The sequence below is a fragment of the Rhinolophus sinicus genome, chromosome 18 (genome assembly GCF_057876585.1).
Source record: "Rhinolophus sinicus isolate RSI-liver-muscle chromosome 18, RSI-T2T, whole genome shotgun sequence".
NCBI classification, from domain to species: domain Eukaryota; kingdom Metazoa; phylum Chordata; class Mammalia; order Chiroptera; family Rhinolophidae; genus Rhinolophus; species Rhinolophus sinicus.
In genome coordinates, this window is record NC_142518.1 from 3,744,326 (window position 1) to 3,816,414 (window position 72,089).

The following is a 72,089-nucleotide window of genomic DNA, read 5'->3' on the forward strand; positions in this document are numbered from 1 at the left end:
TGTGCAGGATGGTTTCTCAGTCCTGACGCTGTCCACACTGGGGGCTGAGCTCGTCTTTTTGGGGGTCGGGAGGGGGCTGCCTTGTGCATTATAACGTGTTTCCAGCTCCCATGGACATCACAGGACACCCTACTTTGTCTACTTGTATTGAATCATTTTTTCCTTAAGTCTCTGGCACTGCGGTGATTCCCATGGTTGCCACTAACCATGTGTGACCGTTTAAACTAATTACAGTCAAAGCCAGTTTCCCCGCCCCATGTGGCTACTGGCTACCCTACCTGAGAGCACATTTCCTCATTCACAGCACATGCTACTGTCGGTGCAAATGTCTCAGTGGGAGTTCTTACACCCAAGGACTGGGGAGAGGGAGGCAGTCTCAATCCTATTTATAAAGTACCCATATGCACACAGAAGAGAAACATATACATGTGAAATGCATATGCAGCGTGTCTCTGGTATTCAAGTTACATGTGAGGGGGGTGAGATTAGGGAAAATAAAGTCTATAAAGACTCCTTAGAAAGGACACTTTTAAAAAGGATTAGCAGAGGGTTAAGGGTGGAGGGGGGGTGGGAGATGAGGGTAAAGGGGATCAAATATATGGTGATGGAAGGAGAACTGACTCTGGGTGGTGAACACACAATGGGATTTATAGATGAGTTATTACAGAATTGTACACCTGAAATCTATGTAACTTTACTAACCATTGTCACCCCAATAAACTTTAATTTAAAAAGAAAAGGGTTGAGAAACACTGAGCTAGAGGATTTCTTTTCCTCTTTTGAGAAATGACTTGGAATTTGACCTGCTAGATTCGAGGATGTGGATACAAGCTTTAAGGTAACGCTGTGGCAAAGCTCTGTCCTTATTTGCTTTTGTGCTTATGGCTTTCACATAATGTAAGGTCACTGCACATGGGGGTTTTCCTGTCAAAGCACCTAAAGAAGCCAGGGGAATTTTTCAGAGGAAAATGTTATGAGTTCATAGAAAGTCGTGCAGCTAACTGCATGGTTATTACACAGAGGGGCCCTATTTGAGAACATGAGATGTATTTTATGTCATAACATGGATACAGCATGTTAGTAATCTGAATTCAATAGGAAGAAAGGAATGCTATCCATGCAGTCATGTTTTGAGGATGAATTAATTAAAACAGTGGACTGAAACAAAAAAGGAAGTATCCAGCCCTTTCCCCAGCTCAGGTGATTTGATGAATGTGAGTACTTATGTGGTCAGTGACCCCCCCCCCCCCGAAGCTCTCTGTGGGTCTGGGGAGACGGTTCGTTAGTCACACGTCTTAGGAGGAGGCAGAGCTGTGCTACTTGCTGGCAGAGCGTCAAGGTCATAGTCCGGCTCTCCCTGACCTGATCTGTCATAGACCATAACCTAATATTAGCCACGAGGATGGGCCCACCCAGGACTCGGTGTGTCAGGCAGTTTAGACATTTGGGTCAGCCACCTCATTTCTTTTAATAAAGCTCCTGCTTCTTAGTTTGCCAGTATCGTGCAGCCAAGACTCTATCTGATGAAAGACACATCCCCGGGGGAGTTTTAGAGGGTTGTTACTATGGAGCCCATGCTCTCTGGACGTGTAGCCACTGCACCCTCTCCGAACTTCGTCTTGTCAGCTCAGCAAGAGATCACATTTCTCTCCCAGCCTCGGGGCCCTAGCCGAATGCAGCTGTGTCATATATTGTGCCCAGTTGGCTGGTTGTTTACTCTTTATTCCTTTCACCGAACGTGGAACCCCACCAATCGTCACACACGTTCTCCTATAAAGATACCCTCACGGTCAGGATGGATGAGCCTGAGTGACATCTTATTTTCTCCTGCCTTCTCCAGAGTCGCCACACACATTACTCTCTAACTCTGCACTCTGTGCATTTCCTTCTTGTAAAATTGCACCGTATATTAAAACCATCTGTCTTACCTCCTGCTTCGCTTTGTCTTTGATGTCTTCCCCGTAGGGCACCCTACTTTGTACATAGTGGGCGCCCTAAAGATGTGGTACTTATCTGCTTGAAATAACTTCACTGCTCATTTGTGGAATAAATATTCCACAATTAACTTTGTAAAGGTAACCCTCTGGTTTTGGTTTGTTTTTGTTAAAAGTTTTTTCAAAATACCATCTCTTTAACGATTTTCCTAGCTGTACTTTTGACAAGAGGCTAATTCCATATTATTTAGTTCAATATTTGTTGACTGTGGAATATATGTTCGGTGTGGTTTTTTGTGTCTGCGTAATACCGTATAAGAGCTTGGGGGAAGTGGAAAAGCACTTATTAGAGCCAGTTACTGCTCCCAGTAAGCAAACCCTCCAGAGGCACGGACTGTTATAGGGAGACAGTCCATGGAGGTTAAGAGTTTTGGGGTCAATTGTTGGAATGATTTTAAATCTTAATAATATAATAATGGGTTGATTTTTAAGGTGGGAAGAGACACTGGAAAGGCAGGATGGGCCCTGATTATCAAAGGATTTTACTATCTTGTTAATAAATGGTACAGTTATTTAAAAGGCAGAGAACCAATGGTAGCGTGAGGTATGAAAAGAGTGAAATGAGAAGAATTTCTTCTGGAACTATAGTAGGGGAATACGTGAGGAGTGTGTCGTGGGGGTGTGTTGACAGCTTGCAATGGTTTGGGTTTGCTTGGTGTTGGGTGGATGGTGGTTAAAGGGCAGGAAGCCTGCGAAATAGGATGAAAAAGCAAAAAAATAAATCAATGCAATTGGTTAGGCATCTAAAGGACTAGAGGAAGGATCTTTAAGTTTCCTAGTTCAAGACCTTGGAAATTTATTATGTCATTAAAAGAAATAAAGACGTCAGACCCAGAGGTGGTTTGGGGTAAAGAAAAAAGTTTGCTATTTGACGCATTAGGAAGTCAATAATAGCAAAGCATTCGAGAGTCACGGGTCTGAAGAGAGCTGGTAACAAGTTTCTGGATCACAGATGAGTTTGGTTAGGGCTAGAATCCTACACTTAAGAGTGGTCTGATAGAGTCACACAGGTCACTTCTGTAAATTCTTCCTCTTCCATCACAGAATGAACCGACCCTTCTTGGCTTGGAAGAGATAAGACACAGACGTGTGTCTTTTACGACCAGTAAAAGTGAACTAAAATGTACACGTCTTAAGTTGTTGGCTTGCTGAATTGGGCACCACCTCTTCGGGCTTTCGGATCAGCTCTTATTCATTTCCATCTGCTCTCCTTGCTTAGTCATTGGTTTACAGCGATATTTACCTTCCCTGACAGCCTGCAGTTCCTGATGTGTCATCATACATCCATGACTGGGCACTTTTGCTTCTGGTCGCGATCCTTGATGTTTCTTCTTATTATTCAGTAGTCACAGTCCAACCTCATAAAGTAGGGGTCATCCTTGGGGGTGGGGGCGGGGATAGACACAGTGGGTGTCCCTCAAGATCTGATCCCAAACGTAACCGAGGTCTATCCATGAACGACTTTAAAAAGCCACTTGAAATTCAAGGCCATAAAACATGTTTATTTCTGATGCCATTCAAAATAAGAAAGCCTCCAGAAAATGAAAAGATCGCCGCAGCTATGTTTCAAATCCTAAAACTTTAGATTATCCTATAAATTTTGGATTCAAGAAAAAGTGGGGAGATGGGTTACCAACACAAGCCTCCTGTCTAGAATTGCCGTTTGAAATACTGGGTGTGAAGGAAACATTAGGGATATGATTGTCATTTCTTTTGCTCCGGCATGCAGCGTTGTCAGACATATCCGTCGTTTGAAACGCACGGAGGTCTTTCCGCAAGGGCTACACCTGGCAGAAAGGAAGATGCACCTGAAACTTGGGGGCTTACAATTTGGGCACACGATGGTGCCAGCTGGAATTCATGGTGGCAAATTACACTGAGGGTATGGGGCAGCTGTCCCCTTGCTCCTCCCTCATCTGAGTCCCGCCAAGCTTTAGCGTGAAGGCCGTCCCTGGGTGCTCTTTCAGGATGAGTGGCAGGACAACCCTGGCAGCGTACACAGAAGTTGTGGAAATGAGGATGGATCACAGAGGAGGGGAACGAAGGCTCAGGAACCACCAATGAGGATATAAGGATCCAAGGCCCCAAAGTCCTATGCTTCCATGTGGACCCCTGGCTAACCCTTCTGGGACTTGCCCTGGGAATGGCAGCACCCACTTTGTATCGTCCCCTTTTGCAAAACTGAGACCCAGCAGCGACCTCAGGCGGGTTCTTTGATGACACGTCCTCAGCACCCTGAGCCTTATTCCTCCGGGCATGTGTTGGTATCAGGATTGGCACAGAACAGGACGTCTCCGTACTTGGCAAGTCCCATCAGCTGTTCTCTATTGGCACAGAAGATTGAGGAAATACTTCAAATGGAATGATTTCATAACTCTGCTGCCGGGACGAATTTGAGTTCCTCAACTGCTTGTCCAGCCAACAGAACTTACTGCATCTTAACAGAATTACTTCAGCTGTTGGATGAACCATCAGGGATTCATAAAAAACAAAGTTGAGGGTTACACTCTGGAATCAGACATGAGGAGAGCTAAAAGGAGCAATCTGTGAAAATCTTGTGTAAGGATTGGCAAGCTTTTGTCTTAGACAACCGAGATAGACATTTCAGCAACTGCTGAACAACTAAAGACTGTCTTCCCTCCAGGCCACATCTGACAGAGTGGGGAGGCATTTCGGGCTGTGATACCTGGACCAGGCTCTTACTGGCCTCTAGTGGGCAGAGGCCAGACATGTGGCTACACGCCATTCAGTGCCGAGGAAAGCCCCATGACAAGAATTATCGAACTGACCAAATGCCAACAATGCCCAGGCTGGGAAGACAATTCGGCGGCAAGAAAACCAAGCAAACTACCTTCAGTTCCCTTCTGGTAGACCAGTCGTTCTCACGTCATATGTTTGCAAAAGTGTAGAACTCACCAACATTGCAAGAACCTTCCAAACCGTCATGTCTTGTGATTGCAGTTGCCCACTGAAGCATCACTAAAACATCAAATGTGAGTTTATTGAACTATTCCAAATATTTAACCTGGATTCTCCGTACACTCACTTGTCACTTCCATAATTTATCCTCTTAAGTGACTTTTCTGAGCTACATGTTCTCTGGACCTAGCTTTCTTAAAAGGCCTTTTCTTCCAACAGAATCTTATTATAAACGGGGGTGCGAAAAAAAAAAATGTATACACATGACTTGTATTCGTCTTTTGTTATCAGTATATAGTGAGTATTACAATTTTAGTACAGTTTTTTCCTTTCTTAAAATGTATATACTTTTTTTTTTTGAACCCTCTGTATATTTTTATTCCTTCTCACTCTGAGTTTTAAAATATCCCGCCGATTTCGAGTTGCAAGGGGACTATTTCTTGTTCCCATTTGTTTTCCTCTGACTATGTGATAGTTCACGCCGTGTGTTCTTCTGGAAAATATCAGCTCGACCTGTCCAAATCCACCTGTCCAAGACCACCTGTCTACATCGCCCCCGCCTATGTCTTCTTGGGAATGCCATGAAATGTCAAACAGTTTCCTGCCCGTGACTTGTTCAGGGTTTTCTTCTACCATACATGATTGACACGTCCTTTTCTGCACCCTGGACTCCTAACTTGCTATGCATTACATACCCCCTTGATTAGATTTTCCGTACTGAGTGTCGGCCATGGGTGAGCCATGGGGCTTTGATCCCACACGGGAAGCATTTGCATCTCCCACAGGAGACGTTATCAAGGCATGAAAGGGATATGCCTGCCAGCACTCTTTGGGCAAAGATTTACTGTACGATACGTAATATCACACATTATGTACATACAGAACATATGCATTTAATATACACATCATAGGTTTATGATGTGTTAGGTTGCTGCAAAAGTAATTGCGGTGTAAAGATTAAAAATCATGGCAAAAACCACAATTACTTTTGTATCAACCTAATATATACCATCTACCTTCATGCCATCTGTCTATCACTGAAGGAGATATGTAAGATATATATGTATATAAACTGTAAATATACCGTCTATAAAGTTATGCGGCACACATATACAGGCATAAGATATATACATACGTGTGCATCAATTATATAGAGATACTTGAGACCTTGTGGGAGCACAAAACCGCAAACACGGAAGTTCTCAGGAAGAGGGGACCAGGTAGTTCTCTTCATGACCTGGACGTTGCTTTAAGGAGCCCGTGAAGTTTTCCAGTTCCTCTCTGCCTCGTTTTCCTATCTCTGTGGATATCCTCTGCCTTTCCACACTCACCGTCCACACAGGGCCGCCCACGTTCCGCGGGTCTTCTGGTACCTCTCACCACTGACCAGGGTCCAGGTGAGCTTACGGACCTGGGGTTGTCCGTCTCTATTGCTCAGGAGTCAGAGCTCTGAGGCGCAGGGCCTAACGTGGGCTGAGGGCTGGTACAGGAGTGTACTGAAGAGACACTGGGCCTCTCACTGAGTCACCAGGAAAACTGGAGCCCTGTGCGTGGGTCGGATGGGGACCCTCGGGAGATAGGTCCAGTAGACAGGGTCATGCCAGCGTGATGAGGGCACCACATCTTCGGCACAGGGGGCTGAGGATGGAGCTATACCTCCATCCAACAGGCATGGATACATGGCCTGCTGACCCCTGGAAACGGGACGATGTGGCCACCACTTCCACGGCCAGCAGTAATTCTCCAATATTCCTGATTTTTTGGGCCACTGCTGACAAATTCAACATCCTCACGGGACATGTCTGCTCACAGACCCACACTCTAACTGTCTGAGAGGCTGGGAAAGCAAGCATGGCCTCTAGTTTTCTGTTATAATGGGTGCAGTCTGCTACCATGACGACAAGCATGGTGGGTGTATCCCAGTATGGGAGAGGGTTTCGGTGCCCAGTGATTGCATTTGTCGCCCCAACCCCCCAGATAATGCAGGGTGACCTTCCTGTCTCAAAGGCATCCCATTATCAGCCGTAATTCCAAGTGCAGCCTTAATTCTATCAGACCAGGTAATGTACCATACACGTAGGTCCTGGGGGTTAGGATATGGACCCCCTGTGTGTGTTGGGGACATGCTACTGCCCCCCACAGTGACTTCCCTAGCCAATGTGGGCATGAAATGATATGCTGTTGTGGAGTCCCAGGTTTGGAGTCCGAAGAATGGTCTCGCCCGTTGACTCTAATATTTATTAGGCTCGATCCTGGGCAATGACTCACATTGTCAATTAAGTTCTTCAATGATGATAAGCTAAGAATGGCATCACCTGCTCTAAAGTTGCTGTGCTGACCCTAACGCAGGCAGTTTCCACGAAAGGCACGAGAAGCTGTGGGGTTATTTGTGATGCCACTGGGACCACAGACATCTTGCTTTGAATCCTGGCTCTCCCTCCTTCTCATCAAGGGAAATGGGTTCCTGAACGTCTCACTCTCCATTTGCTCATCTGAAAAATGGGCACACACGCATAGCAAAGTGGTGAGACGCGAGTGAGGCAATTTCAGTACAGATCCTACGTGCTGTGCCTGGTCCACAGTGAGCATCACACCAGAAAATACTGAAGCTTGTGTAGACCAGGACTTCTCAACCTTTGCACTACGGATATTTGAGGAAGGGCATGTCGGGCTGGTGGGATGGTCCTGAAGGGAGACTCAGCAGCACCCTGGCCCCTTCCGTCGCCACCTCCCGCCTCAGTTTTGACAACTGAAATATCTCCAGACATTGCCAAATGTCCCCGGCAGGCGGGAAACTGCCTTGCACTCTTGAGAATCACTTATCTAAAGAAATACCTATTGGATGATTATGTGTTCTCCACAGTATTTAACTGTAAGTTGTACATTTAACGCTGATATAAAAACTCTACCGTTCATGTATTTGCTTGCTGTCCTGTAAGCATGTAATAGGTAATGTGTGGCAACCTCCTGTCCGCCCCTGCACTAGGGAGGAAGAGGAAATGTGACGTTTTCTTGTTTAATTTTGTTGTTGGCGGCAGATAAATATCTGATTTATTCAAGACCAAAAGTGGCCGTGTTTAACATCCCATTTAGTTGGGGACATTCTTCCTGTGCTTTTTTTTTTTTTTACTTATCTCCATTCATTTTGAGACAATTACCACAACACACTTGCCAGTGTAACTTAATCCAATGCGTACATTCCGATTTCGTTAGAGCACAAATCCAAAATAACAAGTGAATGGGGGAAGCTTATCTTTTACACTAAAACCTATGACTTCTGCTCTTATAAAGAAGCCTCATGCTGTGTCTGTTCTAAATGCAAAACACACAGGAAAACTGCAGAATGCTCAGTATGTTAACTAGTCATGCTTGGGGAGTGCGGCCAGAATGACCCCGAGTTTCCCCTTCGACCTTTCCCCTTTGAAGGAAGACGCAAATGAAGTGGTCTAGTAGGTAAGAAAGGGTCAGCATAGGAGCTCCTCAATTAAATTTCACAAAATTATACAGATTATTGACTAGGCATGAAACATTCCAGAAAATTCTCCTTCCAGTGGGCTTAGCAGATGCAGATTTTTTTATTTCAACAGAGAGATACATATTGAAATCATCACTTTGCTGACCATCCATTTACATTGATCAAGAAAATCTTCCCCACAACCCAGAGTCCAGTGGTTTAAAGGGCAGAGGTGAGAATTAGACCCACCGAACTTTCTTTAAAAAAAAAAAAAATTATTAGTTTCAGGGGTACAAAACAATGCAATAGTTAGACATTTACACCCTTCACAAGGTAATAATCCCCCTCCGCCAATCTACTACCCCTCTGACATCGTATGTAGGTGTTACAATTACACTGACTCTATGCCCTATGCTGTACTCCACATCCTGTGACTATATATTAAATTACAGTTGGCATTCAATATTATTCAGCTTCAGCTTCAGGTGTACAGTGCAGTGGTCAGGCATCTACACCGTCCCTGAGGTGGTCTCCCTAATAAGACAGGTGCCCATCTGACACCCTACAAAATCTATACGTTATTGATTATATTCCCCAAACTGAATTCTGTATCCCTGTGGCTATATTGTGAAATCTCACCATTTGCAATGACATGGATAGACCTAGAGAATATTATGCTGAGTGAAATAAGTCACACTAATACCATATGATCTCACTTATATGCGGAGTCTAAAGAACAGAATAAACAAACAAACAAAACAGAAACAGACTCAGAGAAATAGGGGGCAAAAAACGGGGTTGCTAGACGGGAGGGGGGATGGAGGAGAAGGTGAAGGGATTGGAAAGCATAAATCAATGCCTGCTGAGTTAAGAAAAGCCAGCTGCTTAGATGGTGTCCAAACGTTGACTGAGAGGCTGGGGCACATCCCACGTCAAACTTGGATGGGCCAATTCACTGTGAAAGGACGGAGAGCTTCCAGAAACTACGAGACTTTTCAGGGTTTCTCCAGAAGTTTGTTTGATAAGTAGAGGAGGGTCACAGGGCAACACCAAATGGATAAAGCTGAGCAGGGAGCTTTAGGGACGTCCCACGCAGAGTATAAACAGTGACACAACAGGTGTGTGAACAGTGGGCCCCGGGCACAGAGAGACAGGTAATAACTGGCAGAGCAAGCTCAGTTTCTCAACTGATAAAGGGTCTCAACAGCCCGGTCAGGATCTGAGTAAATGACTTCCTCTGAAAGGAAGGCCATGTCCTAGGAGAAAGGAGATTGGACCCTGGACGGTTACCAAAATGGAACACGCCCAGGGTGAGGTGAAGGAGACACCTATGATGACCAGGGCACCAGCTGGGCTCGGGAATAACAAGTCTGGGTTTGAGACGTGGGTCACACGATGGGACGTGGGACAGCATCCAGACTTCCGGGAAACACTCAACTTGTCCTCAAGATAGCACTTGGCAAACTTCCAAAATGTTCTCTTCGGAAGTGTCCTGGGCTTAACGTCACTGTATAGACAGATGAGCTGGCTGTGCGTTTTGATGGCAACCCAGACTTGAAAATTATTCTGCTACAAACACAAGCCTGCTAATATTTCCGAAGTTCAGGAAGAGTCTGCGCTTACCTTCAGAAGAAGGAACCATTGCGTTTCCCACCTAATCTGTATGTGTATTTCCTAAAACATACATACCCTCGGGTGACGTTCTATTTTCAGTGCCATCGAGACTCAAGATGAAGCATTTCTCTGCATAGGGATATAAAAATACAGAAATCCATACCAGTGCGGCATTTTTTTAATTTTATTTTATTTTTTGTCAGTTAAATTATTAGTATTATTCTCATCTCTCAAATAGGGAAGTCAGGAACTGCAAACAGGCCAGAAACACTGAACCGCAAAATGCATTCTGACTGAAAATAACCTTTATTATGTTGCCACAGGAAAGTAACAATAATTAGTGTACGGAGCTTTGTCAGGTATTGTCTGTAAAGGGTCTCCAGACCAGCCTAATAATAACAGTGTAGAAAATTAGAAATGAAGAGGTTAAAATGGTAATGAGTAGGGAGGAGGACGGTGAAAACCCCATTAGTCTGGAACAAAGGAAGGTAACTACATGTTGTCCCAAGTGCTTTTCCTTGCTAGGCCAACCCTGCATTTTACCCACAGAAGATTCTTTTGCAACTCAATAGCTCCAAGCTTCAAACGAGCAGCTGTGGCCTTCAAAGAGGAAACAATGAATGCTCCAAAAATCCAGCTTCTCCCAGTGGCTCAATAAAAGTGACGGCTGCTCACAGCTGACGGGAACGGTAGAAAGACAGTGTAGAGGCAAAATGTGTGCGGAAGTACAGTGAGGTCAGACATACCATCTCCCGGACCCTTAGCAAAGTCTGGGTAAGCGAATCCCTGACGATGAAGCTAGTGATCTACGTAGATTCAATCCCTACAGGGTCACACACTCAGTGGTCAAGGCCACACACTCAAGGTCAAGGTCACACACTCAGGGGTCAAGCTCACACACTCAAGGTCAAGGTCACACACTCAGGGGTCAAGGTCACACACTTGGGTCAAGGTCATGGTGGTTTTTCCAGATAGGAAACATCTTTTTTTTTTTTTTAAAGAAACAGTTGTTTATTTCTTACACATACCTTTCTTACACGTACATGCGCGAATCAAGGTGATCTTCCAGTCAGTTTATTGTATGTGATGACTAACCTTTGAACCTTCATATCTATACACAATTCAACAGTCACTATAGCCGAAAAAGCAGAGATTAAAAGTTAAGCTGGGCAATTAAACATCTCTATCATGAAATGACAGATGGCATTTACATTCCTACTTTTTCAGCCTTAGCAAGTCCTATGGCCACGTCTCTTCAGAAGGCTCACAGTTCTCCTGGTTGCTGGAAGGAGAGGGAATCTGGATATTAATGAACAGTAGTTGTGTGCTCCACGGTTAGCCTTTGAACTCATCACCGAGAATTCATTTTCTTTCTTCTCCCCATGCAGCAGACAGGGACTCCTGAGGCAGGATAGGTCGCCTAGGAAATTCATAACCCCATTGAGGGTACAACGTGAGGTGCCTCACTGGTTACACAAGTAACAAGTGACTGTATCCAGTACCTACAGCAAGAGAAAAGCAAGAGTTGGTTTCATCCAGCTGGGCTGAATCCTACGACCAGACCTTTAGCTAATTATAATGTCATTATAATCTCATTTGCATTGTGGTTATTATTACTCCCATCATGCATCGGATGCCATGACAGTTCCGTGGAATTAAACAAGGAAGGAAAGTGCGAAACAGAGGGTCCTGCTTAAGGGTAGGAGATGAATGAACCCCATCAATGGGATGTCCCCAATTCCCACCCTAGGAGGCATGACAACCCCTGATGGTGACTGCTCTGTGATTGCTGTTCTCTGCGTTCCCCCGCACTTTACTCTCAAGTGTGTGCTTTGGTTTTCAGTAAATCGCCTTCACTTTCCTGCACCTGTCTTGCTCTTGAATTCTGTCTTCTGTGGAAAGAAGAACCCAGTCACCGCTGTCCTGGGGTGAGTCCTTTCTTGGACCTCCCTGTGAGCCTCTGGTGACACGTCTGCAGGAGAGGCCACTTAGGAGCCACTTTCAGTGACTCCTTCCGATCAAAGGCATGGTCTCTGATTGATCCGATAATCTTCCTCAGGTCTTTCTTTTTTTAATTAAAGTTTATTGAGGGTGACAATTATTAGTAAAGTGACATCAATTTCAGGTGTACAATTCTGTATTACATCATCTATATGTCACATTGTGTTTTCACCACCCAGAGTCAGTTCTCCTTCCATCACTATACATTAGACCCTGTTTGCCTTCATCTACCACCCCCTAGCCTCCAACTCTCTGGTAACCACTAAACTATTGTCTGTATCTATGAGTTTTTGTTTCTTCATTTGTTTGTCTTGTTCTTTTGTTGTTTTTGGTTTATATACCAGATATCAGTGAAATCATACGGCTCTCTGCTTTTTCTGTCTGAATTATTTTGCTTAGCATTATATTCTCAAGATCCATCCATGTTGTCACAAATGGTCCTATTTCACCTTTTCTTATAGCCGAATATATTCCATTGTGTATATATACCACAACTTCTTTATCCATTCATCTATCGAAGGACATTTTGGTTGTTTCCAAGTCTTGGCCGCCGTAAACAAAGCTGCAATGAACATTGGAGCACACATGTCTTTATGTATAAATGTTTTCACATTTTTGGGTAGATACCCAGGAGAGGGATTGCTGGGTCATATGGTAATTCTATTCATAATTTTTTGAGGAACCTCCACACTGCCTTCCATAGCGGCTGCACCAGTCTGCATTCCCACCAACAGTGTATGAGGGTTCCTTTTTCTCCACAGCCTCTCCAACACTTGTTACTATTTGTCTTGTTGATGATCACCATTCTGACGGGGGTGAGGTGATATCTCATTGTGGTTTTGATTTGCATTTCTCTGATGATTAGTGAAGTTGAGCATTTTTGCATATGTCTATTTGCCATTTGCATGTCCTCTTTGGAGAAATTTCTCTTTAGGTCCTTTGCACATTTTTCAATTGGGTTGTTTGTTCTTTTGTTGTTGAGTTGTATGAGTTCCTTGTATCTTTTAGATATTAGCCCCTTATGGGAGGCGCTGTTTGCAAAAATCTTCTCCCATTCAGTTGGTGGTCTCTTTATTTTGTTGATGGTTTCTTTTGCTGTGCAGAAGCTTTTAAATTTGATATAGTCCCATTCATTTATTTTAGCTTTTACTTCCTCTGCCTTTGGAGTCAAATTCATGAAATGCTCTTTGAACCCACGGTCCATAATATGTTTAGTACCTATGTTTTCTTCTATGCAGTGTATTGTGTCAGGTCTTATGCTTAAGTCTTTGATCCATTTTGAATTAATTTTGGTACATGGTGACAGATTGCAGTCCAGTTTCATTCTTTTGCACATGGCTTTCCAATTCTCCCAGCACATTTATTGAAAAGGCTGTCTTTTCTCCATTGTATGTTTCTGGCTTCTTCGTCGAAAATTATTTGTCCATATTTATGTGGGTTTATTTCTGGGTTCTGAACTCTCTTCCGTTGGTCTGTGTGTCTGTTTTTCTGCCAATACCATGCTGTTTGGGTTATTGTAGCCCTGTAGTACAAGCCAAAGTCAGGAAGTGTGATACCTCCATTATTGTTCTTTTTTCTTAGGATTATTTTGGCTATTCAGGGTCTTTTGTGGTTCCAAACAAATCTGATGTTTTTTGTTCTATTTCTTTAAAAAATGCCATTGGGATTTCAATAAGGATTGCATTAAATCTGTATATTGCTTTGGGTAATGCAGCCATTTTAACTATGTTGATTCTTCCAATCCATGAGCACGGAATGTCTTTCTATTTCTTTGTGTCTTCTTCAATTTCTTTTAAAAATGTCTTATAGTTTTCAGCATATGGTTCTTTCACATAGTTAAGTTTATTCCTAGGTATTTATTCTTTTTATTGCAATTGCAAAAGCAATTGTTTTTTGTATTTCTTTTTCTGAGATTTCATTGTTAGTATATAGGAAGGCAATGGACTTTTGCACGTTGATTTTGTAGCCAGCAACTTTACTGTATTTGTTTATTGTTTCTAATAGCTTTTGGTGGAGTCTTTAGGGTTTTCTATATATATAGCATCATGTCATCTGCAAAGAGTGAAAATTTAACTTCTTTATTCCCAATTTGGATGCCTTTTATTTCTTTCTCTTGCCTGATTGCTCTGGCAAGGACGTCCAACACTATGTTGAAAAGCAGAGGTGATAGGGGACAGCCCTGTCGTATTCCTGAACCTAGAGCAAAGGGATTCCATTTTTCACCATTAATTATGAGATTAGCTGAGGGTTTGTTATATATGGCCTGTATTATGTTAAGGTATTTTTCTTCTATACCCATTTTATTAAGTGTTTTAATCATAAATGGATGTTGTATCTTGTCAAACTCTTTTTCTGCATCAATTGATATAATCATATAATTTTTGTCCTTTATTTTGTTTATGTGATGTATCACATTGATGGATTTTGTATATTGTACCATCCTTGATCGTGATGAAAAGTCTTTTTATTGTATTGTTGCATTCAATTTGCTAGAATTTTGTTTAGGATTTTTGCATCTGTATTCATCAGAGATGTTGCTCTGTAGTTTTCTTTTACTGTGTTGTCCTTACCAGGTTTTGGTATCAGGGTAATGTTGGCCTCATAAAATGAGTTAGGGAGTACTGTCTCTTCTTCAATTTTTTGGAAGAGTTTGAGCAGGATTGGTATTAGATCCTCTTTGAAGGTTTAGTAGAATTCACTAGTGAAGCCATCTGGTCCCGTACTTTTGCTTTTGGAAAGATTTTGGATGACTGATTCAATTTCGTTACTGGTGATGGATCTGTTTAGATTTTCCAGTTCTTCATGGTTCAGCCTTGGAAGGCTATATATTTCCAAGAACTTGTCCATTTCTTCTAGGTTATTGAATTTGGTGACATATTGTCCTTCATAGTATTCTTGAATGATCCTTTGTATTTCTGTGGCATCCGTGATAACTTCCCCTCTTTTATTTCTGATTTTGTTTATTAGTGTCTTCTCTTTTTTTATCTTAGTGAGTCTAGCCAAGGGTTTGTCAATTTTGTTAATCTTTTCAAAGAACTAGCTCTTTGTCACAATTTTTTGTATTGTCTTTTTGTTCTCCATTTCATTTAGTTCTGCTCTGATTTTTATTATTTCTTTTCTTCTGCTGACCTTGGGTTTCATTTGTTCTTCTTTTTCTAGTTCTTTAAGGTGTAACATGAGGTTATTTATCTGGGATTTTTCTTGTTTCTTGAGATAGGCTTGTAATTATATAAATTTTCCTCTTAAAACTGCTTTTGCTGCATCCCCAAAATTTTATAGGATTTATTTTCATTCTCGTTTGTTTCTATGTATCTTTTGATGTCTCCTCTTATTTGTTCTTTGACCTGGTTGTTCTTTAAAAGTATGTTGTTTAATCTCCACATATTTGTGGTTTTTCCTGCTTTCTTTTTGCAGTTGATATCCAATTTCAAAGCCTTGTGATCAGAGAATATGCTTGGTATGATTTCAATCTTCTTAAATTTACTGAGGCTGATTTTATGTCCCAATATATGGTCTATCCTTGAGAATGTTTCGTGTACACTAGAAAAGAATGTATAGTCTGATGTTTTAGGATGAAGTGCTCTATAAATGTCAATTATGTCCATTTCATGTAATGTGTCATTTAGGGCTACTATTTCGTTATTTAGTTTCTATTTGGATGATCTATCCATAGCTGTCAATGATGTATTTAAGTCCCCTAGTATAATTGTATTTTGGTCAATTTCTCCGTTTAGTTCTGTTAGTAGTTGCTTGGTGTATTTTGGTGCTCCCTGATTGGGGGCATAAATATTGATGACTGTTATGTCTTCTTATTGTATAGTCCCCTTTACCGTTATGAAATGTCCATCTTTGTCTCTTGTTACCTTTTTCACCCTGAAGTCTGTTTCATCTGATATCATTATGTCTACTCCTGATTTTCTCTGGATACCATTTGCTTGGTGTGTCAATTTCCACCCTTTCACTTTGAGTCTATGATTGTCCTTGTAGGTGAGATGTGTCTCTTGGAGGCAGCATATGGTTGGGTTTAGTGTTTTTTATCCAATCTGCTACTCTGTGCCTAGAAAGGCAACATCTTAAAACCAATGTTCATGGGATTATCAAGGCAACAGTCATCTTGGGCAATGGAAAAACCAAGCCAGATGCAGAGGGTAAGAGAGGGCAATCAAGGTTAGCTCATGTACCGTGTGACAGTCTAGGCTGGGTCAGGAGTTCCCAATCTTAAGTCATTTCTTTATGATGTCTCCGTCGTTTTATTATGATGCCTCTAGGGTAAAAGAAAGACCTCAGAGTTTTGGTCAAGGAGAATGTCAACACTAACACATTCACCAACATTTTAAATAGCACCACATGTGAAATGAAAAGAAAAAAATGTGTTTTCATTTCATTCTTCAATGACCACCACTACTTGCTCACGGGACGTGTCTGCGTGTAAAGCCCCGCACGACTTCACAAACCCTGGAATCCGATTGCACTTACACCCCCCCTGTTTCCTGTTCCTTTTTGATTTTTCATATGGCAAGTGTGACACTGAGCTTTGCAGAGCTGTGGCCCCGCGGAAAGGACAGAAGCACGATTTCATGTTGCAACTTGGAATAACAGCCAGCAAGTAGCTTGCTGATGGCTGACAGCAGTCAAGTATTTCTGTGTGTCCCTGAACAAATGGAAAATATCTGATGATACACCACAACTCAACTCTGTTACGGCAGCATGGAAGTGCTATCCACATCGTAAACAATGCCTAAATTAATGGGCCTGGCCGTGTCCCAATAAAATGATATTTGTAGATATGCTTACCCTTTGTTAAAACAGGTGGGAGCTGGGACTGATTTGGCTCACAGGCCACGGTTTGCTGACCTTTGTGCAAACACATTCTATGCTGTGGGGTATATGAGTACCTCCAAGGTGGACACAGCCTTAAATCTTCATTGTTGTTTCCTTTAATTCCGAGAAACATTCATGTGTTATAATAGCTGTGTGCTAGGTGAAGGGTTTGGGCTCAGAGCTGCCTCTTGCTAAAGGTCAAATGGTTGCAATGGGGCTCATACTTGGGTTCAAACCAATCCCTGCAAATCAACAAAACCCCAGTGCTCTCCACTCCACCACATTGAAATGGAGTCTGGAGCCAGATTCCTGATCATGTGCTCTGAAGCTTTTTCTGGTGCATTAGCTTCTTTGGGATATATAGAGTTACTAATGAAAGCGGAGCTAGCCATTTCCGTGTATCCTTCCAGGCACTGTTCAGCTACCCAGAGGTCACAGATGTGAAAGAGTCTGGAAAAGCAGGGGTTATCAGAATTGAGAGTTTCTCGCTCTTAAGAAAGATATCTTCATTCCTGTTTGCTTACCCACACAGGACTCTGCGCGGTACTCTCCGTGTCCAATACGTTTTGCCCTAACTGGCTTGTTGAAAGAATGCACACTGTTCTTATTATTCACATCTCGAGGTCTCGTCTGTCTCCACAGCCCCGAAGTTTATTGATTCCTTGTCATTTCTGAATTCTTCATGTTTTGAGTCCTGCAGAGTCTTCTCTTGGGCTCTTTTACTCCTCTGATCGTGGCTTGACATACAAGGACTAAGTAAATGATCATCCAACGGATAGACAAAACAATTTTCTGTTTCAGAAAATATTCCATTTCTTTTAGTCTGTTCTCAGAATCTTTATTGTTCCCCCAATTGCCCAGAATCCTAGAGGCATAGATGGTAAAGAAATATCACAGATTGCCCATTTCATGATAAGAAAGCCAAAAAGGCACACACACACCCAATGAACATTTCGATTTTATAACAACACAATGATTGGGGATATCATTATGATATTTTTTATTTATAATACTTTTATCTATGTAATATATTATATGTAAAATGTATGTCATATTAAATATGTAAAATGCACATTATATATTTCGTATTTCATATATATTTTATATATTTCATGTATATGAATGAATGTATATGAAATATATAAAATAAAAAATATATAATATATAAAATATATAAAATGAATGTAGTTATAAGCATATACCAGATATAATTCAAAAGGTTTTCATCATAATTAGAGAGGTTTTTAAGTTTTGCTTTTAGGTGTCTGTGATTCTCTCTCACATTTACTCTTGGCAACTGTGGAATTCATATTCTCGCCCAGCTCCTTCTATGATTCGTATCTAAGTATATAAAATGACCATCACTGTATAGTAGCAGTGATATGAGCATGTGTAGCTCCCCATGAAAGAAAACAAGAATACAAATGAGAAGGAGGAAGCAGAGGAACAACAGAAAAAAATCCCTGTTGAAATTGGAAGCCAAAGGAAATGAGAACACAGGAAACGTAATGGTGGATAAACATCCACTTTGAGCCAGTCCGATTTCCATGGCAGACGTTGACCTCCATTCATTAAACGTGTCTTGATTTCTTCAGAATATCGTGGACCTAGGTCCATGCTATTGCTCATTGCTCTATGTAGGTCTTCTGTTGGTCCGACTGTCACTGCAGGAGACCTGCTAAGAAACCAGAGTTTGGTACAACAGCTGAGGGCTGAAGGACCGTTCAGATACTACTGGACCTTAGCAGTCTCTCCCGCAGTACCTTTGGAGGACTGAACTTGTGTAAGTCAAGAGGCTACTCCGAAATGAAACACCCTTTGAATTTATATCCTCTTATGGGGACGGAAAGGCCTCATATAGAGAAATAGCCACTGATGCTCATGCCACTCACCATTACGGTCATTTGGATCAAAAAAACAACAACAACAAAAAAACAAATCAAACCAAAAAAAAAAAAAAAAAAAGCTTTTTATTAACTTTGCTCCTCTGAGATCACGCCAATAATAGAAGAGGTGAAGTATGAATGAAAAATCTCAAAACTGAAGTTTATAGGTGGCAGTGTAGGAGGTAAAGCTATGTCATTGTCATAAATGAACATCTATCGAGAAACTTTTCCAGAAAATTGAGGGATGGAAAAAGAGGGGAAGTGTACTTGTCCGTCCTGTACAAAGGTGATCAACACACTCGTAGGTAAATGCAGTCTACAGACTCGTACTGGATGTGTACTTTGTGTCACCCATGGTGCACAGACACGCAGGAAAGACCCACTTGTAGGCTTCAGGGAGCTCTGTCTGCTTGGGAAACGGAAGGAAAATAAGCACAGGACCTACAGCCCGGGCAGGACGAGGATAAGCTTTGCACAGGGCGACTGTGAGAACGTGAAAGAGGGGCGTGGAGACGCGGGTTAGGCTGGAATGAAGACTAAAGTTAGCTCCTAAATTGCAGCCACGGTCATTTGAAAACGTTTACCGGGTGGGAGACTGACCTGGAGGTTGAGAAACCCAGGGACACTTCAGACGCGGTCTTGCTTGCTAATGGAGCTCCGAATTCACCTTCTCTGTCCTCTGTACCTCCATCGCCTCTCCCATTGCCAATACCTGGCCTCCCTGTCAGTGAGAAGACGGTTCACAGCAGGTACATCTGTGCATCTCCCAGACACTGTCCCCCAATATTACAGTGTCTCAGAAAGTAGTCTACATAGTAAATAAATATGTGACAATGCGAGCCACCATTCTGTGGCCGCTAATAAAACTCGTTCATTTCACATAACTCATTATCCATAAAACCATCCAGGGACGTCCTTTGCAGACATGGAGGAGAAAATCTAGTTGCTAAAATATTCGCTAATGGGGCTAATCACCCTGGGGCACAATCACAGCTGGTTTGAGTCAATGCTTAAAACAAAGACTTTTGTACGATATAGTGCAAATAATTGGGATGCAAGATGTTGGAGCCACTTCCCAGTGTTGGGGAGGGGGACTTACCCCCTGTACCCTTCTGGAATTGTCATGTCCAGGCTCATAATAAAATTGGCATGAAACCAGATGAACAGCACAAAAACCTATTTAATATGTACACGTGGGAGGTCATCCAGGATAAGGCTGTCTGAGAGGGTGAACCAGCCAGCTTCCTGAAATACTCTTTAGGCAGAGAAACAGTGATGTTTTGCGAAGAGGGGACAGGACAAAGACACTTTAGGTTGGGATGTTCGTTCCTGAGAAATTTAAAATGAAGTTTGGGCTTGGGGAAGGCGTAAGTCAAGGCGTAGCAAGGTTTGCTTCTGCAAGCTTTTCTGTTACAAGCCTGGATTCCTTATCTCTAGCAATCAGGGTGTTGTCTCGGTCCCCCAGTGACAAGGAGAGCAGCTTTCACAAGGGACATAGATGCCCTGCCATCAAGGAGAAACGTGAGGGTCGGCGTGACCTTCCTGCACCAGTTGCTGGTGAAGTAACTTCCAAGTTATTGGCGTGCCATTGTGGGATGTGTGGGGGCAGCCTGCCCTCGGCCCCGATGCCAGCATTATATTAACACACGGTATTTGCATTCGAAAAATTAAAAATGTGAAATCCATAGCAGTATTCACTGGATGTTACAGATACTCCTCACTGTACGTAAGGCTGCCGTGGGAAGCTGGAGACGGATCAGAAACGAGAAGGAAGATGGTGAAAAGCTATTTTCTTAGGAGCGAGCTTCGAAGAACACCTTGCTAAGGAGAGAGAATGGATTATTTCCCACTAGACGAGAGAACGCTTTTCCAGTTAGGTGCAAAATATCCTTTCGCAGCTCATTTTCAGTGAAGACGTGTTAATGCTGACTTCCTCATCTGGACACTCGGTACTGGTCGTAACAAACCTGGGGGTTTTGCCTGATTTTCAACGGAGCTTTAATAGACCTTGAGTCGGAATTCACATTTGCAGTAATGAGCAGTTTGTCAGGGTATTCTGCCGGGGAGGTTTTAGAACAGTACGAAACTTCAGTTTGAATCATTCGACTGAACAGATTTTCGTAAAAAATAGGTGAATGGAGAACCAGGTGGTTGGACAAGAAGAGTTCAGGTTCGTTTCTTTTTCGTGGAAATTCCCAAGACGATAATGTGTGGGAGTTCTCTCATTTGCAGAACGTGCTCGTGGAATTGTGTGTGCAACCTCCACTCAATTTATTCCCTGTGCCCCCCTTGATTTTACACAATGCATAGCCGTATCGATAGGGCATAGTGTGGTGTGGGTGGGTTATTTAGTCAGTAAAGGAAGGCGCTATCATTTTGAGCCAATATTTCAGCCTCCAGCACATTTTTCCTTCAGTGTGAATTATTTGGTTCATTAAGTATAAGCACCAGAGAATTCACTCCTAGAACCTAAAATCTTTGTGTATATCGCCTACCGTTTGCTGAGTGGACCCTGACAGAAGGGAGGGAGCCAGGTTCACAGCAGTATTGGTCTTTTGTTGATGGGCCTATATCACTTAGCATCACGTCCTCAAGGTTCATCCATGTTGTACCCTGTGTCAGAATTGCCTTCTTTTTTACAACCGAGTAATATGCTCTGAGCTTCTCCCTTAGTTTTTAACAGAAGAGGCACACGGTGGAATCAGTACTTGGTAACAGAGGGTCTTCTCAGGACTCCACCTGACGGAAGGGTTTCCGTAATCATCTCCCCTCAATTTAACACAGCTCCAAGCCACACCTGGTCATTCCTTTGTGTCATTCACTTCTCTGTGCTCCCAGCTCTTGCATATATCAGCTTCCATAGCCTAGCATTTTCTTCCAATTGGCTTGACCGTTGTATTTGATCCCGTTCGGCTCGCCGCGAACCATGGGTAACCATTTCCCTGGTTCCCTTTATGCACTCCTGACCCCCATTTCTATGATTGACAGGAGTTCCTGACCCCCATCTGCACACACCGCTGTGTCTGCACACATGTTCCTTCTGCCCTGCAGCTCCTATCTCATAGAGGACATTGCATGACGCTGTTTCCCCGTGCTGTCTTATATGAATCGGGGGCTGTGCCACATTGCTCCTGAAGCAGCATTGGAAAGTTGGAGGCTAACAGATTGAGAGATAAAAAAACAATCTCTTAGAATTAACTAACAGAAACGCAATTCCCAGGACAATGCATCCTCTAGTTACTTTTTTTTTTCTTTTATGCACACTTTTTATCCTTCCCTGTAGTCACTGAACAAATGGATTCCAACAAACTATTAGTACCTTCCTCTAAAGTCCCAGTGTATGTTATACATACGGACACTGTTATCTGTCCCAGATGACATGAACAGTCAGACAGGAGCACAGAACGCTCGCAGAAATTGTTTTAGGCTTTTTTCTGCACGCTGCTCATTTTCTCCCCAGTAAGTGAGGAGACCAGAGAGTGGAAACAACTGGCCATGTGAACCAGGACCTTGTGATTCCCGGGATTGCACCCTATGCTCGTGTCCCGACGACTATTTCTGTGTTGGCTGTGTCTGTGTGCGTGTGTGCTGTAACGTGACAACTCTGTTGAGTATGTGGGTCACCTGGTGTGTGCCACCTGGTATGTGCCATGGTGGTGACTTATTCATACAAGTACAAAAGTACAATCCCAAACCGGATTCCTCTTTTTACTTGTGTCTCTCCAAGAATAGTAAGAAAAATCCAATTGATGGTCTTTAGGAACAGTTTTCATTTCCTTAATTCTTCCTCATTCTTTATTCTGGACCCTGTCTTTCACCAACCTTCTCTCCAAATCATCCCGTTTTTCTGTGGCTCTCTTCTCTCAGTTCACAAGTCTACTCGAGGCAGAAAAGATGGCCACACTTTCACTGGAATCATAGGGAGTCATTTTTAGCTTAGTTTTCCTTGGGTTAGGTCCCTGTACTTCAGGACAGTGCTTAAAATCTGCTCCCCTGGCCAATTGTCGGAGGCAAGATGAGAAGTGATGAGCTAAATTAAGCAAACTAACAGCTGTGCAAGCAGTCAGCCTACAAAGCATCCACGAGTGGACCAACACATCCATAGGGCAAGTCTTGGATTTCAGGGTCTTTGGTCCCCATATTATTAGCAATCTGTCAAATGCATGGACACGGGACGTGCTCAGGAGCTTTCACAGGAACTGAGGTGCAGAGGGATCACAAATGTCTCAGAGAACTGAATTGGGATTTAAATACCTTCCTACCAGCTGGAATCACTACCCGGTCACGGGGTCCACGAGGAAAGGGTCAAAGACATATTAAAAACAAATACAAGATGGCTGGGAACACAGGAAGGAAACTTTGTTGTCTAATGAGAAGTGCTTTGGACCATAGGGACCTCAGGGACAGAAGAGCAGAGACCAAGCCATGATGCTGGGAAGCTGTTGCCCTGGGGCTACAGAGAGGAGAAGAAGCAAGTCTGGGAGGGATTCAGCTTGCACACACACAGAAGCGGTGCCAGGTCAAGGTCGTCTCAGAAAAGAAGGGTTATGACTTTGTTTAGCAGCAAAGCCAGGGTTCCAACCGAAGTACATTTTAGCTCAATGTCAGCTTGAGTTAGGATCAAAAAGAGAAACTGTGTAACTCTGTAAACATTTTATTTCTAGTTCTCTGTGGAGAATTTCATGTTTACTCTTAGTTGTCTGATAAAAGCTCTGTTTGAACGTTTCCAGTCTCGCCTCCCATCAACTCATCAGAATCCAAAAGATATCGACAGATTGGAAACTATGAAAGTATTCTTCCCCAAGTATGTCAACCCCCCCACGCCCTCTGCCTTTCTAGCCACCTCAGCTTAATCTGATAAACCTAGAACGCTGTGAAACAGTAGTTTTCCAATATTGCTGTTCAAAGAACCACCTGCTTTTCCAGTTAAAAGTGAAGATTCTGGGTTCCTCACCCTGGGAATGTGCTCAGAAGTTTATTTTTCTGTTGTTCTTTTTTTTAAATTAAAATTTATTGGGGTCACAGTGGTTAATAAAATTACATAGATTTCAGGTGTACAATTCTGTATTACATCATCTGTATATCACATTGTGTGTTCCCCACCCAGAGTCAGTTCTCCTTCCATCACCATATATTTGATCCCCTTTACCCTCATCTACCATCCCCTCTCCCCCTTACATTCTCGTAACCACTAAACCATTGTCTGTGTCTATGAGTTTTTGTTTCTTTATTTGTCAGTCTTGTTCCTTTGTTGCTTTCAGTTTATATTCCACATATCAGTGACATCATGTGGTTCTCGACTTTTTCTGTCTGACTTATTTTGTTTAGCATTATAATCTCAAGATCCATCCATGTTGTCACAAATGGTCCTATTTCATCTTAGCACCAAATAATATTCCATTGTGTATATATGCCACATCTTCTTCATCCATTCATCTATCGAAGGACATTTTGGTTGTTTCCATGTCTTGGCCATTGTCAACAAAGCTGCAATGAACATTGGAGCACATGTATCTTTATGGATAAATGTTTTCAGAGTTTTTGGGTAGATGACCAGGAGAGGGATTGCTGGGTCATATGGTAATTCTATTCGTAAGTTTTTGAGGAATCTCCCTATTGCCTTCTGTTGTTCTTAAAGCAGAAATGGGTGTCATCTGATTTCACAGAAAGGAGCTTAAGAGTGCTTATATCATGAACATTTAGAAACTGTGTTTGTACAGTAGGCACCTACCTGTGGGTGGCTAATACTGTGTATTTGTCTGGGTGACATTGCGGGAGTTGATGGAGTTTTGGGGTCTCTACAACCCCCCCCAAGCCACTCCCATTACCACCTCTGGAGGGAAGGAGCAAGACCCATATTGAAATCCCTTAACTTTTTTTAAAAAATAAATTTCATTGGGGAACAATGTGTTTCTCCAGGGCCCATCAGCTCCAAGTCATTGTCCTTTGATCTATTTGTGGAGGGCGCAGCTCAGTTCCAAGTCCAGTCACTGTTTTCAGTCTTTAGTTGCAGGGGGTGCAGCCCACCATCCTATGCAGGAATTGAACTGGCATCCTTGTTGTTGAGAGCTCGCGCTCTAACCAACTGAGCCATCCAGCCGCCCCTCCCGAAACTCAGTGGTAGTCTTCAATCTATTTGTGGAGGGTACAGCTCACTGGCCCATGTGCGAATCGAACCGGCAACCCTGTTGTTCAGAGCTCATGCTCTAACCAACTGAGCCATCCGGCCTCCCTGAAATACCTTAACTTTTGAAAGCCAGGTTTGTCTCATCAATTGAAGGATTAACAACGCTTCCCTTTAGTGGGATGTTATAATCACAGAGCTCAGAGGAAAGGTCCAGGAAATTCTATTTGTCCTTTTGATTGGTTCTCGTATGCCTGAGTCGTGGGGGGGACTTTCTCAATATTCAATTTCTTCTCCTTATGTCCTTCAAAAATGACCCAGGGAGGGTTTGACAGTGAACCTCAAGAGGGAATGGAGGCTCGGGGTTCATGATTACGTCAGACCTTCTCCTAAGAGATCACCCCTTGTAGCCTTGACAAGGGCTGACAAGCAGCCATGCAAAACTGGCGTGGGAATACTGGTGTAAAGTTCTGCTTACAAGGCCGCCTGCCTCTCACACCACAAAAGGAGCGCTTTGGCACTGACTCCTGAAATGGAAGGGATCTTGGAAGTCCCAGTCCCTGTCTTTCCTCTGCTTGCAGAGTCCAGGAGACTCAGATTAGGAGAGGTTTAATGGTGGCCTGGGTGGCTGTGTTAGGACAGTAAACCCTGCCCCTTGCCCGTTAGACAGTTGTTTGGGTCACTGCACCATCTGCTTCCCTACAGATAGGAGCAAATTAGCTTCTTCCAAAACAGTCCATCCTGTGGGAAACTACCTTGAAGGTCAATAATTGTATTTGTATTGACGTAAGGAGTAGTCAAGCTGCAGAAAAGGTCGATACTAGTTTCCTTCCCTTGACATATGTGTTAATAATTTAGGTTATGGGGAAAACAGGATGCCTTCCGGATTCATACTAGTTGTAAAGTGTTGATATCAGCAGGAGAGTGAAAATATTAAGCCAGGAGACCAACGTGTTAGATTGTGACATTAAAATAATGCTAGCTAAATCATGCAAGGTGTGAATATCATGACGTATATGCATTTTGTTTTTTCTTTTTACTGTGTTTTTTTTGTTGTTGTTGTTCATGGTTGGTTTATGGTGCTGATGTTTTGTCTTTAAAACTAAGATACCTGATCTCTTCTATGCAAATGAACATTGCCTTTCAAAGTGAGTGGTCATCTCGTAAGACCATATACTTATTCCAGTGATGATGGATGAAAACGTCTTCTAAAAATACCTCTTTCAGAGCCTAAGGCATTTTCTTTAAATATGTTTATTAACATATTTTCCCATGGAGTCTAGTTGGATGTTTGGGATGAGTTAAAAAAAAAAAAAGAATCTTTAGTTATGAAAAAAACGTGTGCCTACAGAAAAGATGTAGAAGGCTGAGAACACCATTTGGAGTCAAAGGGGAAAAGCAGATGACCCAACCCATGGGTGACGTCTTCTAAATGGATCTGTGTGCTCAGAAGTCACAGTGGGACCGTCGCATGGGAGGGAAGCACTCGCCCCTCTGACGTGCCCGTATTTGTGCTCTCATCTACCGAGATGACCCCAGCTTCAGTGCAAAGCAGTTCTGAAGGTGAGCATGCCCTGGGCTGCGTTTGCCAAGCACGTAGCGAGTGTTGTCCAGGAAGTGGCGTCTCTGTGTTCTGTCTCAGTGAAGGGTGTGTGTGTGTATATATATATAATTATTATGTATACTATTATATATTATGTTATTTATATTATATACATTATACGTTATATATTATATATTACACATTATATATCACATATATAATATATATATCATATATTACACATTATATAATATATAATTCATCCATTCATCCATCCATCCATCATCTATCATCTATCTATCCATCATCTATCTGTCCATCCATCCATCCATCCATCCATCCATCTATCTATCTATCTGTCATCTATCTACCTACCTACCTACCTACCTACCTACCTATCTATCTTATTGGTTTCGTCTCCCCGGAAACCCCTGCTGATACAGTCAGTGTGAAGACACAGCCAAGATCATTGAGAGTTCATAGATAAAATTCATGTTTCCAGTTTCCTTTGGGGTGACTTTGTTACTCGCGTCAGGGGTACAGTCACAGTATTTCATCGTTTATTTCCAATCGTTATTCTCTCTGTTTAGTTTTCTCCATCTTCACCATCATATATTTCTTTTTCTCTCTTGGTCTGTTTGCTTTCTTCTCTGATATTCGTGGTCCATTCTGTATTCTTTTCATTACTGTACTTCAACAGGCTTGCCCAATATGACGTCCCTACAGAGAATCAGTATTTACCAGTGACTTTAATGTGTCAATTAAGAAGGATTATTTTTTTGTGATCCCAGGTGGTGAACACATGCTTTGGCTATAATGGATTCATGTTGAAATCGTGTTCAATGAAATTAATTAATTATGTAATTAATATCAGCACATGGTTTGTATGTCTATCAATATACTTCTGCTATCTCAACTATCTAGCTAGGCATGCATATGGACAGACTTGGCCTTATTTACAATGGAAATACGGAATCATTGTTTTATTCTAAATTTCATTTGTACCCTCGGATCACAAACCGCACTGTTTACTCAGACAGTGAATGTTTACAAAAGCAACATAGCTCTATTATTTAATCAAAGATCACTCCATAAAATTTAATAGAGTTTTGGTGCCAGAAAAATCTCTTCATAAACAGAGCTCTTGCAGTTTATGATTTGAAAGCAAAAACAATCAACTGTTATAATCTCTACAAAATTTTACATTACTTCAATGCAGTATTCCACAGCTAAGAAAACCTTTATCTTTCTCCTGTCCAGTAAATGTGCACTTGAAGTATTAAATGGAAGAAATAGATTTCTAAGAGAGAAAGAACATATATAAAAAGATATGTGAGTATTTAGGAATAAAAATAGAAAGTGTGCTTCCTAGAATGTCCTTTTTCTTTTAAAATCTTTTCTTGTAAATATTTTTCTTGGTTCCCTGCACTGCTCAAATTTTCTGTGTTGTCTTTGCAGCAGTGAAACGGCTCTGCAGACACCTGAATTATGTCAGATGTACAGATCACATGAGTATGTAGCCATAGCAACGAATAGCACAGATAATGGTTCTGATTTCATACAGATTCATGCGCCCTTAAATTTAGACCTCTTCCCTTTTACGGAAAAAAGAAAGGAAAGAAAGCTCTACCCTAAAGAATTAGGTATCCTGAATCTTTTGAACCATTACAATCTTATGTACAAATGATTGCTTTGAAATTAATGCAAGAGTAAATAAGATGCTGCAAATAAAATGTAGATTCTATTTTGACGATGCCAGAAGTATAAATTGTACGTTGGAACAGAAAATCCCTAAGCCTCACCAGCTCATAATCGCAGAAAGAATAGTTGAAGTTATATCAAATTGTATTATCGTTTAGAGCTGTCCACATGTTTGCACCCTTATATGAAGGAGAGCTTTGCTCTGCAAAGGTAGCATTTTGCCTGGTGATGTCTAACTCTTCATGAATTTTCAATTAGTCAATCAGCAATAATGAAATATTATCACACAAGGGGGACGTCTGATGTCATGAGTGCTGCCTAATCTGGTATTTGCAGAAGTGGCTTCTCATCAGCTGTGGAACCTGGATTAACACCTGGTTTCCCTCTACCTACACCGTACTTCCTGACATTCAGGAAACTGTCCAGTACGATACATGAAAATTGTGCGGAGCTGATGCAGGCTTTCAAGGGCACATATTACGGTGCACATTTTCCAAGGTAATATTCAAGACAAGGAGCTTAGCAACAGCGGACTAGACTCTCGCTATGACCAACTCTCTCCATAATAAATGGCATTTAATTTTGAAATCCTCCACCAGCTCATTCCAGCCTAAATGATTTTTACCACATCCTCCTCTTGATCGTGCATTACTTTTTAGAATCAAAATTCATGCAGGAAACTGAAATTCATATTAGTAAGTGAATGGAGTCAACCCGAAAAGGCAACACACTGTATGGCCCCAACTTTATGAAATTCTGGAGAAGGCAGAGCTCTGGGGACAGTGAAAAGATCAGTGATTTGGGGTGAGGAGGGGGCATGAACAGGCAGGCCACATGGGATTCAGGGAGTGGGGCAGTGAAAATACTCTGTGTGACACTCTAATGGTAGATACGTCATTATACATTTGTCCAAACCCATAGAATGTACACCAACAGGGAACCCTAAAGTGACCTACTGACATTGAGTGATGATGATGTGTCAATCAATGTAGGTTCATCGATGGTAAACAAAAAAAAAAAAGAGAGAGAGAGAAATGTTCCACTCTGGTGAGTGGTGACAATGGGGGAGGCTGTCCCCGTGTGAGGCAGGAGGGACATGGGCGTCCATGAGAAATCTCTATACCCTCTCAATTTTGTTGGAAGCCTAAAACTGCTCTAAAAAGAAAAATGAAGCGTCAAAAAACCAAACCTGCATTTGATGGTCCTGGCTTCCTCATGGTTCTCTATGTTCCAAGGACATTTCTCAGTTCCTTTGTCCCCAGGTCTTCTGAAAGCAACGGACAAGGGAACTCTGTCGAACCTCTTAGCAGATGGTCCATCTTGCTTCTTTTCTTCCTCCTGTATTTGTCACTTGCCATCTGAGACCTGCTGAGGACCTTGCCACATACTGGCTACGGCTCCTGTACAGGAAGGTCTTCCTGATACGGCCCCTGCTGCAGTTCTCTAAGCAATGTTTCCATAAAGTCTGGCCCTTTGAACATGGTAATACTGAATGTGTTTGCTTGTGGACTGTATTCTATGTGCCAGACGTTCACTAGGTCCTTTGAAAATGCATTTCATCTCGTTGCCACAGACATGCTGCAGGGGTGGTATCTCCATTGTCCCCTTTTTAAAGATGATGGAGCTGACGACTGTGGATGTTAGGTGGCTGTCCGAGGTCCCACAACTGTAATTCTAGAATCTTATTCTAGGCCATGTCTTAGGATCCTTCCAGCTCTGAGGTTTGATATCTAAATTTTGTCACGGAAATAAAACGAACTCAACTAAAGAATCGGGGAATGGCTTTCCCTGGGTAGCGAAAAAATGTCCCTGTGTTCTTAAGTGACCTTGCAGACTGAGGGGTCCAGTACTTTCTATGAAGGCAGTGAGAGATCTCTGAGGAGAGGCCCTGGGCTCTTTCCAGGATTTCTTCCCCACAAGTTTGTGTTGGGGTCCAAGTTCTACCACTGAAGAGGAATCTGATGGCATTAAAACAGTCTCTTCCCAATGGATGAATCACAGAGCCTCATTTTTATAGACTAATTTTGATGCTGTGAAAAAAAGTGTTTCATGATCAAAATAATTGGAATTCCAGGTTAAATCATTTTAAAGGGTTTTTCCCCCCTGTATTTGTTTTGGTTGTGTTTTTAAATCCTTGACTTCCTAGAGTATTTGCACAGTTAGTTCCATCTCTGAGAGGGTGACATAATGTGTGTCAATTCACAGATTTGTTGGGCTGCAGAGCTCTGCTTTCCTTGACTCACCCAGTATATATTAATAAATCTCAACAGAGTGTTCTAATGAACTTCTGTATTAAGGCACTATTTTTAGAGTCCTGATGTAAGTGGCATATAGATATATATGATATAAATATCCCGAGGTGGCTAATGGAATAAGCCAACGGCCCGGTCTCAGACCACAGTTGTTGGCTGCACTGTACAGTCTACAGGGGAGCTTAAAAAACATTACTGCCACATTCTGATTTAATTGGTCTGGAGAGACACTGGAATTTTTGAAAGCTGCCCAGTTTATTCTAGTGCGCGGACAAGGTTGAAAAGCAATGGCTTAGTCCTTAGCACAAAACTGGGTGCCTGAATGCTTTGCAGTGGTGCTTCTGACTTGTGGGTAGACTCCTGGGAGGTGAGACTTAGGGAAAAGTAAAGAGTGATGGGTAAACGGGTGAAGGGTACTTGTTCCCAAGCCTGGAGAGGCAGCGATTAGGGAAAACTGAAAACCGTACTTGGGTTTGAGGAGTGCTTGAGGCTTTTAAGATTGCTGGGTGGTATTCTTAGAGACTTTTACAAAAAGATAGAGGAATGCACGTTCCTCCTTCATTTTATGCTTCTGCTTTCGGCCAGTCCTGGCTATGTGGGGGCATGTAGCGAGGCAGAGATTTACCTTCAAGGGCAAAGAGTTAGCCAAGCAGGGCGATGGATTGCCATCTGACAGCATACATAGTCATTATTATATTGTGGACCATATTCCTTATGCTGTACCCTACATCCCCATGACTACTGTGTAACAATCAATTTGTACGTCTTAATCCCTTCCCCTTTTACACCCCCAAAACCCCTCGCATCTGGCAACCATCAGAATGTTTTCTGTATCTATGAGTTTATTTCTGTTTTATTTATTTTGTTCTTTAGATTCCGCATATAAGCGAAATCACATTGCAGCTGTCTTTCTCTGTCTCACATACTCTACTCAGCACAATACCCCCTCTAGATCCATCCATGTTGTCATAGATGGCAAGAACCCATTTGATCCCCTGGCCAACCAATATTCCATTGTACATACCATGTTTCCCTGAAAGTAAGATCTAGCTGGACCATCAGCTCTAATGGATCTGTTGGAGCAAAAATTAATATAAGACCCAGTCTTATTTTACTATAAGACTGGGTATAATATATAATATAATATAATATAATATAATATAATATAATATAATATAACATAATACCCGGTCTTATATTAATTTTTGCTCCAAAAGATGTGTTAGAGCTGATGGTCTGGCTAGGTCTGATTTTCGGGAAAACACGGTATATACCACCTCCTCTTTATCTATTCTTCTATCACTGGACACCCAGGCTGCCTCTACATCTTGGCCATTGTAAACAATGCTGCAATGAACATATGGATTCACATGTCCCCTCAAAATAGTGTTTTGGGTTTGTTCAGATAAATATCCAGAAGTGGAATTCCTGCGTCTTTGTCTCATTATGGCCCCCTTTTAAAAGGTATAACTATTGCTACTCCATCTTTTTTGTGTTGTTTTCTTTCCATTTTCATGAAGTATCTTTTTCCATCCCTTTACCTTCAGTCTGTGTCTTTCAGTCTGAAGTAAGTCTCTTGTAGGTAGTGTATATAAGGGTCTTATTTTCTTATCCATTTAGCCACTCTATCTTTTGATTGGAGCATTTAATCCATTTACATCTAAAGTAATTGTTCATAGATATGTAGCTGTTGTCATTTTATTATTCATAATTTTGATTTTTTTTTTCTTTTCATGTTAAAGAATTCCCTGTAAAATTCCCTGTAATACTGGTTTGATGGTGATGAACTCCTTTAGCTTTTTATGTCTGGGAAGCTCTTTATCTGTCCTTCAATTCTGAATGATAGCTTTGCTGGGTAGAGTAATCTTGGTTGTAGGTCCTTTCATCACTTTGAATATTCCCTGCCAACCCCTTCTGCAAAGTTTCTGTTGAGACATCAGCAGACAGTCTTATGGGAGCTCCCTTGTAGGTAACTAACTGCTTTTCTCTTGCTGCTTTTAAGATTCTCTCTTTGTCTTTAACTTTTGGCATTTTAATTATGATGTGTCTTAGTGTGGGCCTATTTGGGTTCATCTTGTTTAGCACTCTCTGCACTTCCTGGGCTTATATATCTATTTCTTTCACCAGCTTAGGGAAGTTTTCAGTTATTATTTCTTCAAACAGATTCTCAATTCCTTGCTCTCTTTCTCTTCTCACTCTGGTACCCCTATGATGTGAATGCTGTTATGCTTTAGTTGTCTTAGAAGTCCCTTAAACTCTCCTCCGTTTTTTCGGTATTTTCTTTTTGCTGTTCTGGTTGGGTGTTTTCTGCTACCTTATCTCCTAAGTCACTGATTTGGTCCTCGACTTCATCTAATCTACTGTTGATTCCTGTAATGTATTCTTCATTTCAGTTATTGTAGTCTTTATTTCTGACCAGTTCTTTTTTATGTTTTCTATCTCCATTTTTATGTTTCCTATCTCTTTGTTGAAGTTCTCCCTGAGATCACTGAGCATCCTCATAACCAGTGTTTGGAGCTCTGCACCTGGTAGATTGCTTGTCTCCATTTTGTGCAGCTCTTTTTCTGGAGCTTTGTTCTGGTCTTTTATTTGGAACATGTTTGTCTCCCATTTTGGCTGCCTCCCCATGTTTGTTTCTATGTATTAGGTAGGGCTGCTATGTCTTCCAGTCTTAGAAGAGTGGTCTTATGTAGTAGTTGTCCTTTAGGACTCAGTGGTACAGCCTCCCCGTTCCCCAGAGCTGGGTGCTTGCTCCAGGTGTGTCCCTTGTGTGGGTTCTATGTGCCCTCCTCTTGTAGTTTAGCCTTGGTTGCTGTTTGCACATCAATGAGAGGGACTGACCCCAGGCTGATGTGTTTTGAGGACTGGCTGTGACTACAGTGGACAAATTATGGTCAAGGGCTGACCCTACAGAGCAGGGTTCATTTTAGCAGGGCTCTGGTGCCTGTCCAGTCTGCCCTTTGGGTATGTTATTCTTGGAGGCTGCTGGGTGATGCTCTGGTTTGGTCTGAAGCTGGCCACCAGGACTGCCAACCCTGATGCCTCCTGGGAGGAGACCTGCTGTCGGCCCCATTTAGCTGCAGCCTATGCCCTGCCTGGGGTGACCTGATATGAGCCACAAAACAATCCGCAGATGGCCACCACCCGTGCTGGGCTTGAAAGTGCCTGGAGAGGGCAAGCTGTGAACCAAGGCCGGCTGCCACTACTGTTGGGCTTAGGGCTGCTCAGCCAGAGGTACAGGACAGGCTGAAGCCAGATGTTGCTTGTTTGGATTTTGTGAACCCTTAAGAGATTTTAGGAAAGTCCAGAGAATGACATAAGACAGGTTGTTTGTACAGAAAAGTCACTGGAAGTGGCTTGGGTGTGCCTGAAAGTTGGGTGGGGTTTCTGGGGATTAGCAGGGCTGGGCAAACATGTTAGCCAAGTTGATATGGTATCTGCCTTAGTCTGCATGCAGGGGTAAGGGGTGCTCAACAAAAAAACTAACTGGCTTCCACCATCTCCTCTGGCCAGGAGAAAGCTGCCCTTCTAGCCCTCACCCTGCAGCCAGACAACTGAGTTCCTCCCCTTATGTCCCTGGCACCATTTCAGTGGCTGTCCTAGTGCTGGAGCTCAGAGCAAGTGAGTCCGTCAGCGAGTAAGTTCTGTGTGCGCCCTTAAGAGGAACACCTGGAACTCCAGCTGCCCCCCCATCTCATTCAGCCAGAAACACTGCTGGTTTTCACAGCCAGAAATTATGGGGACATCTCTCCCCGATACTGGAACCCTGTGCTGGGGATCCTGGTGTGGTGCTGGGACCCCTCACCCCTAAGGGGGTAACCTCTGCAGCTGAGATATCCCTCCTGGTTTTTAATGGTCACACTGAGGTGTGGATCAGCCCGTTCTGCATCTCTGTCCCTCCTATAAGGTGGCTTCTTCTGTATGTCCTTAGTTGTAGGGCTTTGGTTCAGCTAGACTTGAGGTGATTCTCATTGGTGGTTGTTCTGTAGTTTAGTTGTAATTTTGATGTGGTGGTGAGAGGAAAAAAGCATTTACCTCCTCTGCCATTTTGACTGGAAATGTCTCCCGAATTGACATATTTTTAATGCATAGTTCTTTGATTACATTTGAAGTTAATCTGAACTGTTAAGTTTGTGAAATAATTTTCATCTATATGGTGAAATATAGTACTGAAAGCAAAAAAGAACAAAAAAACAAAAACATGTCTACTTAAAACTTATACTTATCTCAAAAATACATTTGGGGCCACTTTGTGATATAAATAGACTGAGAAAAGACAGCATGCTTTTGCAGAAACAGGGTTTTTTATTCTCTATAGCAATTTCATCAGTAGATTTTTCTTAATCAGTTGACTGATTTACTGTTTTCTATTTTGTTGTTGTTATTAACTGAGTCATATTTGGCTATTTTTAACTTCTTTTAGGTTTATGCAGAATTGGAAAAGAAAAGCATTGCATTAACAATGTCTGTTTTCCCAGAATGAAACTTTCTTGTAGAAGTTTAATTTGCAAGGCACAATTTATGACACCATAAAGAGAGATTTCTCTTGAAACCAAGAGCCCTATCATTTCTTTTCTGATTTGACATCTGCATAGTGAGAGTAAATATTTCTTAATTTAGAGGAAGGTAAGGCTATTTTTCAAGCGAATCCCTTAAATTAATCCACTGGAGTAGGCGTTATTTCCTCCACCACACGTCTCCTTAAATATAACACCTGCACAGATGAAGCACATGCAAAAATAGCATAAGATTTAAATAGGTGATACTGTCTCATATGGAAAAGACGATTCTCGGTGGTGACATAAAAGTAGCTGTTTTTTATACTTCTAGATTTTTCAGTGGCTTTATTTTTTTCATATAGTTTCTTTATTTGTGATTAATGAAAAGGTCTAGCGTTGCCCTTCAAAAATTTTTCATTGTTCGAGTAGGATTGAATCACTTGCTCATAATGAACTACTGCTATATTTTTGGCTACGTATCCATCTATTTTCTATGTAAATCACTGACTTATCTACAGCCTGTCTTGTTCCAGAAGCTTCTAAGGTGGTAACTTATCTTAGGAAATGTCATCTTGGTTGTGTCTTGTCCTCTATTTGAAGATGTTAGAACCGTGGCATATGAGGGTTAAAGTCCAAGGAATGATGCCAGATTGGAAATATGATTCTGATAATGTATTCAATGAAATATCCAGTATTGAAAACATTTCAATTAAAATGATGTTATTATGTGTACGAACATGCATATCAATACAGATATTGATACCAGGTCCTCAGGTCCAGCCTAAATTGCCTCTCTCAGATTGTTAGCTGGCCTTTGGGGCAGAGGAGTCACGTATCTTGTAGCTTCTTATCTAACCTGCTTAGGCTGCCATAACAGAGTGCTACAGACTTAAACAGCAGAAGTGTGTTTTCTCACCGTTCCGGAGGCTGCAAGTCCAAGATCAGGTTGCCGTCGTGTTTGGGGGCTTGTTCCATTCATGCTGCTACCACTAAATACCATAGACTGGATGGCTGAGAGACTGCAGGCATTTGTTCCTCAGGGTTCTAGAGACCGGGAAGTCCAAGATCAAGGTGCCAGCAGATTTGGTGATTGGTGAGAGTCTGCTTCCCAGTTCATGGATGGCAGTCTTCTCACTGTGCCCTCACCTGGTGGAGAGAGGCCTCCACCCCGTCTCTTCCTCTTATGAAGGCACTAATCCCATCGTGAGGGCCCCACCATCATGACCTCTTCTAAATTTTAGCATGTCCCAATAGGCCCGTCTCCAAATACCATCACATTGGGGGTAGGGTTTCAAATTGTGTACTCTTTTGAGGGTACACAATTCAGTCCTTAAGAACTCCCATTTTAGACGAAATTTTAAGCCCACACTTTCAGCCTCTAACATTTAGAACTGGGAGACAAAACGTAAGAAGTGAAAACTGAAGCGTGACAGTCAAGCTCCCAAACAAGGAAATCATCTCCTTGCAATAGAAACAAAACAAGAACTCCAAGCAGCGAGCAGCAGCCAGGGATGCGGGATTCCAGTTCCAGAAGCTGGAAGACACTGAGAAGTTGATTCTCACCCCTTTCAGCCCAGTCGCAGGTGTCCCTTCCAGGAGCAAAGCATCCCTCCAGGACAGAATGTCACACTCCTAACAGAGCAATGTAAACCGGAGCTAGACCCCACGCTCCAGCTCTCTCCTCCCATCTTTTCTCACCTGCTGAGACCAGTGACATATGGAAATACACGTTTGTAAGTTCCCACATCAGACACACCTGGGTTTATTCATGGCCCCACCTCTTCCTTGTAACCATGGCAACTGACTTGCCCTCTCAGCCTCAGGGTTGTCCTTTGTAAAAAGGATGTGCGAGTACCCACAACTCAGGGGGACTGTGAAGGTTCACCAGGGACATGCTCAAAGGTCTGACAGCATCGCAAGTGCTTTTTCTCTATGGGTCTCCCAAGTTGGTCAAGGCTTCCCCAATACGCACGTGCGGCAAACCCCTAGAGTCCACACGGTCTCGAATCGGAACTCTCCAGAATCAGCACAAAGCAGCAAGACTGCACAGAGGACCAGGGAGATATAACTGCTTTATCCCAAGGTGGATAGATTTTATTTGGACATTGACTCAGTCTCTCAGCATCACCAGGGCCATCTCCTCAAATTCACGAACTGCCCACACATACACAACTTGCGGTCTGCCACCCGTCGCTCCACAACCTGTCCTAAAAAAAGGGAACTCCTCCGGGAAACGACCTGCTGCCCTGGGGGAAGGAAAACAAAGGGGAGGTCTGCACCCTTGTGGATGTGAGAAACCATGTGGGAGCCCCGCTTAGCTGAGCCGTCTCTGTGTCGAGCCATCTCTGCACCTTCACGGCGTTTGGTGTCTGCGTCAGCAGCCGATTTGGGTTCATAATCCTATGAGAACCATAGGAGGAATAAGATGTGGGTTTGAGCGTTTCAAACACCGTCCGGCAGAGAGACTTGAAAAGACAGTGCCCACTTTCAGTCTGGTTTCTAGCCTGTCATCACAAGGTGACTTTATTCTCGCTTACCTAGTGACCAGGTGAGACAGTGATGGCTTCATTAGCACCTGCCACCCCACGTGCCACCTAAAGTGTGACAAGCGTAAGCATGCTAATGTTCTTAAAGAAAACAAGATCAAGTTGTGCCTCCTGTTGGAGGCGGGAAACAGGTGGGCTGGCTGATGGCTCCTACAGAACCTTACGTTTTCCAGATTTAACTGTGAGGTCATTTAGGGCTGGCCCCTATTAGGCAACACATAATTCGTGCCCTTATTTTGTTCTCAATGACTAAAGCAAAAGAAGCCTTTCTGGGGGTTTCTGAGCCAAGGGTGAGAGACAGGGACAGTGGAAGGGAAATGGTACTTTCTAGAAGAAATGCCACCCAGGCTTCAGATGGCTCATCTCAAATCCGGCTATTTCTCTTCTCCCCAAACACATTGTTTCTCTATCTGTTCGCATCTCCTAACTCAAAATCCAGAACACTTTACGGTTCTTCTGCCGTGTGTCCCTGAAAATAAGACCTAGCCAGACAATCAGCAATAATGCGTCTTTTGGAGCAAAAATTAATGTAAGACCCGGTCTTATATTATAGTAAAATAATACCGGGTCTTATATACTATACTATGCTATGCTATGCTATGCTACGCTACGCTATGCTATACTATACTATGCTATACTATACTATGCATCTGTGTGACAACCAAGTGTGGTAGCTGGTCCTGTTGCCCCATGTGCAGACAAAGAAATGGAGGTCAAAGTCGAGGTAGAAACTCAGCAGGAATACTGCTCGGAAGGTTATCGTCAGGTCTGTCTTCCCAAACCCGGGCTCCCAATGTTTGCTGTCTCCCGCTCCCTGCAGAAATGTGTTCAGACAGTTATGCAAAGCATTAGGTGTGATGGACCCAGCAATACAAAATGGAAGTTGTTGTCTATTACCCTGAAATAGGATGAGTCCTGAGACCTAGCAGTCTTGCCTTTCATCTCTGTACCCGTGAAGCATCCGCTTTCCTACAGGATTTGCATGTTTCCTTATTATATTTATATAATCACACTACCATGGCCTGCAGTAATATGCAAACTCCCGGTCTTCAGCCCCGAGCCTCCATCAAGCACCAGCCTTCCTCTGGCATGTCTTATTCCTATTCCTTCCTTACCACAAGCCTCATAACCTGCTTGGAAGAAGGAGCTCAATTCCTGAAGGGTTTCAGGGGATGCATGGATTGAACACCAATTACTGATCGAGCAATTACCCTGCCTGCACCCCAACCCAGCCCACAGTTTCCCAGCAACGTGGCTTCCTCTGCTGTGAGATTAAGCCCCTCCCAAGACAGAGACAAATGCAATCCTTCAAAATGCTGTTCTAATTTTGCATGGGTTATCTGTGGAACTGTACATGGCTCACAGAAGGAACTGCTTTTCAGAGAAGTATGTGTAAGTTACAGAAATCTCCAGCTTGACCTGTACTTAAGAAAGAAAGAAACAGACACCCAAAATTCAGGGACCAAAATGAAATTTACATTGAAATTGTTCAAGAGTGAAACTGATGTGGAAAAAAATAATCAATTTCCTGGCATATAAAAACGTGGGACACTTTCCCAGAAAGCAGGAAATATAGACTTAGTTGGAAAGAGATTAAAATTATAAGTGTCAAAGAAAAGAATCAAGTTATAATTAGTGTTCTTGAAGATGATTTGAAAGTAAACGGAGCAGAAATAATAGCCGAGGTTTGTAACAAAAGAAAACTTTACTAAAGTGAGAAAATGACATGACTGCAGTTTGAACAGTTTGGGGGAAGAGTTAATAAAAATAGAACCAAGCTGAGACATGCTGTGCCATCATAATTTAAATAAAAGGGGAATAACACCTGTAACTACCCGGGCAAACAAAGCCGGTGACACAGGAAGGAAGCAAAACAGGGCTGGGGTCCAGCTTCCCTGGAAAACCAAATGATAAAAGGTCATGTACCATCTATGAAAGGCTGATGGGTTACTACTGCAGACCCAAGAATTCAACCCAACAAGATTTTCCTCAAGTGTGAGGCATACAGAGATAGTCTCAGTAATGGTGTGGGTTACAGTATATACCATAAAGTAGCTTTTCTGATTAAAAAAAACACAAAAAAAAACGACACTCTTCCAAAAAATTGAAGAAGAGACAGTACTCCCTAACTCATTTTATGAGGCCAACATTACCCTGATACCAAAACCTGGTAAGGACAACACAAAAAAAGAAAACTACAGACCAGTATCTCTGATTAATACAGATGCAAAAATCCTAAACAAAATTCTAGCAAGTCAAATACAACAATGCATTAAAAAGATTATTCATCACGACCACGTGGGGTTCATCCCCGGGGCACAAGGATGGTTCAACATATGCAAATCCATCAATGTGATACAGCACATAAACAAAATAAAGGACAAAAATCATATGATTATATCAATTGATGCAGAAAAAGCATTTGACAAGACACAACATCCATTTATGATTAAAACACTTAATAAAATGGGTATAGAAGGAAAATACCTTAACATAATAAAGGCCATATATGACAAGCCCTCAGCTAATCTCATAATTAATGGAGAAAAACTGAAGCCCTTTGCTCTACGTTCAGGAACACGACAGGGCTGTCCCCTGTCACCTCTGCTTTTCAACATAGTGTTGGAAGTCCTCGCCAGAGCAATCAGGCAAGAGAAAGAAATAAAAGGCATCCAAATTGGGAATGAAGAAGTTAAATTGTCACTCTTTGCAGACGACATGATGCTATATATAGAAAACCCTAAAGACTCCACCAAACAGCTATTAGAAACAATCAACGAATACAGTAAAGTTGCCGGCTACAAAATCAACGCACAAAAGTCCATTGTATTCCTATATACTAACAATGAAATCTCAGAAAAAGAAATAAAAAAAAATTCCTTTTGCAATTGCAGCAAAAAGAATAAAATACCTAGGAATAATAAAAAACAAAAAACCGACTTGAAAATTATCCCAGGGTACCAAGATATAGACTGCAATGATGAATAGAAAATCATTCCTGATGGTTACCCACTGAATGAACTATTTGATCAGCTTTCTAGACAATTATTGAACATGTGATTGTACTTCAAAGAATGAACTCAATGTAAGTTTTGGAAATGGTTATATGAGGGGGAAGAAGAATTATGTAGTTACCACTGTTGACGATGAGCCTTCTAGATGCTGGTAGTTATATTTTGGAATTCTTACAAGTCATCTCTTTTCCACCTTGTGATAATCACAGCAGTGAAAGCCCAAATACATAGAGAAAAAAACTAGATGACAATATGTACCCAAGATGATACGGAGATTTTGTAAGAACTAGATTCAGATTACGACAACACATGTGATCGCTAATTCTTTACAATGCATTCGTCCTCCAATTTAGCAAAAATCTAGACGAGTCGTGTCCAAAGGTGTCAGCACACTGGCGTTACCTGGGGGACGTCAGAAATTAGCATCACCTGTGTGCCTCCCTCATCGATTCTGGTTGTATTCTCTGGGGTGTCCCACTGTCTTTGGAGTTTTAAAAAGTCATCAGATAATTCTAACGTGCACACAAATTTGGGAACCACTAATTTAGGCAATAATATCTGACAATATCTAGACAATAATATTAGACAATAATATTCTCCCTACAAAGATCTGGAAATTGTGTGAGAGGAACAGAAAGAAGTTTCAATCTGCTGTTGTTCCTGTGGAATCCACAGTTGTTGCTGTATTTTTCTTTCCATGCATATGTACACAATGGAATACTATGCTGCTGTAAGAAAAGATGAAACAGTGCCATTTGCTGTGCTTTTCATTTTGATAATTAAAGATCGGTCGAATTGCACTTAATTCACGTCAAGGAGCTCACTGGTAGGAAGTACTGGAATGGAGTTGACTTTGGCCATTGTCACTCAGCGGGGGGTGACTGTGCCCCCAGCAGACACTTGGCAATGTCTGGTAGCCGTTCTGCCTGTCATGACAGGGTGCGGAGCGGGCTAGAGAGTGGTTACTGTCATCTAGTGGATGGAGGCCAGAGATGCTCCTAAAAATTGGCCAGGAAGGCATGGGTTTCTGCTAGACAGCATGTGACAGTAATCCGAGAGCTCTGTTAATTTTATGATGGTTAATTTTATATGTGAACTTGACTGGATCAAGGGGTGCCTGGATATTGGGTTCCATATGATTTCTGGGTGTGCCTGTGAAGGTGTTTCTCGATGAGATTAGTGTTTGATTTTGTGGATTCTGTGAAGCAGATAGATGGCCGTCCCCACTGTGGGTGGGCGTTACCCAGTCTGTTGAGGGTGTGAACAGAACAGAAAGGAGGAGGGAGGGAGAATTCACGCTCTGCCTGACTGCACACGCTGGCCACTTGGCTCCTCCTGTGCTTGCACGGGTGCTCGTACCAGCGGCTATTTGGGTTCTCGGTCTTCAGACTCGGGCTGGAACCACACCAGCTTTCCTGGGTCTCCAGTTTGTGCAGGGGAGATTGGAAGACTCCTCAGCATCTATAATCATGTGAGCCAATTTCTTATAATCAACCATACGAATGTACATGCATCCATACAAATAGGTATAGAGAGCTAGATAGATAGATAGATAGATAGATAGATAGATAGATAGATAGATAGATAGATGATAGATAGATAGATAGATAGATAGATAGATAAATAGATAGATAGATGGTAGATAGTGAGATAGAAAGAGAAAAAGGTAGTGTGTGTGTGTGTGTGTGTGTGTGTGTGTGTGTGTGGACTGCTTTCCATCTTAAGGACGCAGCATGATGAGAACGTCACAACACGCTTTCAAATGACCTTTCTGCAAACAAAAAAGCAAGCCATGCTCCATTCACAAGTAACTGAAGGCAGAAACCCTCCAGAATGGTTATGCAGAAAGGGTCTATGGCCGCTCATGCAACTTAAGGTCAGTACATACAAAACCCTTTATCCGGGAAACTTTTGTGACAGCTGTATTCTCAACCACGCATTGTAAACACTCAATAATATTTGGTGGCCACTGTGCATAAGTATATTACTATAAGATGGTGAGATAATTTATTCTGATGGAAGAAATCCGTCCACATGATCCTCAGCACGGACAGACCAACTGTTCAGAGAAAAATTTTCCCGAAACTCTTTCTGAAAACAGCTAGTCATTTTCTCTACACCAGCCACAGGACTCACAAGAAATACTATCAGAGCTCTTTCAGAGAATGCATCAAAAGTAAAAAAAATGTCCATTGAAAGACCAAACTGACTTTCAGAGGAGTAAAAACTGTTAGCCAATGCTTATTTTTAGTCGCCGACGTTTGAAATCCACCCGTTGACTTAGCATGATGTCCGCCAGGGCTTTCCCTCTTTCCTGCTCTTTATGGCTGAATAAGATTCCATTTTATGTACATTCATTTTCTGTATCGACTCAGCAGTTGATGGACACGGGTTGTTTGCTGCCTTGACTGTTGTGAATATGCTGCAGTGAGTGTGGGGATGCAGATATCTGTTCGCGATCCTGATTTCAATTCTCTTAGATAAACAACCAGGAGAGGAAAGGCTGGATCATACATACAGTTGTTCTAGTTTTAATTCGCTGAGATTTAATTCGCATACTGTTTTCTATAGTGTTCCACCATTTTACATTCCCAGCACTGTCCAACTTCTCCCCATCCTCAGCGACACTTACTGTTTGGATGTTTTGATAATTTGCCGTCCTCACAGATGTGAGGTGCTCTCTCACTGTGGTTTTGATTTGCATTTCCGTGGTAATTATTGATGGTGAACATATTTTCATATACCCGTTGGCCATCTGTGTGGCTTCTTTGGAGAAATGTCTGTGCACGTGAAATAAGCCAGTTACAGAAGGACAAATACCGCATGACTCCACTTCAATGAGGTGAAAAACAAAAAAGTCAAACTCATCGAAGCAGAGAGTATGACAGTGTTTGCCAGGGACGGGAGGAGGGGAAATAGGGACGTGTTCACCAGGCATAAAGCTGCAGTTAGGCAAGGTGAGTGAATTCTAGAGATCTATGGTACAACACAGAGCCTGCAGTTAGAAATATGGTACTTGGCACTTCCAAGCTGTTAAGAAAATAAATTTCACCTTGAGTGGTCTTACCACAGAAACAACAAAGGGACACAGGGAAACTTTGGGAGGTGATAGCTGTTTGTTATCGTGATTGTGTTGATGGTATCACAGGTGTTTGCCCATGTTTCACTCATCAAATTGTGCACATTTAGAAAGTGCTATTCTTTGTATATCAGCTCCACCTCAATAACGCTGTTAAAAAAAATAAGAATAAACAAAAAATAAATAAAAGTCCCTCTGTTGAAAACATTTACAGCATCAGAAATAGAACGAGGGAGAAAATATGTTAAATTCAAGGTGACGAACAGAGAGAATTTATAGAAAATCAATAGAATGACTTTTTGTTTTTGTTTTTGTTTTGTGTTTTTTTTTGACTTTTTTTTTAATTATTATTCCTGAAGCTATAATATGGTATATTTGGGCAAAATTGAGAAAAGTACTTTAAAAAAGAAAGCTTGCCTATTTAAAAAGTTACAACTAGATAATGAGAAAATTTTTTTTCCATTTAAAAATTGTTAATCTGTAGGAAAGGAATCCTGCCAAAAAAGAACTGGGAATCTTTTGTGAATTTATAGGCAACGTTTGCCAACCTGATCCAATTTTTCTCTTGGTAGCACTGCTTCATTAATTTAATGTGCAAGAAATAAATATTTGATGTGCAATTAGTTGGAGATTATTATGGCCATCATGGCACCTTTCCAAATAAACAGCTGCTCCAGTGTCTTAAATGCATGAAAAGCAAAGCAGAAAAATGGGAACTAGGATGACACACCAGCTCTACAGAGGAAAAGAGTTAAAATATTCAATTAGTGATTAAGACGGCTGCTCGATCCAGAAGTTTGCTGATGGTTTATCAAAGCGTGGCAACAATAAAACTGCCACAGAGTGAACCAAATAGCCATGAATTTTCATGGACGTTTGCCTGAAGATGTCATACCTCCTTGCCCAAGATGAAAACATGATGGAAACAGCCATGGACCAATGGTACCAATTCTGTCAGATTGGTAATTTACATGTACGGATGTGTATTTGTTGAATTTTGATGATGGTACATTAGCTTTTATATGCATGCGATCAGTGTCTAGTAAAAGATCCACAAGTGAGATGTCATGGTTCCGCTTCCAGGGGAAATGGGGTCTGTCTGGAAGCTCAGCGATGGCTGAGCGATTGTAACTCTGAGGAAGGCTTTCCAGTTTCATGGCACCTGCTCAGACCCTGGGAAGGAACCCATCGCATTTAAGTACTTAAACTTCCAGTGAGGTCCTGTGTACCTTGCTTTTGAGGTAGAAGTAAGAACTGGAGGTCATTATCTCTTTCCCTACGGCTCCGGGAACCACCTGAGGGTAGAGAGCAACTGTGACAAGTCAGCTCAGATTCTCCAAATCCTGCATCAGTTCCTGACACGGAGGAGTCAGTCTGTTAGCAGGAAACATGCCTGAAGCCGTTTGCAATACGGACGAGATAAACATGAAAGGATAGCACTGGGAGCTCCACAGAGAATTATTTACTAACAATAAGTACTGTGTTTCCCCGAAAATAAGACATAGCCGGACAATCAGCTTTAAAGCATCTTTTGGAGCAAAAATTAATATAAGACCGGGTCTTATTTTACTATAAGACCCGGTCTTATATAATATAAGATAATATAATAAATATAATGTAATATAATATAATATAATAATACAATACCAGGTCTTATATTAATTTTTGCTCCAAAAGACTCATTAGAGCTGATTGTCTGGCTAGGTCTTATTTTGGGGGGAACAGGGTAAGTGATATCTTTTATTGAGGGAAGCAAGGGGAAGCATTCTCTGTGCCATTCTCCTCTTGGGGCGTGTGTTTTGCGGGTCCATAGCAAAAGGGCAAACAGTGACTCCCTGGAATTGGTGAAAATCTGGCTTAACTACAGACTGGAATATCAGAACAGTCAGGGGGGACTGCTTACAATCACCAGTATTCTGCTATACTGACTTAGGGCACATGTATTTGTTATTGGGGTTCTGCTACATTTTCAGATTAAATTCTATAACCCATGGCATTTTACCCTTATTCTGCTCTGAAACAGCCACTGATCCAAGGCAGGTCAGATGCCGTTATTTTGCATCTCATCTTTCCTACGGCCTCCCTGAGGCACAGATACGCAGACCGCACACACGTACTCGGAAGAGACAAGTGAAGGAGTCAGTCATCAATTTAACACCGTTTTGTCCAGATGGAAATGAGGTGTCTTGCCATCAGCGAGGCAGATTCTCTTGTGTCTCGTAGGGCTAATGCCCCCTGTCCTGGCATCTGTGTAGATCGGTGCCATAACTAGGGCGGAAGGGATGCTGTGTGTCTCCCAAGCCCGGGAACTCAAAGGCGATACAGCTTTTTCCTAGTGCATGGAAATCTCACGTAGGGACCCATCCACTATGCTTTGGGGAAGCCAGGAAGCCACGCAGACAGGTGCCATGCTAGGGCCCCACACACAGCCCCAGAGATACCCAGCCTCATCCCCAGACGTGGGAAGGAGCCCTACTTCAGACGATTCAGCCCCCAGCTGTCCTTCTGGCAAGCCAGCTGTCACACCGCGTGGAGCAGAGACGAGCTGTGCCCACCAAGACCGGCCCACATTGCAGATGTGTGCAAAACAGACAAGAAAGGATTGCTGTGGATTTCAGCCAGCAAGTAGTGGACTCCTTTGTGAAGAAGCAAAACATAGCTGACACACACATGCGCCAGAACCGGAGCCACTGAGTAAACAGGTGTATTTTTAGCGTAGAATGTCCCACGGCTCCTCGTGTGTGTCACTGCTGCCATCCAGACCCTATCCCCCCATTACCCGGAAGGAAAGGAGACCTAGTGTGAGCCCCTCCGTGGGAAACCAAACTGGAGTCATTTCTGCTGGCCAGCAGCTTATGTTACTCTGGGGGACCTGGAGACAAGAACGTACTTTCGTACCATCCAATGCTTCACAGGAATACTTTGCAAGGTCTGCATTCGTCATGCATGTAGTGATAATGATTCTGTGCCAGGACGTTGCCCTTTCACGAGAAATACACGGGGTGACAAGCCAGGGTCTTACATGCGTACAGCTACAGAGGCATAAAAGCACTTTCAATAAAGAAAAGGGCAGGACACAGCAAGGTGGCAGAGCTGAGGGGCGCCGTGGTCTTTCCCAGGCCATCGGGTAATTCTCTGCTAAGGCGCATGGAGGCTGAGACCTCGTGATGGAAGGTCAGGCCAGCACATGAGGGAGGGGGACACGTGGAGAAAGAGAAAGGGAGGGTGAAGGGACAAGGGAGAAGCTGCGAATGGACCATCTTTTGTGTCCTGGCAGGCCATGGAAGGGTGCTTGAATTGTAGTTTTCTGATTGCACTGGGAAGTTGATGGGTGGTGGGGAGCAGAAGAGTCGAATAAATATGAATGCATCCTGCTGACACACCACAGCAGCCTAACCCCGGGTTTCCCAAGGAGCTATGGTTTTGCCTTTGCTAATTCAGTGTTCACCACGACTTTCTAGAACATCAGGACCATAAATAACAGCGTTGACTGTATGTCCGTAGGTCCAGGTGGGGGACAGAGGTTAGGGGGCTGAGCAGTGCTCGGTTTGGCCAAGTGACAAGGTTTGAGAGTGAGCGAGACATCAGACATAAGAAATGCAGCAACATCCCCCAGTTTTGACGCTGAGTGTAGTGCTAGGAAACGGTTCTCCCAGGGGACAGTTACGTGAGGTTTATGAAGAAGGCAGCATTGGAACTGCACCAAGAAAGAATGGACTGATAGATGCAAAATTTACTCATCCCATGTGCAGACGTGGAATTACATACTCACGTGGCATAAGACAGCACAGCTCAGAAAACTTCCAAGCAAATTAGGGTCATTTCTTACAGTCATTGTAAGGGACGTATTTTGTTGGTACATATGACGAACCTTGACCATATTCATAGCATGTAAATATATGAACTCAAAATGAGTCATAGATGCATGGAGTACAAAAGCCCTCAGGTTAAAAAAAACCCATCTACAGCGAAGGTAACAAATGCATTTTTCTTTGTGAAACAAAAACGTAGAAATGAAGGTTCTGACACAGAAGCAAAGTCAGACTGTAGAAATTACAGTGATTTATGCTACCACACACCAGAGAAAAACCTAGATAAGAAAGACCGATTACTTTAGAAATAAAGATAACCCTTCCTTCCCTCTCCCTCCTGTTGTTCCTTCCACACAATTTTTCAATATTCATTGAACCCTCTGAAGTTTAAAAGACTGCTCTAGAATCTAGGAATACTATAGAATTTACAATCTGTTGAGATGAGGGGCACAGAATTATCTAGCCAAAAAGACATTTCACAAGGTTATTGCTTTAAACGGGGTTGACTGCCATGAGGAAAACAAACAGTTATATATCCCAGGTTGGGAGGGAATAGGGAGACTATGGACAGTTTTACGTAAGATGGTTAGAGAGGCAAACACCGAAATATGCTATTTATTGCTAGAAAAAGAAACTAAATGGAAATCTTGTCCTATAGTAGATGGTATGTTTCTGTACAATCTCTACCTCTGAATACGTGTTGGAAATAAATACCTCCAAATACCCAGGCATGGATCATTTGTCCTGTACCAATATTTCGCTCTTATTTTAACAACGATTTTGTTTACTAGGGAAAGGAGACCTAGTTGAAGACAGTGGGAATCGGCAGATATGAACCCGTGGCAGCTTTGGGGTTAGCAGACACCCTGCATCGCCCACTACCTGACTCAGTGGTTTTCAACATGGTATCACACGCGTCAGAAACACCCGGGGACCTTACATAAAGGGCAGGTTCCTGAGACCCATCTTTTGGGGATCTCGCCAATAACAGCCACTCACAGTGATGATGTGGCAGCTTACCGTTTCAGCATCACTGGCTGTCTGGATGCAAATCCCAAATTTCAGGTGTTAGGTTAAGGGGACGTGTTTGCTTTGGGGTACAACAGACCTGTATTGTCTCTGTGACCTCGTGACTGCATTCAGGAACTTCTCAGACTTTGTCATGTCATGTCTTGCCTTTCCCGGAGAACTCTGAGATGTGAGTGTCAGGCCACGGGGCCCAAAGTTCAAGTCAAGTTTGAGGTCCACTCGTACAGAAAAGGTCTCCTTACTGCCCAGTGTCAGTCTCAAAAGGGCAGCAGAATCTTATTGCCCCCTCCTGATCCCACTGCTGTCAGAAAATGAGACTTTGAGGGTCATACGAGATCAGACAATTAAGTTCACGAACTCATCCTAGAAAAAGGGCTACATACCTCACTGCTGAATATCACTACGGTCACCTTCAAAGTTGTCCCACTGGGAAGCTCTGCACTGACACCAGAGCCTAGTCCACCCTTCAAAGCAATGTTGGAACTCTTTTTCTGGAATGGCCCTCAGAGCTGTCGTCGTATTACCCTTGACGTCCTGAGTGTCATCCAAATGTCTTCCTTTCAATATTTCCTTTATCTTCAGGTAAAGAAAGAAGTCACTGGGGGCCAGATCAGATGAGTAGGGAGGGTGTTCCAATGCAGTTATTTGTCTACTGGCTAAAAACTCCCTCACAGACAGTGCTGTGTGAGCTGGTGCATTGTCGTGATGCAAGAGCCATGAATTGTTGGCGAGAAGTTCAGGTTGTCTAACTTTTTCATGCAACCTTTTCAGCACTTCCAAATAGTAAACCTGGTTAACTGTTTGTCCAGTTGGTACAAATTCATAATGAATAATCCCTCTGATATCAAAAAAAGGTTAGCAACATCGTTGCAACAAGCTCGTGAACTTAATTGTCAGACCTTGTATCCGTCCATGAAAGGAAAGGACGGAAGGGGATGAGTTCCTACTGTGTACCAGGACCTCCTAAAGTATTATCTCAGTTAAAACAGATGGATGAAATCACCACAGTAACAGTGCAGGGAGACCATTGCTTTCTGCATTCGAGAGGGAGGAATAACTTGCTGAATGGGAATGCAAACCCAAATCTTCTGTCTTTCTTTTGCCCTAGTCTCATTAATTCTAAAAGCATTATTGGGTTATTGTGTTCTAAATTCCCTTTAAAAAAAAAATTAAGAGCATTTCATGTCCTGCTCACTGGGGAGAACCAAGAAAGATGTGAATTGGGCTTCCCTTAAATAACCCGCCATCCTCCTTTGTACTGTTTAGTAACAGGTTCTGATCCGATCGCATGGCCGAGTTCCAGAAATGCACTTCACAACTTAGCCTGCACTTATCAGTGGCCGTGGGCTTAAAATAAACAAGCGGAACAGACGGTTATCCCAAAGTTGATATATTATTGATTAGTGATTATTGATTAGTGATTATAAAGTTGACAGGCAAGTTGTTACCTAATTGTATTTCAAGTACAGGGTTCAATGAAAACTTATCTTTTGACCTGTGGAAACGTAAGCAACACGAAAAATTACATGTGAGTAAATGTCCCTTTGATTTGGACCATCTAGGGAAGAAAATGCCGTATGCTGTTTCCCATCTGGTTTCCCTATTCCGGATTCACATTCAGAAATCCCCAGGCAAAGCTAAGCCATGGTACTTAATCCTATAGTGTCTGATGTACGTGTGATGTCATGGTCCTCACTCCTGATATTGACTGATGTCTGGTTCTCTTCTGAGTAAAACATTTGTCCTGTGCCCTAGAGTAAGGAGTCTGGCCATATTTTCATTAATTCATTTGAATACATATTTGAAAATCCACTTGTTCAATATACCTATTGAATATTGACCAGTTTGTAATAAAACTATATTTAAATATGTGTGTAACAGCACTGTGCATATGGTATATGATTTAATGATTCAAATTCCACGTATGGGTGTATGTGTACATATATATACATATGCAGAGGGTGCCCAAAATATGTATACACATTTTAAGAAAGGAAAAAAACAATTGTAATATTAAATATATACCAATAACAGAAGATGAATCCAAGTCCCGTGTGACTTCTGCAATGACAAGAGGTGCTCAGAGTGGTTCCCATCAGCGCCCAGAGACTTCTGATGATGGTGAACTCCTGCTTGAGCAGTAGTTCCAATCGTATACATTTGGCACCCCCGGTACATGTGTATGTATATACAAACTTTTTAAAACCATATACACGTGGCCAAGTTTAAGCTCTGCAAATGCAGGAAAAACCATATGTACACATGCTTTTTTTTTTTTTTAAAGTTATGCTCCCCTAGGATGCTATAACCCGTATTTATATGGAATCTAAAGGATTAAATTCATTTATACTGTAAACATGATAATTCATTTAAAATTTGCCACTTAAATCAATACACAGTCAGTACGCTGCAGCCACAGAATTTGAAAGTTTTCCGTAATTGTAAACTTTAATTCCCTTATTACACAGCAAGCATTCACTGGAAAAAAGTCTCATCCCCCTGTGGATAACTGTACAAATTTTTAAATCCAATAAAACGTACTAAAACGATATCTTACAAACAAGAGAATTAATTTCTATTAACTATTTGTGGAGTCCGCGGCTCATCACAAATCAAATGAAAGTGTCACGCCCTGGAGCAGAGAAGAACACACGATATACCCGTCTGAACACGATTTTTATTACCTACTTTTCCCTCTGGAGGACTACAGTGAACAAATTAATGAAATTGGCTTTTATTACCGACTCATTGCGTTTAAAACGAAGAGGCAATGCTGATGTGTAAGGATGGAACCTGAACGTAGACGAGGAGGTCTGCAATCTGTGGGATGGAAGGGATGGGTGGAGACAAAGCCGAGGGGGTTTCCTGAAGGTGGTGATTGTCAGGGGTGTGGGCTAAGGGGACCAGGGGTGGTTTGTAACTAAAGCATAAATGCTGTTAGCCTGATTTTTGGCAGGAAGTCCAGGATCTCTGTGGACAACCCAAGTCGACTGCTGAATACAGAATTGTGGGCTGCTACAGACACATGAGTCTTTAGCCCCCGAGGACACCCACATACTGGGGTAGCAGTGTAGACCTGTGCAGAATTGTGGGGGGAGGGTTGGAAGCACTGCATCTTGTCAAATGGTTTCCTGTAAAGATAGGGAGTCCACTGCCTTCCTTTCAATAGGTTTCAAATCTCTCGGGCAAGGCGAGGCCACTGCTTTAGGGGGGGGGTCCCCTTGTGACTGACAGTGGGCGGGTTATTTGGGTTTTCTTCCCTATGCCCAGGATTTAAGTTTACCTGGAATATTTCTCAGGGAAGGAGAGCAATACTGGACAAAAGTGCAATTGATTGAGATTGAGATTTTTGTTTTGTGTGCACAGGGGAGGCACACAGGGCTGGAGGTTAGGAAGTGGTGTTCAGGTTCTCTGTGTGTCCTACAGGTTTACTATAACTTTTGCATTTGATGTCTTTCATGTTAAACCATAAGCAGTGGGAGGGCAAGTACTAGCTCTGCTTCTGAAACACCATGGTATCTGGCATTAGAAGTCACTTGATTAATATTTGTTGGATAAATGAATGAGAGGGAGTGAAGATATTGAATGGTGTGATGGATGGATGGATAGATAGATGATAGATAGATAGATAGATAGATAGATAGATAGATAGATAGATAATTATAGAGATGGATGGATGGATGGATGGATGGATGGATGGATGGATGGATGGATAGATGATAGATAGATAGATAGATAGATAGATAGATAGATAGATAGATAGATAGATAGATAGATAGATAATTATAGAGATGGATAGATGGATGGATGGACAGATGGATGGATGGATGGATGGATGGATGGATGGATGGATGGATGGATGGATGGAAGGGTGGGGTAGTAGGTGGATGGATCGATGGTTCATTATGTACAAATGAGAGAGGAAAATGAGAAAAAGTTACCTATTACATAAATTTGAAGTTATTCAAAAATACATGTAAAACAGGGTAGTTCCTTCAAAGAAACACTGGATCGGACGAAGCTTCAGGTGTCAGGTTTCTGCTCTGAGACCTCCCGAATACACTGCTGGACAAGAGTCTTCTACCCCTGTACACAGAGCATCAAGACAAGCTCTAGAGGGTTTGGCATCTGTCACTGCAATGTACCTTCACTGACTAACAGAACTTGCTAGACATCTGTCCCTCTCTCATTCTCTTTGTCTTTGAATTGTATCCACTTCTTCAAATCTAGGCAAGAATGGGCATGGTACATGCAAATGCTATCAAACCTCATTTTAAGTTAGTTTTACTTTATTTGTACTACATGACAGTACATCTAGCAAAACACTGTATCTGACCAAAAGTCCCCAGAAAATTCTAACTGTCACACAGAAAGGGATCCTGGAAACACTTGGATGGTTATGAGAAACTGGTGATTGGGCGATGCTGTGACATCAGAAAAGCTGATGGAGATGCTGTAACATGTTGCCTGTATCATTTTGCCCAAGACCATCGCTGATGATGGCAAAAGTCATAACCATTAATTAAATCTTCAAAAAGAAGGCACGTACACAGATGGGTAAGTGAGATTCCCAGGCCAGTGTCCTCAGGGAGGCCCCCAGTTTTGGAGGGTGAGGGAAAGAAGAACCATCAAACAAAACCAAAGGAGTGTTGAGAAGGAGGAAAGATGATTCTGGAAAGGACATGTCTCGGCATCAAACATTGAGAACGCTAAAGGAGGAATGGGAGGTCAGAGTGAGGGGAAAGCAGCCAGAAAGTCAAGGAGACTCCAGATGGGGTGGACATGCTTAAGTCGATGCTAAGACATGGTTTCCTCAAGTGGTTAACGTGGATATTTTCCAAGTGTGAGACGCTATAAGCCAGGAAACCTTACCATGGAGATTGTCACGACCTCCAGGGACGGCAGTGGAAATCAACTTTCCATTACGTGTGGTGCCATCAAAGGATCCTTAGAAATGACGACGTGAGAATTCTGGGACAAGCTGTCATTAAACGTGGCGTCATTCTTATCATCTTAAATAACCACGTCAGGTGCCTTCTGCATGAGAGCCGTTCCGATGACCTGAAGTTAATACGCTCTTCAATCGTGTCTATCCACAGACTCGTACCAGTGAACTATGCGGGCGAAACTTACGGAGCCCAGACAACTGTCCACTGCTGAAGTACTTCCCATAGCTCATATACTGCTCACAGTGTAAAACGTCTTTGCATATCTGTTTACTCATTTAAATCCCCCAATACTCTGTGAGCCAGATGTGACTATCACATTACAGACAGACTGAGAGACACGTCCTGTGAAAGGGCACACGTGTGCATGTCAACCACGGCTTTTAACTCCCCATCCTGACCCCTGGGTGCTTTTCTGTAACTGTGGCAAGAGAGCTGGCATATCCCAAAGTGTCTACCATGACGTCAGTCCTGCAAGGTACAGGTACCTGCATCTCGGACAAGTCAGTGTGCACCCCTGGAAATGGACATTTCTGCCCTCCGACTGTCCCATCTACAAAGCACTAGTCATAAGAGAAATACCAAAGCATTGGGGTTTCACATGGATGACCTTTCCAGAAGGACACATGGCCAAAGCAAGCAGGCAGCAGGAGTCCGCCATTATTCCTGCGGTTTGTACTGTATCATTACGATAGAAATAAAGAGTGCACGTTTTCTTTGGGAAACCAATGAGCTGTTCACTTGTGAGGCATCTTCAATACGATGTGAAGCCTTGCGCTGGCTCCCATTCGAAGCAGGGACAATTTGAAACTGGGGAGCAGGGATGAAAGTCAAGTTACCGGGCCAGTTAAGGACGTCATCCTTGTGGCAATCCTGGGAAGCAAGCGGGAGGTCCCCTTGGCTGTGGAGGGACCGTGCCTTCAGAGCCACACATCAGCAGTGCCACGTTGAACTGCTTTGTGCCCTGAGAACCACTTCTCCTGCTGGCATGTCCTCAACACGGTGGCAGCAACCCCTTAATGGGGAGTTGGGTGAAGACTGTTCCAGTAAATAACCGCTCCCAGGTTGTGAGCTGGTGCGTGAGTGTTGGTATGAGCGGGGGATGGTTAATAGGAACTGCTGGGGGATTAGCAGGGGCCAGTCGGAAGGTCTGGGGGAGTGGCTGCGGGTCCCCTCACAGCCGCCACTTCACAATGGCCTTTGACCTTAGAGAGACGGCAGTATCAGCAGGAGATACAAGAGCAGAGCCACTTCCAGACAGCGACTCCACTGACACAGCTGAGTTGCGTGCTCCATGCCTGCTTCTTGGAGGCGCCAAGGAATGGAATCCTACCATAGCCCAGTAATACTCAGAGAACACCTCTTTGTTGCTAAGCAGTTTTAGGTGGTGAAAGGAGAACAGTGAGAAAGCAGCACACGGCTCCTTGTCACCTGGGGCTGGTGTTTCAATGACCTGGGGCAGATGCTGCACAAACACAAAACAAATGAGATGAGAATGGGTGAAACTAGGGACAGGGAAGAAAATGAAGGCTGGTAATAGAGCAGAGGGTCGTATCGGAGAAGAGCAGCTGCTACAAGAAATGAAAAAGGAATGGCCTGGATCGCAACATGGACGCGGGTGGGCTCCTTCCGTTGGTGGCTGGGACATCTGAACTGAAGAAAGGAATGGTTAAAAGGAACCAACCACGGAAAAGAAATGCGGGGAATGTATATTTCCGGCAGGAGGACCCGATGCCGAGATGCAGTCGGTGAGGTTCCAGAAAGGTCTGGTGTGTTCACAGCACAATGCAGGAGAGAAAGTTCTGGAAATGCACTCAGAGAGCTGGCGGTGCCAGTCTATGTGGCAAAGTGCCCTGGGGACAGCCTCGGCAGACATCCATCCAATCAAGATGGATGGCCACTGGAGGGTCAGTAGCAGCCCCATAAAGTGACCTGATTTCTAATCCTGTAGCATCACTCTGGTTACAGGTGAGGGGACAACTGGCGAGAATGGGTGTGGAGGGGCCATTGTGACAGAAGCAGAGGGACGTAAGGGGCCAGTTACCGTCACTCAGACAGGAGTGTTACAAGCAGACATGGCAGGAAGCCATCCGACTCATGTTACAGTTATGAGCTGCAGGTGGAAGCTTGATCTTGGATGGGATACAGGATGTAAGCACATTATTTAGGGAAATGTTTTCCGAATGTATAAAATAAAATAAAAATAATGGAACACCTTATAAAACCCAATCCCAAACGTACTGTCAGCATCACAGCAAAGAATTTGAACTTGAAGTATCATCCCCCCAACCCAAAAAATCTCGTTTATTTAAGGCCGTACATCTAAAACATCACTATTGCGTAGGCTAAAGCTCCGGGGCTATTCAGGGGAAAGCTTACCTTGGGAATGTTTCGTCCGTGCTTCGCTAGAATTCTTCTTTGCTTAAATTTTTAAAAATCACATTGTTTAAAAGTTGAATGAAATGGAACATTCATATCCAGTACTTTTATTGGCATGGCAAAATAGGGTGTTTGTTTTTAATGTTTTCTCCAAAAGACACATTAGAGCTGATGGTCTGGCTAGGTCTTATTTTTGGGGAAACACGGTATTTATAGTGTACGAAGATGTGAAAGCAAGAACTTTGCTTCCACAACTGCACTGTGGGCCCTGGCGAGGCAGCACGCCCAGAGAAGGATCTTAAACACTGTGTTGAAAAAGGAGAAGTATCTAGGGACCCAACGCAGAAAGAGAGACATGACAATCATGACGCCTGCATGAAATGGAGTATTATGCAGCAGTTAAAAATTAGGGTTTCAGTGCATTCACGTTCGTGGATAAAGGTTCACAAATAGAATATTAACTGACAACTACAGGCTATAATACTAGCTATATGGAATTAATTAACATTTGAAAGACATCACGTATATATCTAGGAGGCGTGTGTATCCCCTGATTTATACTCCCTTATGACCCCCACCACTTAACAGAGAAACAGAGACAAAAAAGGTGGAGGAGGAGACGAGGGAGGAGGAAGAAAACAAAAACAGAATCTTCAGAGGTTCCAACAATTGACTAACTCTAGTAAAGACATTATAGGTCCCCTTTCCTGTCTTCTCTGACTTGCGGGATTTCTAAAATATGATGCAACATGACCCCAACTTGTTATTTTGTAAAACCCAAAGTCTATGACGAAGCTGAAACGCCACATTTTGTGAAAAGCATGTCATGTGGGAGTGAAGACCTGCTGGGGACCAAAAGTGCTGCCCCAGGATTGACACAGAGCAACACTCCTTGTGCTGTGACCCATGCGAGAACGGAGACTCCAGGGGTCAGACGCGAGACTCTGCCCTTGCTTTGGGTCACAGAGGATAAGGTCATGCACGCATCCAAGAATCCAGGTTAGAGACAGAGAGGGTTGCTTTCAGCCAGTCCAACCCGGGCTCGGCACAGCCATCGAGCCAAAGACGTGTCACAGGGAATTTTGCCCTGGGACAATTCCTGCCTGCCTCAGTGTGAACCAGGAAACGTGGCGTATTCAGGAGCCAGTGAGCTCTGCTCCCCAGGGGTCAGTCCTGCAGACAGAGGGCGCCGTGTTCTGCTACGTCCTCCCCAGAAACTCCTCTTGCCCTGGGGTCACATATAGAATTGCTGTGTACATGGTGGATACATTGTGAGGAAAACAGGTCGTTTCACCCGGGGCTTCAATGTGCACCCAACAAACTTTACTTTTGCACAATGAACGCTAGTAAATACAAGTTTTGGAAACAAAGGGTGTTGCTATTCCCAGGTGGTGTTTCCATAGGAAACATAAGCGATCGTGATTCTAACTTCAGCAAATGCATTACCACCAGGCAGGTGGTGTTCTGACCTCTCTGTGATGTCTGACAGCTGGCTGAGTTACCATCTGGCATTCACTGGAGATGGTCACCCGAGGAAACCTAAATTAACACATCAGTGAGTCGGGTAATCAGGTACCATCATTCATCAGTTAGCTATCTTGGGTCTGAACCAAAGGAAGATGAACTTGAAAGGGGTACAGACGCCCACGCTGGTGATACTTGACAAAAGACCTTTGCCTTGATCTATTTCTGTTGGCTCAAGAAAAGAAAGATGCACTTTCCTTAGCTTAGATCTCTCTTTGGACCAACTCTCAGGAAAACTAAACTCATGCTATGTGATAAACATTTTTGTTTGGAAGTTTCTCAAATAGCTGATATCCCTTGCTTGGACACACACAAAGAAGTATACAAAAGAGAGACTTGCATCGATTTTAATCTTATAATTTTGATTGCTATTTAATTAAATCTGGGGAATTTTTTTTGAAAAGCATTTTTACATCCCTTTCCTGTTATTCAGTTGCAACGCTTTTTTTTCATCACGCAATATCTGTTGTAAACACATTTTTTTACTCACGATGGTAGCACACACACAAATTTTCTCTTCTTTACCATCTACTTATCTGTCCAACTTATAAATGGTGGGCTCCGCCAGGACTCCATCCTTGGCCCCCATTTTCCCTCCAGCTGTTCGGTTTCCACAGGCAATGTATTCTCTTCCCAAGGTCACATATAGCATGTATATCCTGATGACCCCTAAATTCTTATCTCCAGCTCCGATCTCTCTTCTAGTGGAAGTGAAACTGCTCATTTAGCCTACAAAACCTTACCTGACTTGCCTTCACTTAGCTCCCTGAGCCCATCAGCCATCAACGTCCCCTCAACCACCCTGTTTCAGTGACACTGGCTGAGTTTCAGTTCCTCAAACACGCTGAGCTGTTTCCCGCTGACAGCCCCTCTCATGCGCTGCTTCTTCTAGCTGGAACAATCTTCCACCGTACCTTCACACGTCTGCATGCTTAACTGTTAGATTCCCTTTGATAGGTCCACTGCCCCAAAGCCAGCCCCTACCCTACAGAGTAAAGTAACCCACCAGGGTCCCTGCGTTTCCCCGACGTGTGTTCTCCTTCGCATCCATCACTTATTACTCATTTGCCTTTGAGCAAGTGATCTCTTTACACCTCAATTCTTGGTCTTGAAAAGGGCCTAATAATATTTTATACAGTTGTTTTGGAGATTACAGGAGCTAATGCCTGTCAAGGACAGAGAGCGGTGTTCACACCGGCGATCAATACATTTATTTTTGCACACAGCATTCAATAAATGTTAGCTGGTGAACAGTAACTATCCTATTATCTAGGATAGGAACTTATTTTAAATTGCAGGGGATAATCAGGCAATAATTCTGCCTTGCAGGGCTCGTGTCCAATTTCCTTTTTCTTTTCTTTTTTTAATTTTTAAAAACTTATTTTTCACTGACCATTGACCTATTAGTGTCAGGTGTACAGAACAACATTATAATTTGACATGTATATACCTCACAACGTGACCCCCTCAATAAGCCTATCACCCATCTGACACTGTACGTAGTTATTACACTATTATTGACTGTATTCTTTGTGCCGTACTTTACAACCCGTAACTATTTTTTTCCAATCATAGTTGGCGTTCAGTATTATTTTATATTGCCCATGGCCAATTTCCAAATCATCATCACTACCTCCTAACTCAAGCTGGTCAGATAGCTAAGGCCTTCACTTTATTCTCAAAGGCCTTTAGTTTAAGAATACTACAGAAGGGGGTGGCAAGTGGGGGGTGGGAGATGAAGGTAAAGGGGATCAAATATATGGTGATGGAAGGAGAACTGACTCTGGGTGATGAACACACAATGGGATTTATAGATGATGTAATACAGAATTGTAGACCTGAAATCTATGTAATTTTACTAACAATTGTCACCCCAATAAATTTAATAACAAACAAAAAAATACTACAGAGCAGCACGATAAACATGCTGGTACGTGTCTGATGGATAGCTACCCAGGAGTGAAAATGCTGGGCCATCCAGTTAGCATGCATTCAGCTTTCTGGATACCACCAGTTTTCAAAGTTCATTTTCTGAATTCCACATTGACACTATTTTTTACATCCAGTCATAATGGTTTTAAAATTAGCTCTGTTGAAAAATAATTCTTCCAGAATATAATCCATATAAAAAAAATGTATTCCTATTAGCTCACAAGATTATTATAATTAGGCAAAAATGTATCCGCATAAAAATGATGTAGCAATTACAAATTACATCTCACTCTGTATTTGTAGTACATGTATCATTATTTGGACCATCTCATTATTTTAATTGCAACAAATTGCCCCAGTTGGAATAGTCACAGCGAGCAGCGTTATATATGTGAGGAATAAATTAAATATACCACCCAATAGCTCATCCAAACGTCCTGCTTTGGCAATCACGAAAGGATCAAAGATTCCACTAATGCTCATGGGAATTCTGAATCCACATAAATATATCATTAGGTGGAAGGTAAACCTCTTTAAGGCAGATTTACCGGCAGGTTGGAATGGTAAGTGATAGCTGATATGCATTTCTGTTTTGAATTCATCACATGCAGCAATGGTACTGTTGCAATGCTTGTGAAGAGTGTACCATCTGTAAGGTTTGAAGACAATGACACACGACGATGTGTAATGCTTTAATCGGGTTTTCATTGTATGTGACTCCAATATTGCCCTCATTTGGCTTGATTATTGACTCCCAATTTCTTTTTTTTAAAGATTTTTATTAACATATAGCTAACATGCAATACTATGTTAGTTTCAGGTGTGCAACATAGTGATTCAACATTTATAAACCTAAAGAAGTGATCACCATAAGTCCGGCAACCATCTGACACTGTGCTCTGCTATCACAATACTATTGACTGTATTTCCCATGCTGTATGTTACGTCAGGTGTACACCAGTGGTTAGACATTTATATAATTTAAGAAGTGATCCTCCTAACTAATCTAGTGCCCACCTGGTGCTATACATAATTATTACCATCTTATTGACTATAATATATTGACTTGTCTATTCCCAATGTTCTACTTTACATCCCATTGACTATTTTGTAACTTCCATGTTGTACTTTTTTATCCCTTCACCTTTTTCACCCTGCCCCTCAACCCCCTCTCATCTATCACCCCAATATATCCAGTACCCATCTAACAGCAAACATAGTTGTTATATTATGGACTTTATTCCTTATGCTGTACCCTTTGTCCCCATGACCACTGTGTAACAACCAATTTCTACTCTTTAATCCCTTCCCCCTTTTCACCCACTCCTAATTCCCCTCCTATCTGGCAGCCATCAGAGTGTTCGCTGCATCTATGAGTTTGTTTCTGTTTTGTTTATTTTGTTCTTTAGATTCTACTTATACATGAAATCCTAGGACATTTGTCTTTTTCTGCCTGACATACTCCACTCAGCACGATAGCTTCTAGGTCCATCCTTGTTGTTGCAGATGGCAAGATTTCATTCTTTTTAGTGGCTGAGTAATGTTCCCTTGTAAATATGTGCCACCTCTTCTTTATCCATTCATCCATTCGGGGACACCCAGGCTGCCCAACATCACAGCCATTGTAAATGCTGCAGCGAACATATGGATGCACGTGTCCCCTCGAAGTAGCGTTTTGGGTTTCTTCAGATAAATACCCAGAAGTGGGATTACTGGGTCCTTTTTTGGCTCTTCTTATAGCCCTTGTTTTAAAGTCTATTTTGTCTAGTATAAGTATTGCTCCCCCAGCTTTTGTTTTTTTCTTTTTCACTTTCATGAAACATGTTTTTCCATCCCTTTACTTTCAATCTTTGTATGTCTTTCAATCTGAAGTGAGTCTCTTGTAGGCAGAGTCTGTATGGATCTTGTTTTCTTATCCATTCAGGCCCCCTATCGTTTGATTGGAACATTTACGCCATTTACGTTTAAAGTAATTGTTGATAGATATGTAATTATGGCCATTTTATTACTCATATATATACATTTTTTGTCTTAAAGAAGTCTCTCTAAGATTCCTTGTAATACTGGTTTGGAGGTGATGAACTTCTTTAGCTTTTTCTTGTCTGGGAAGCTCTTTATCTGTCCTTTGATTCTAAATGATAGTTTTGCTGGGTAGAGTACCCTTGATTGCAGGTCCTTGCTTTTCATCACTTTGAATATTTCCTGCCAATCCCTTCTGACCTGCAAAGTTTCTGTTGAGACATCAGCAGACAGACTTATGGGGGCTCCCTTGTAGGTAACTAACTGCTTTGCTCTTGCTGCTTTTCAGATTCTTTCTTTGCTTTTAAACTTTGGCATTTTAATTATGACGTGTCTTGGTTTGGGACATTTTTCTTTGTCTCCCCATTTTGGCTGCCTCCTTGTGTATGTTTTTATGTATTAGGTAGGGCTGCTATGTCTCCCAGTCTTAGTTGGGTGGTCTTATATAGTAGGTGTCCTGTGGGGCCCAGTGGCGCAGTCTCCCTTGAGCTGGGTACTCCCAGTGTGTCCCTTTTGTGTGCCCTCCTGTCATAGTTGAGCCTCAGTTGATGTTTGCATATCAGTAGGAGGGATTGAACCACTGGTTGATTGGTTGTGAGGACTGGCTGTGACTACAGTGGAGGATTTGTGGTCAAGGGCTGAGCCTACAGAGCAGGTTTCACATTAGCAGGGCTCTGGTGCCCACCCAGTGTGCCCTTTGGGTGTATCGTTCTTGGAAGCTGCCAGGTGATACTCCAGCTTGGTCTGAAGCTGGCCACCAGGTGTGCCAGCCCTGGGGCCTCCTGGGAGGAGACCCACTGCAGGTCAAGTTCAGCCACAGCCTGTGCCCTGCCTAGGGTCACCTGGTGTGAGCAACAAAGCAATCCGCAGATGACTGCTGTCCATTCTGGGCTTGGAGATGCCTAAAGAGGCCAGTCTGCCAACAGAGGCTGACTGCTGCTCATGCACGTCTTGGGGGTGCTCAGCCAGAAGTACAGGACATGCTCAAGACACATGTTGCTTGTTGAGTTTTGTGAACCTTTGAGAGATTTTAGGAGAGTCTGCTGCATGAGCTAAGGCAGGCTGTTTGTACAGAAAAGCCACTGGAAGCATCTTGGGTGTGCCTGAAAGTTGAGTTGGGCATGGTCTCAGGGAATCAGGGTGGGGTGCATGAAAGATGATACTCAGGTATGACGTCTGCATGCGTTTGCATGCTGGAGGGCGAGGACTCAGCAAAGATACAGTGGCTTCTCCCAGCTCTGTCGGGCAGAAAGCTGCCCCTCCAGCCCTCTCCCTGGGGCCAGACCACTTAGTTCCTCCTCATCTTTCCCTGGTGCCTTTCAAGCTGCTGTGCCGGCCCTGGAGCTCGGAGCCAATGAGTCTTTCAGTGAATTGATCTGTGCTCGGTTTCTTTAGGAGGAATGCCTGGGACTCTAGCTGCCCTCTGTGTCATTCAGTCACCAAACCCACTGGTTTTCACAGCCAGAAGTTATGGGGTCTTTTCTCTCTGGCACTGGAACCCTGGACTGGGGAGGGGTTGGGACCCCTCACTCCTTGGGGCGGGGGGAGGAAGCTGAGCCATCAGGATATACCTCCTGATTTTTAATAGGCACACACGGGTGTGGGACCAGCCCGTTCTGTGTCTCTGCCTCTCCTACCAGTCTCGTGGTGGCTTCTTCTGTATGTCCTTAGTTGTAGGGCTTCAGTTCAGCTGGACTTCAAGTGATTCTCAGTGATGGTTGTTCTGTAGTTTAGTAGTACTTTTGATGTGGCTGTGAGAGGAGGTGAGCACAGCGTTTACCTACTCCCCCTCTTGACTGGAAAATCTTGAGTCCCAATTTCATTTTTCTTTTTTTAAAGATTTTATTGGGGGAAGGGGAACAGGCTTTATTGGGGAACAGTGTGTACTTCTAGGACTTTTTTCCAAGTCAAGTTGTTGTCCTTTCAATCTTAGTTGTGGAGGGTGCAGCTCAGCTCCAGGTCCAGTTGCCGTTGCTAGTTGCAGGGGGCACAGCCCACCATCCCTTGCGGGAGTCGAACCGGCAACCTTGTGGTTGAGAGGACTTGCTCCAACCAACTGAGCCATCTGGGAGCTCAGTGGCAGCTCAGCTCAAGGTGCCATGTTTAATCTTAGTTGCAGGGGGCAGAGTCCACCATCCCTTGCGGGACTCGAGGAATTGAACTGGCAACCTTGTGGTTGAGAGCCCACTGGCCCATGTGGGAATCGAACCAGCAGCCTTCGGAGTTAGGAGCACGGAGCTCTAACCACCTGAGCCACCAGGTCGGCCCCTTGATCCCCAATTTCTTAAAAAAGACACATACGTTTATTCAATAAGAGAAATGCATATTTTGAAAACAATAATTTATAATACTAATATTCTCTGTTTAATACACAATTTCAAAGATTGTGGTATAAACAGTGAATCTAATAACAGGCATTTCTGCTGGACTCTCCTCTGTCTACCAAAGTGAAAACCCTAGAGTTGGGCGTCTATGGCTTGAGGCTGGTGTTATTATAAAGGGTGTTACTTTGTTTTATTTTGGATGCTTCTCAAGGTACCATCACAGTGTAGTTAATCTGAGTTGTATGCTGTATGTTTGCGTTTAATTCACTGCCCCACTTAATATGCAGGTTTCCTAATTGTTTACCCTTTAACCAGATTCTAACTATATACACAGCCAATTTTTGACTAAATTCGTTCTCCTCCTGTGTTTTCCAACTGCTTTTTCATTGGTTTCCGCTCTTGTTTGTATCATTTCCTATGTATCATTTAATTGAGGCTCACTAATTTACATAGATGAATAAATGAATCCTGCAAAAATAAAAATACATTTAGTACAGGCTTAATATTAGGGGAATTAACCAGTTTAGTTTCATTCTCTGGAATGTGTGCTTTTCTTGGCTAATATAGATAAAGAAGTAGATAGCAAATAAATCCATTTGGAACTTACAGGAAGCCTAGTGTCAGTCTCAGCTTCTTCCCTGATTTGTTTGTATCCTAAACTGTCAAAAACACACACCTCATGTCTTAGTTCATTCAGGCGAAGATTGGAAACGTAGAGCTGCCTTGCTCACCATCCTTTTCCCCTCTGCTCTGTAAAAGAATACCATAGACTGGGCGGCTTATAAGCAGCACACATACAAATGTGTATTAAACAGATCTGGAGGCTGGAAGTCCAAGACCAAGGTGGCAGCGGATTCAATGTCTGGGGAAATCCTGCTTCTTGGTTCATAGTCTTCTCACTACATTTCTGGGGCCTCTTTCATAAGGGCACTAATCTCATTCATAGGGGCTCCACCCTCATGACCTAATTATCTCCCAAAGACACCAACTGCCAATACCATCACATGGGGGTTAGGATTTCCACATATGAAGGGGGGGGGTGTTGAACAAAAACATGCGGTCTGTAGCACACAGTATAATAACATAAAACATTATTAGGAAGGAATCAGAATGCCACAGTTACAGTCATTCCCCCATAACATTGCCATTTCTTAGAGAAATACAAACAATGATATTTTATAAAATTTTGACATGCAGTAGCTATTTGTAAAACAGCTGTGAGTTCCAGTGTCCTGTCCTTGCATGATAAAAAGGTGCCATTTTTTGCATAAGCTAACGTTGAGCACGATAACACAGAATAATGTATATTTCTATCTTGGCTTTGGTGGGAGGGAGGGATGCCAGAAAGAGCAAGGGATGTGGAGCCTGGCAAATGTGTTTCAAAATGAAGCTCTGACATGTGACTTTAAGTGGATCACTTTACCTCTCTAAGCTGCCATTCCCTTCTCTGTGGGATAGAGATAATAATACAATACCTTCAAAACATTTGTTTGTAAGGTACTTAGCCGAGTGTAAAGCCAATCGCCTTCAAAATGGTTGTAGCAGTTTACAACCCGCCAGCCCCATATGTGAATTCCAGTGAATCCCGTCCCTCATGGCCCATAACCAACAGCTGCTAAGTTTCTACTATCTGATCTGGAACAGGGTCAAAAATGGCTGCATGTGGAAGCCTAGAGTGGCCAGGTGGGAAGGTGGGTGGTGATGAGAGACAATGCTGAGAGTCTGGCAGGGTCTAGTTCATGGAGAACTCAAGGGTCGTATTCCATGAAAGCTGGTTTTCACCCTAAAAGGCAGGCCCTTTGGACATGTTCTCCCCCTCGTAAGGACATCTGCAGTCGGGAAGTCTTCATGGGTTCTTCCCTATTCTCTGCATTGCCACGTCTACTGCCAATTCCCATTTCAAATCTCAATGAAACATCATCTTCTTCAAGATGGAACCTCTTTAAATCTTTTTTATATCCTTCAACTAGTCCTTTCCAAATTCTGGAGAAAGTTCTGGAGATGTAACTTTCTCCAGAAAGCTTGACTTGTACCTGGAATTGACCTAAAAGTCCTAGGGAGTAAACTCACCTGACCTAACTCCAGACATGTGTCACGTGACACTGTCGTCGCTTTTTAAAAATGTGTCTGTTTCCCTCATATGCCTGGTGACACAGAGAAAATTGGAAAGGTAGAGCCATCTTTTTCCCCACTACTCCGTCATTCGCTGCGGTTAATCCTTGTCTCTCTTCCCAAGGCCCCGTCCCACCGACTTTGGGCTAACTCACTCCCTATCTGAGGACTCAAATATCATTTGTTACAGGAACAAATCCCAACAAATACTGACCGAATGACACAAGAACGTGAGGAACATAAAGGACTCAGGGCTCTTACTGCGTGGGTGGTTCTAACAAGCCGTGCTTTCGTCTTAGTCTATTGTTTCTGCCACTGATGCTTAGAATTCACTTCCTTTTTCTTTCATTTCCTGTTTAGTGAGTTTCCTACTTTCCCCTAAGACTTAGTTAGTCATAGATCTTACAGCACTTAATTAATTTCTATTGAGTATGTTCTCAAAATAACCAACACTTAAGTGCACTGTCTACTGTTTCCATCAATGACTTCCCTGGCAAACATTGAGTTATTTACCCACAGAGCAGGAAATGCACAGTCTCATTCATCTCTACCCTGCCTCACCCAACTTCCCCCTCCTTCCAGACCTCAGCGTGAAACATATTGAGTATCCAGTCTCATATATTATTTAGAGAGTACCATTGATTTATACAACTTTTCCTAGGTCAGAAGTGTCATGCTTCATTGGCCCTGCAATTCAGTTTGACTGCAGAAAGAGTTTCCCTTGGTTAGAATGCTACTTCCCAATGCATGAATCTGTTGTAGTGGGTTCCATCTGCTTTAGCCAAATAGGAACTCCCTGCAGATATAACAATCTAAAACATATAAGGACTATTTGGGGAACAAGTTCTCTAAACATAGGGTACTAGCTGAAAAGAAATTGCAACAACTCTCTTAGTGAAAAGGCTTAACCCAGAATAAAACTTATCCCATCACCAATGTGTAGATGAAATTTGAAGCAGTGTCATATTTCCAGACCTTTCGACGATAGTGATGAAGAAAGAAATCGGATATATCTAGATCTACCTCCCATTTAAAAAAATCATTTATTTTGGGTTAGACAGGGGCCTATTCCTTGCTACCAAGAAGTCTACAGCACACTTGCAGGATCGCTTTCTCGTGCAGGTCTTTAAAGACTGACATTAGTTCCCTCTAACTTCCTAACGTTATCCAGACACTTGAATCTTAGCTCATTCTCTGCATTATTTTGGATGTTTGAAAATTTTAAATATAAATCAAATGAGTTTAGAAAAAATTTAGTGCCCGAATCTTAACACCCTTGGAAAAGAAAGGGTTAACAGCCATCCGGGAATCCACTGTCTCCTTTTACTGGGGACACTGAGAAAGAGAAAGAAAGATGACCAGACAAGGTCTCCTACGAGCTTGTCAGTGCCAGCTCTTGGCAGATGCTGTAATGCTAGCTCCTAGCGGGAGAGTCCATATCTCTGATCCACTTTTAGCTGAATGCAAGTGGCCCGGCTAATGCTGTTTATGGATTTAGGAGCATGGCTCCCCAAAAAAGTTATGTGGGGCCCCTTCTGTATAGAGGGTGTTCCCAAGTGCATCACTGAAAGACCTCATGTGTTCAATGAAGACCAGACAGCGTCCTAATGAAACAAGAAATGATTTCAGTGGTGTTGGTGATCCCAGCACTTGCTTTGCCTGTGTGGAGTTATTACTAAAATGTGATACTGGGAAAGATTTCAGAGTCTCATTTGAAAATCCAATGAGTCTCATCTCTATGCTGATTTGATTTTAGTAGATATTCCTCACCTCTGTCCATAAACATAAATATGTCATATTTTCAAATTTTATACGATACTGCCAACTTCGCTCTGTCATATTATAAAACAAAAATGGCTCAAAATCAATTCATAAAGCATCCAACTTTAGAAGACAAAAGAAGAAATAGTCGAGGTATGTTTTTCTAAGGATAATATTCCCTTTACTCTGATTTCCCTATTTAGTGTCTTATTGTTCGATTTGGTCTATGCATCGTGCTAAAATGCATGCTAACTATTGGGTTATCCTGGGCTGTGAAGTCCATCCTAAGAGTGACACACACTAACATGTCAGCTGGTAGCCTTTGTTTTCCACTGTTGGACTTCTTCACATTAGAAGAACTCAGTAGAGACCTTCCACGGGGGTCCACCACTCACAGCCTCTGAAATTCATTCCCCCTGAGTTGGTCAATTTCTTGAGAGAGGAATTCTGACCGTCAGCAGTTAGTGGACAGGTGGGGAGAAAATGGAGAATTAACACATTTGAAGGAAGAATTGAGCCTGATTTATAGTTTTCAAGGTCAGGGAACTCCAGCTTGACATCAAAATAAACCTTAATCATGTTGATGCGGCGAAAACCCATGGGAAAATGATTCCCCACCCAGAATCCCATGCCAAGCAAAATGGTCAATCAAGTATGAGTATAAAATACAAATATTGGCAGACATTCAAAGTCTCAAAAATGTACCTTGTTTTCTGAGGAAAGTATGGAAGAGTGTACTTTACCAAAAGAGAAAGGAAAAAAAATGAGGGTAAAGCCATAGTAGTGTCAAGACGAGAGAAGCCAAAGAAACTCCAATAGGCGTGGTGAAGGGAAATGCTAGGATGGAAGCTACATGGCGTGTCTGGGGGGCGACCAGATGCTTTCGCGTATGTTTGAGCAGAGCTGGACGCTTCTGTGGAACAGGGTAGAGATAACTCAGCAATAGCTAAATAAAAATCAGGCGGGCAAATAACTCCAAGGAAAAGCAAAGAGCTGTACGAAATGAGATGGTAAACACTGGGTACTGCATGGTTGGTTTGGCAGTGAATAACAGGCAGGCAGCTTTCATCATACAAACAAAGTCCTGCTTTCGCCAAAACTTGTGATCGTTACGTGAGGGTGACAAGGAGGAGAAGAGAAAGGAGATATTGAAAGGAAGACATTTTGATGACATTCAGGACACCGAGGGTAATACGACGACAGCTCTGATGGCCATTCCAGAAAAAGAGTTCCAACATTGCTTTGAAGGGTGGACTAGGCACTGGCGTCAGTGCACAGCTTCCCAAGGGGAGAACTTCAAAGGTGACTGTAGTGACATTCAGCAGTGAGGTGTGTAGCACTTTTTCTAGGATGAGTTCATGAATTTAATTGTCCTACCTCATATTTATACATATACATATACCTTAACACATGTTCAAATTAAACATTTTTACAAAATAAAAAACCCGAGAACGTTGAGACATCCCTGCTTTGTAGAAACACTCTCAGTTTCCAACTCCTTCCTCTTCTGCGTCCAGCTCCCTGCGTATCCACAGTGTGTGATATGACTCTCAGAGAGGTGTCATCACCTTTGGGCACCATGTGATGGTTTTTCTCTGACCCTTTCTGTGATTTGGGCCCCAAACTGAGAGTTTCTATGCAGCCTGAGGAACACATGCCGTGTCCTATATAAGTGTCATAGTTTAATATGCATAATCTTTTTTCAGTTTTGTACCTTCTAAGTGGCGGTGCCATTGGGCAAAGCTGTGTCCCTTCGTTCTAGCTGACGTTCTTCTCTGGGGGAACAAAGTCAGTCAAAGTCTGGCCTCACTCTTTCTTGGGTTTCATTTGCTCCATCCCATTGTCCCTACCTGGGCCATGCTGAAACTGCCACCAAGCTTTTCCACATCCTGCACCTTCTAACAAACACTAAACTCCTTTCCTCTTCCCAAGAGGATGAAAAACTTCAACTCCATTTGTTAAGTTTTTAATTATTCAAGGCCCATGAAAACCAAGACTCCCTTCGTACGAGTCTGGTCAATCTGTGCCCCCTCCTCTGTATCGGCATTTTCTCCCTTCCCCGAGGAGTTCATACTTGTCTATTTCTACGTTTCCCTTTCTGCACTGAGCTCCTCAAAGGTAGGGAGTGTCTTACCCGTCTTTATATTCCTAGGTCAGCCTCGCAGTCGCAGACACTTAGGCGAAGTGCAGTCCAGGAAGAGATCGCGGCTGCTAGTGGATGAATGAATAAGCAGCCTAGGTGTCCTGTGAGCTGAGGCCACACTGTTCCTCTTCTACCTGCAAAACTCTTCCCCGGGCGCAAAACCAAAATATAACAAACACACCCATAGTGAAACAACCAACCCATTATTCAGTGCAGCAAGGAATTAGCTCCTTTATCAATTCTCAACACACCCACGTTTATGCTAAAATGTAATGCCGCTTTCATGAGACGGTGGTTGGCGTTGAAATCATTATGTCCATGAGCAGAATGCAATTGTTTCCATCACAGAGATCAAACAACACACCCCACGATGGGTATGTGTTGATTCAGACTGAACTTCCAGAAATACTTTTCCTGAGCTATCACCGACGTTGCCTGCTTGGTCTGTCTTTGCCATATATTTACACACGATGCAGATGAACCATCCATGAGGGAAATCATTTCCAGACGTTACAGAGAAACGACATGCTGTGTTCTCGCCGTGGTCAGCTGTTGCTAAACTTCCGATATTTACTGTGTGTGTGTGTGTGTGTGTGTGTGTGTTGAGTAGTTAGTATGTGCTAAACGAAGTTGACCTGTTTGCCTGAAGTGGCGAGCTTGTCCCATCGTCCCCATGGACACTGAGCTCTTACCTTCTGTCTGTCCTCTTCTTCATTCCCGTCCATGTCAACTCACGGACCACAGAGGCTGAGTCCACTCATTTCTATGCACTCAACACCCAATCCACTGCTTGTACGGTGCCTAGTAGGTGCTTAATAATTTTTTTAAGTGACTCAGTATAGGGAAGACACATGCAATCTCTATAAATGAAGAAAACACAAGTATACTAACAGGTGACTAGGAATAAATTAGGAGGAGGAAGAACTCAAGATGATTTGCATTTCTTCTTTTTACGTTTCAGTATTTCTTTTATTTCTAAAGGCTGGGGGGAGGAGAATCCTCTGCGGACCCTCTATTTAAATTGTGGCCCACAGAACAGCTGCATCATTTCTGGGAGCCTCTTAGAAATGCAAATCCTGGTCTGCTCTCCGGAGCGACTGAACCTGCATTTGCATTTTAACAAGATCCCCAGGTGTCTCATAGGCACATCTAAGTTCCAGACGCACTATTCTAAGATGTTGTCTTAATAGCTCCCCATTTTTAAAAAAAATTGCCAGTGATGCCTTCAGTTTTCTTAGGAGAAATTAAAAATATTGAGACATACTCAGTGAAAACTATTAGTGCCTGTCTTCCTGGGCTTGGAGAAGGGCACATTTCAGACAATGTAGCAGGTGGTGAAGAAGCAAGCCACGGGGCTGTCTGAGGAAGAACATTTGGAGAAGGGGAACTTGTCCTGCCTACAGGGGTGACCGAAGTGTCCAAGGCGCTTATGTGGCCCCGTGGGATCTGTGGAATGGGTGAGGAGAAGAGTAATAAGAATTCATGGGCGAGGTCACTTACGGCCTGGCAGGTGTCTCTATGGCCCTGGATGTCATAAGGATGCTGAGTGGCAGGGAAACGGGGAGCCACTGGTAGGTTAGGGCAGAGGCTGGCATTACCCGGCCTACACACATCTCTGCCTACGGTGCTAGCAGCAGTGTATAGGGGGAACGTTTGGAATCAGGAATCCAGTGAGGACGGACGTACCTGCTGTACCGCAGAGCAAGGCTGGTGGCCGAGGGGATGGCAGAGGACTGCAAGAATGGTTCCATTCTCCTTGTCCATGGAGGGTGGGCATTATAGGGCTTCATGAAACAGTGGGTGGAAGCTTATGACGGAAAGAAAGATACAGCATGAGGCGCATAGGTACAGTGTGGGGAATACAGTCAGTAATATTAGAGTAACCATGTGTGGTGTCAGGGGGCACTAGACTTACGGGGCGAGCCCTTCGTAAGGTCTACAAATGCCCAATCACTGTTAGACACCTGACACTAATATAATAGTGTATCTCAGCTGTAAGTGGGAAATAAATGATTATTTCTGTAATAAAAGGAAAGAATGGAGACTGCAAGGAAAGCAGGGCTAGCGTGTGTGTGTGTGTGTGTGTGTGTGTGTGTGTGTGTGTGTGTGACTACGGTGTTGGAGGAGAGCTGAGGACTTGAGATTTTGTCGTGTGAAGATTGAAATTGGTGTTTCCTTCCTTGTAATGGCTGCAGAAGCCCTTTGTGAACATGGATGGAGCCTGAGGGCGTTATGCTAAGTGAAGTGCCTCAGACAGAGACAAATAGGGTCTGATCTCACGTAGACGTGGAATCTGTGGAAGCCAAACTCACAGGAATGGAGCGTAGAAAGGTCATTGCTAGGTCCTGGGGAGGCGTTGGTCAAAGGGTACAGGCTTCCCCTTATCAGATGAATCAGTTTGGGGGACATAACGTATAGCACAGCAAGTGTGGTTAACGACACTGTATCATATGCTAGGAGAGGAGACTTTAAACGGTCTCGCCCTAAAAAGAAATGGTCGTTATGTGCGGCGATGGAGGTGCTAGCCAACCCTGCTGCGGCAGGCGTTTCATAATAGATAAGTGTGTCCCAGCATCATGCTGTCTACCTGATCCTTACACAAAGCCGTGTCGACCGTATCTCAATAAAGCTGGAGAAAAAAGATGGAGATCAGTATGAGGG